Genomic DNA, 58,107 nt, shown 5'->3' with positions numbered 1-58,107 from the left:
CTGCTGCACCACAACGTTTGTAGCATTCTCAGAAGTCCCCTACACATCCATTACCTATAATACATCTACGCTGATACACCATACAGTAAATACAAAGTATGTGGACACCCCTTCAAATTAGTGGATTAGTGGCTATTTCTGCCACATCCGTTGCTGACAGGTGTATAAAATCGAGCACAGAGCCATGCAATCTCCATAGACAAACATTGGCAGTAGAAGGGCCTTACTGAAGAGCTCAGTGACTTTTAACATGGCACCGTCATAGGATGCCACCTTTCCAACAAGTCAGTTTGTAAAATTTCTGCCCTGGTAATGCTGCCCTGGTCAACTGTAAGTGCTGTTATTGTGAAGCCCCGTAAGCGTGTAAAAAAAAAAAATCTGTCCTCGGTTGCAACACTCACTACAGAGTTCCAAACTGCCTCTGGAAGGAACGTCAGCACAATAACTGTTCATTGGGAGCTTACTGAAATGGGTGTCCATGGCCGAGCAGCCGCACACAAGCCTAAGATCACCATGCGCAATGCGAGGTGTCGGCTGGAGTGGTGTAAAAGCTCACCGCCATTGGATTCTGGAGCAGTGTAAATGCTTTCTCCGGAATGATGAATTACGCTTCAACATATTTTTTGAATTGAACCTTTATTTAACTAGGCACGTCTGTTCAGAAGAAATTCTTATTTACAGGGATGGCCTACACTGGCCAGACTTGGATGACGCTGGGCCAATTGTGATCCGCCCTATGGGGCTCCCAATCTGTGGTGGTGGGCCAGCCAGTGGAAAATGCGGAGCGTAGGGGTTGATTATGTTCTCCAGTTGTGCTGTGATTGGCTCAGTATTCTGTCCCTCATGGGGACACTACGTCGCTGCAAAATCTACAGGGAGAGCTCGAAAAGAAGGCTCAAGGTCATTGGCCACAGATAAAATGAAGTCAAATCACATTGTATCTACCATAGCTTTAATTGGACTGATCATGTCAACATCATACTTTCAAAATCTTAGCAAGCAAGCTAGCAGTCATCATCATGAATCAAGTCGACAATCTACTGGCAAATCCTTTTCAATCCTTGTGGTATGAAGAGAAAGTATGAATAGAAATGATATATAAAATGTATCGGGGCTCATCGGCCATTGGACATTAACATTACACCAGGTGAGCAACTTTGGTTTTAGAAGTGGGTGGGACATCACTCATTTATTCATTTTATTTTTTAATCCAGTTGGATAAACACTCCAAAAATCTCACCTAACAGCTCGGAGGCATCAGCATGTTCCTAAAGCACACAGTTGTTTTTGTTTTGTATCAAAAATGCAATTTCAGAATGTGGGTGGGACATGTCTCCCATCCCCAGTGAAGGTTGTGCCCCTGCATTACACAACAAGTTGGAAATCACAAATTCAATAATTAGTGGTTTGGAAGGAGTCCGTGGCTTACTGCAAGCATTGCAAAGCAATCACTCGCCTGCTATTCAGTGGACTGGGTGTGTGGTCCAAGTCTGGGTTTAAGGGCCTCTTTTCCATTCTTTAAAGGATAAACATTCAACATTGGCCATGCTGTCAATACAGCACGACTACTGCCACGTTCAAAACAACTGGAAATCTCAGACTTCAGTGAGTTCACCACAACTTGGAACTCAGGAAAAAAAATTGCTCCGACTGGGAAAATACGCTTTAAACGGAACTCTGGCATCTTTCTAAAGCTTTGATCTGAAGATCACTGATGTCATGATTCAACCTTGTATTTTTCAGAGTTCCCAGTTGTCTTGTAAGTACCATAAATCCAGGGAATGCCAGACTTTGATGACAAAGTTTGATGGCAAAATGTGTCCACGAAGGACCGTTGTGTCACCTTCCTGTTCAAGTGAGCACAGCACAAGGTGAGTCCAAAAATGGCTTGTATGCTGCTGCAGAAATGATGTAATATGCCATGGAGATATGTATACTGTAACTAAGAAAGTGATAGTATGTTGTGATACACAACATACTAACCGTATGTTGTGTAGTAAGCTGTTAGTAGCCCATGTGCCTCGCCCTAATAATTTGGTCCCTTTTCCCCTAATAACTTAGCCTACTGTTCGGACTTGGTGGTGCACATGAAGCCTCTGCCTCATGTAGCCTCTCTAGTTTTTAGAGAAATGTCATCGTTGAATATTGTAAAAGAGCTTTCATTGTGTGCTTATATGCCCCCTTTATTTATCCTACGGTTCTATAATAATGGCCCATGTTCTGAATTCTGTCACTTCAAAAGTGCTGTACAAGTAATTATATTGACTATGTCCTTCCTAGCTCAACCCTTATTGTCTTAATCGAAATTATGAATTGCCTCTTATCCACTCGTTGTCCCCTTATGCCACAGTTTGTACATCTCAATTGTCAGTAGAGACCGCATTTGTTTAAGCAAGTTAGCTATTTCAGCTATGTGTTTTTAAAGGCAGTAAATGAGGCTGAATGAACTGTTTCGCTGCCAGACAAGGCTCCGCTGATAGCCAGGTGTAGCGGTTGTAATGTGTTGCGACTTACAGCTTTATGGAGGCCCTAATAGTTTGTGGGCACTGTTTGTCACCATCATAGTGCAATAAATGTGTTTTCTGGGGGGGGATTTAGTGGCTTTGTGTAGTGGCTTTGCTGGCAGGCATAAACACTTTTTTTTAAATGGTTTGCTCCACAAAGATTTACATGATAAAATTGCCACCGGTTCCAACTCATGTGTTGATGTTACAGCCAACTTATTTTTACATCACATGTACACTTTCGATAACCATTTTATGTATGATTTAATTTGGCTTGAGGAACAGTATTAGTGATATTAACATATCTGTGTATAATCTGAAATCTATGTCATGCAGCAGCAATACGACTCGTGGCCTTCAATAATCATGATCAAAATGTAATGATATGATTCGGGTTCTATCTTGAACATTACTGCAAACTTATGTGAGCATGGAAATAGGAACTTTTCACTCACCATAATTCATGTCTGTCTCATTTGTATTCAAAATATGGAGGATGGAGTGGATGCACAGAAGGCTGCACAGCATTCATAAAGAAAGCATGAGGCATGTGTTACCCAAATGTTGTTTTGAATTTCATCAGATGTTTTTAGGACGCTTAACATGCAACCTAAAAGGATATCTCTTTACATATTTTATTGCATTGTATATCCCGGATATAATTTAACATATCCTCGCTGCATGTGATAGACCTATATCTTTCAGAGGTCACACCAGCTAGTTGATATCTATACCATATTGTTCTCGGATATGACATCCTATAGCATCAGGTTTCAGGTAAGACCCAAATGCAGACTGCGTTGAAGTGGCAATATGTATTACAGCAACAGGGGCAGGCAAACGACAGGTCAAGGCAGGCAGGAGTCGAATATCCAGAGTAGTGGGGCAAAGGTGCAGGACGGCGGGCCAGGCTCAGGGGCAGGCAGAGTGGTCAGGTATGCGGGCTCAGTGTCAGGCCTGCAAGGGTCAAAACCAGGAGGGCGAGCAAAAGAGACTGGGAAAAAGCAGGAGCAGAGACAAAATGCTGTTTGACTTGACAAACTGGCAACAGATAAATAGAGAAGTACCCAGGGGATAATGGGGAAGATGGGCGAAACCTGGAGGGGGGTGGAGACAAGCACAAGGACAGGTGAAACAGATCAGAGACCCAGCACCTTCCCTCCGGGCCATAACCCTCCCACTCAACCAGGTACTAGAATCACATGCCCCGACATCTCACCCTGTATGCCAGTTGGCCGTCGATGAGACGGGGGAGAGGGGTGGGCCTGGAAACAGGAGACAATGGGCTGTGAGACATGGTTTTAATTCTTGACACAGGAAAAAGGTAGGAAGTATACGGAGGGTATGGGGCAACGGAGGACGAACAGCAGAGCAGCTAATATTCTTGGACGGGGGGGGAAGGTCTCGGCTTCAGGGGCTGTAGCCGCGGGGCTATAGTGGCGTACCAGCACTTCTGGCTTGACCTTCTTGGAAACCGGTCGGTGCTGCGGAAGCAAAGTGGCCCGGGCCTTACTGAACCCCTCCGTAGATCCTGGTACTCCGCCCGGCTGGCGGAGAGGTCCGGGGCAATTTCCAAGCCCCCAGGAAGACGTCCTATGGCAGGCAGAGCTGATTTCAGGCAATGAGTGTGGCAGAACGGGCCCCAGCCCCCGATGGCACCAGTAGAGCAGTCAATCGAGGGATTGTGTCGCTGGAGCCAAGAGATTCCCAATACCACTGGAACCTGCAGAGACTCAATTATCAGGAAGTGGATCGTCTTGCTGTGGTTCACTGACAGTCGTAGGTTGATGGGGATGGTATGGTGGGTGACCCGGCATATAGAGCACCCGTCCAGCGCTCTAACATCCATTGGAATCGAGAGAGGTTGAGTGAGGATGCCCAGCTTGGACACCAGGGTAACGTCCATAAGACTCATATCGGCCCCCGAGTCGATGAGTATCTGGAGAGACTTGGACTGGTCCCCTCTCTGCAGGGTGGTATGGAAAGGGGGGCGAGTAAGGGGAGAAGCAAAATTGTCCTAAAGACCCACCAGAGTACTGATTCTTACAAATGAACTAGGCCTCTTGAAGGAACAGGAAAACACATATTGTCCGGCAATACCGCAATACAGACATCTCTGGGGGTTGAGTCTGCGTACGTGGTCGGCTGGAGACGACAGGTCAAGGCAGGCAGGGGTCGATAATCCAGAGTAGTGGGGCAACAATACAGGACGGCAGGCAGGCTCAGGGTGAGGTCCTGCAGAGGTCGGTAATCCAGAGTAGGGGCAAAGGTACAGGACGCCAGGCAGAGTGGTCAGGCAGGCAAGCTCAGAGCCATGACAGACAAGGGTCAAAACCAGGAGGGCGAGAAAAAGAGAGATTGGGAAAACGCAGGAGCTGAGACAAAATGCTGGTTGACTTGACAGACTGGCAACAGACAAACAGAGAACACGGGTAAAGTACAAAGGGTATAATGGGGAAGATGGGCAACACTTGGAGGGGGGTGGAGACAAGCACAAGGACCGGTGAAACAGATAAGGGCATGACAATAGAGGGGGTTCAAATAGACAGACAGTTGGAATAGAAATGAATGATTTGTATGAATTCTTCAGTAGCCTACAGAGACAATACTGTGAGTAATAATCGGGTTCACTTCTTAGTGTTTCTTCCTCACACCCCCTCTCAACGCCGTCTCTGCAGAATCGTCATTCACAGACGCTAGCTTACAGGGGAATACATCACCAGTTAGCTCTTTCACACCACCATATAATTAAATATTACAGAGCGCCACCACGTAAAAACGAGGAACGCTGACCGCGAGCTGGCGACACAAGTGCGAACGTGCTCGGAGTGGGTTCTCGGTTCAGTGGTCCCATGGGGGGCTTTCCACGTGTTCATTTAAAAATTCAGGGCATGTATTTTTAGAAGGCAGCAGCATTACACTTCACATGGCAGTGTGTTCTGCCTTGGAGCATCTAAAGAAGTCTCGTTTCTCAGCAAAGCACTCTTCTAACCAATACCGATGAAGACGTTTTTCCATGGTGCGCGGCTGATGCAACAGACTTGAAAAAGCCTCCCCACATGTTATTCCCTTAAGAATGGTGTGAGAAAGAGAGAAAGGAAGAAGAGATTGAAAATAGATGAGCAATGGTAGCAGTCTAGCAGCCTTTGTGCCAGACACAGGTCCTATGAGGTTGGAAGGGGATGTTATTGTAGAAAGACCCACTGATTGTGCCCAGAGTAGGGTACTGCTTTACATTTCACATAGGGCATTAGAAAGTCATAGGGGTTTCAAGGGAGAGCTTGTTGGTTTTATTAAGCATGTCATGTCGACCCATCTACTATGCAAGCAAGCTGTCACGTTCTGACCATCGTTTGTATGCGTTTTCCTTGTTTTAGTGTTGGTTAGGACGTGAGCTGGGTGATCATTCTATGTTGTGTGTCTGGTTTGTCTATTTCTATGTTTGGCCTGATATGGTTCTCAATCAGAGGCAGGTGTTAGTCGTTGTCTCTGATTGAGAACCATATTTAGGTAGCCTGTTTTGTGTTGGGTTTTGTGGGTGATTGTTCCTGTCTCTGTGTTTGCACCAAATAGGACTGTTTAGGTTTTATAAATTAAACATGAATAACCACCACGCTGCATTTTGGTCCGCCTCTATTTCACCAGAAGAAAACCATTACAGAATCACCCACCACAACAGGACCAAGCGGCGTGGTGATGGGCAACAGCAAAAGCAGCAGCAGGAGAGGCAACAGAGGCAGCAGCAGCAGCAGCAGCAGTGGGAGAGGGAGAGGTTGCACTACTTGGAGAAATGGACTTGGGAGGAGATTCTAGACGGTAAAGGACCCTGGGCAGAGCCAGGGGAATATTGTCGCCCCAAAGCCGAGCTGGAGGCAGCAAAAGCAGAGAGGCGGCATTATGAGGAGCTAGCACGGCAGAGCGGATGGAAGCCCGAGAGTCAGCCCCAAATATTTCTTGGGGGTGGCACAGGGAGAGTGTGGCAGAGTCAGGAGTCAGACCTGAGCCAACTCCCCCTGTTTGTCGTAAGGAGCCAAGGAGGAAACCAGAGCCAGTGTTGGAGGTGAGCGAAGCAGAGACGGTGAAGGAGTTAATGGGGAGATTGGAGGAGAGAGATATGAGGGAGTTGCTGTGTTGGTGCATGAGACACGGAATTCGCCCGACGGAGTGTGTCGAGGATTTGATGACACCTGGGTCAGCTCTCCATACTCGTCCTGAGGTGCGTGCTAGTTGTCTGGTGAAGACTGTGCCAGCCTCACGCACCAGGCCTCCTGTGCATCTCCCTAGCCTTGCACGTCCTGTGCCATCTCAGCACTACAGTGCTCTTCGCAGTGCTAACCGTGGCGAGCTTGGTGCTGGTTAGGCACCGTGTTATGAGGTGGTTCGCACGGTGTCCCCAGTACGCGTGCTTAGCCCGGTGCGCTACATCCCAGCTTCCCACAGCAGCCGGGCTAGGGTGAAGATCCAGCCAGGGCGGTTAGTGCCAGCCCTGCTCTCAAAACCTCCAGTACGCCTTCACGGTCCGGTCCATCCAGTGCCACCTCCATACACCAGCCCTCCGGTGGTAGCTCCCCGCACCAGGCTTCCTGTGCGTGTCCTCGGCCCAGTACCACCAGTGCCAGCACCACGCATCAGGCCTACAGTGCGTCCCGCCTGTCCAGCGCTGCCGGAGCCTTCCTCCTCTCCAGCGCAGGCAGAGTCTCCCGCCTGTCCGGCGCTGTCAGAGCTCCCACCCCTCATGCCAGAGGCGCCAGAGCCCCTCAGTCCAGAGGCGCCAGAGCTACTCAGTCCAGCGCTGTCAGAGCCTTCCTCTCCAGCGTTGCCGGAGCCTCCCGTCTGCCCAGCGTTGCCGGAGCCACCCGTCTGCCCACCGCCGCCTGAGCCACCCGTCTGCCCAGCGCCGCCAGTGACGCCAGTCTGCCCAGCGCCGCTAGTGCCGCCAGTCTGCCCAGCGCCACCAGTGCCGCCAGTCTGCCCAGCGCCGCCAGTCTGCCCAGCGCCGCCAGTCAGCCAGGATCCACCAGTCTGCCAGGATCCGCCAGTCTGCCAGGATCCGCCAGTCTGCCAGGATCCGCCAGAACTGCCAGTCGGCCAGGATCTGCCAGGATCCGCCAGTCAGCCAGGATCTGCCAGTCAGCCAGGATCCGCCAGTCAGCCAGGATCTGCCAGTCAGCCAGGATCTGCCTGTCAGCCAGGATCTGCTAGATCCATCAACCTGCCTGAGCTTCCTCTCAGTCCCGAGGTTCCCCTCAGTCCCGAGCTTCCCCTCAGTCCCGAGCTTCCCCTCAGTCCCGAGCTTCCCCTCAGTCCCGAGCTACCCCTCAGTCCCGAGCTACCCCTCAGTCCCGAGCTACCTCAGTCCGGAGCTGCCCCTCAGTCCAGTGGGGCCCGTTGTTAGGTTTCCTAGGCCAAGGTTAGCGGCGAGGGTCGCCACTCAAGGGACGCTAAGAAGGTGGACTAAGACAATTATGGAGTGGGGTCCACGTCCAGCGCCAGAGCCGCCACCGCGGACAGATGCCCACCCAGACCCTCCCCTATAGGTTTAGGTTGTGCGTTCGTTCGGTGTCCGCACCAAGGGGGGTTGGTTCTGTCACGTTCTGACCATCGTTCGTATGTGTTTTCCTTGTTTTAGTGTTGGTCAGGACGTGAGCTGGGTGGGCATTCTATGTTGTGTGTCTGGTTTGTCTATTTCTATGTTTGGCCTGATATGGTTCTCAATCAGAGGCAGGTGTTAGTCATTGTCTCTGATTGGGAACCATATTTAGGTAGCCTGTTTTGTGTTGGGTTTTGTGGGTGATTGTTCCTGTCTCTGTGTTTGCACCAAATAGGACTGTTTAGGTTTTCGCACGTTTATTGTTTTTGTTAGTTTATTCATGTATAGTGTCTTTATAAATTAAACATGAATAACCACCACGCTGCATTTTGGTCCGCCTCTCTTTCACCAGAAGAAAACCATTACACAAGCAACATATTTGATAGCTGCCAATGCAAACCCACAGGCTTACATAGTTATCCTTTTGAGGCACACACACTCTCTCTTACACAGACAAACACACACACACAAACTGCATAGCTGCCGAGGGCTGCAGTGCTGACCTCCTGTCCCCCTGCTCCCTCTCCTGTGTTCCTAGCCGGCAGCGCAGAGGTTGTGGCGTGACTGTGATTTATCTCCTAGGGTGCAGGTGATCCGTGGCAGATTCAAATGCCCAGGCACCCCCAGAGCCCAAGCAATTAGTGCTGCTTCCCTCTCTCTGCTTCTCCCTCTCTCATCCTCTCTGTATCTATTTATCTTTCTCTCACTAGCTCTGACTCCCACTTGCTTTCTTTCTCTCTTTCCATCTGTCACAATCATCGCGCTTGAGAGAAAGTGTTTTTCCTCTCTGTTTTGAGTGCATCTAGGAGAGAGGTATCTGAGGGGGGAAAAGCTGACCCCGAGGAATGGAACTTGTAGGATGATTATACACTTGATCATCTCACAAAAGTTACCCACAGTTAACTTGAGAGGATGATTTGACAATTAATTAATCATCGCAAAATCCTAATTGCAAACAGTACAGTAATCACAGTTGCCATATTTTGGATGTGGTGGGAGTCAATATTAGGAACTGCGTTGTAGTTTCCAACACAGATTTGGCAATACAACTTATCTTGTTGACTTCAACTACACATATCCTCTAAATCTCTGTGACTATCTGCATTATTATAATAAGGATGTTCATTTGTGAAACTTTCAATACCAAAGTTCCATAACAAAACAGGCACCAGTAGCACGAATAGAACGCAAAGGGGAAGTTTATTATGGATTTTCGTACACGGGGAAAGAAGAGGGAATTCACCAATCACCTCACAGTCCACAAGTCATTCTCTTAGTCTGTTCTGTTTTCCAGGGGTAATCCTCACACTCGGGTCCTTGGTTAGTCCGACAGTCCAGGTCACAACGTGTAATCTCACAGATAGTATGCTTTTTATTTGTTTTATTTTTGCAGGCTGCTTCCACCTTTATCCTCAAGCACTCCCTGGCTAATGAAATACAGTCTTGCCTCGTTGGGGCAGGAAGTGCATATAAGGCTTGTGGGTGGATCCAGCAACCTGCAAGATATCTCTCCTCAATTACCACTCCACCCCCACTCTCCCTGCCGGCTGCCACAGTAGTTTGAGTCTTTGAGATGAATAAATGATGATCTAACAATTACTTCAGCAACAATTAAACATTTCTAAGACATCAGTCACTGCAGGGTTAACAATTCCAAGGAAGTCATTTAGATGCCAGAGGTGTCTACTCAGTAATTTGGAGAGACCCCTTTAGACTCCTGAGGGAATCCTTGTACACTCTCAACATGATAGCATTGACCGAGGAGGCCACTAAGTCAACCATGTAGACTTAATAACCAAGTGGAATTGACCTTGTCAATTAGTCGACAGAGAGAGGGAAAGTTTCAGTGTCGCCAGAAAACTTAATGACTCAGGGAAATATTTGAAGTGGGAGGGAGCTCAGCATTAATCAGGCCCACAGCGGTGCACTCGCCTGCTCTCCAAAAATCGTTGACGAGCCTCCCCACTGATGTTCAATAGGTCACAATGCCCTCCAAAGTAATTTTTCACTGGCAGAGCTCCCCATGACGCTGGCTATTTATTTTTTAAATACAATTTCATTGGCAACTTATAGAGGGGACATGTCTTGCTGTTGAGGCATATTCCTGTTTGGGTCATGTTTATTAGAGCACATAACAGAAACGTTTTGAAATGTTTTGCAACGGAAACCAACATTTGCATTTCATATTGGACAAGTCCAGGTTGTCCCTTCCGGTTTCAGTCCCTTTCCCTCCATTTGGTGCTGAATGACCATGTCCCTTATTTCATTTTGGAGTTTCCGATGGGGGGGGGATGTGAACACAATGGAAAAGTGGGCTAAAGTTCAATTTGACCCTGTGCCCTGTGTTGCCTCCCTGCTGAGGCCTTGGATGATTATGGATTCTACCCGGTGACTTAGTGTCAGCACACGTCTCCCCAACAGTAAACCTTTCATGATAAGCCGGCAGGACTTGGGGAGAATTCCTTATCCGATTAGGATTGGCAGGAGAAGATTTGTCGGCGGATGGCTGCGAGAGGCACATCTTGAGTCAGCCATGAAATTTGGAAAAACTCACCTGACAACACGATGACCGTGTGTGTATACATGTTCATGATCAAATTATATATATTTAAGATTGGAGACCTTTTGACATGCGTCTATCTCAACCAATCATCAGCATGTTCCAATTGAGTTTGTCTTGGTATGAAATACATGTGCTTCAATAAGGAGGATTAAACTACCACTAATGTTTGCTTGATTTGATTCTTTCATTTATGGTCTGAAGACAAAATGTGATAGTCATTAGCCGACTCACAAGGCCCCAGCTGATTAATGGAAGTTATGGCTTCTCTAGTAAGAGTCAATGGGCAGAACTGGCAGATATGTAGAGGAAGGCTGTTTCTTGCGAGTGACATTTCCAGAAGAGGTGCATTCCAGAAGAAACAGGCCCTGTTCGAAGGTATTAAGATTGGATCCTTTCTTCCTCCCTTCTTGGAGGAATTTGCTGATCTGCCATGGCTGGATTGGTGAAAGCTATGTGATATGTGGTTAGTGACACTTATCAATTTGTGTCAAGTCAGTGAATACCAGCACTGCCCCCAGTTTCTGTTGTAATGTCAATCTTCTCAGAACTCTGCAAGGTTCTCCAAAGGATTTTACTAGGAGTTTATTTTTTCTATGATGCAAGATATTTTATGTCCCAAACCCAAATCCCATTTTAGTGGTGTTTTTTTTACATGTGTTATACAGCTATTGTTGTGTAACCTATGATGGTACAATGTCGTTGCTGGGAGAATCTGTAAAGACCTGAAGCCTTTCTAAAAACAGACAACTGTGTTTATTGAAAAACTGTCTAAATGTTGTATTTTGTGAGGATCATTCTACTGTTTTGGAAAAGAGTATTGGGATCCCTTTCTGGGCAAAGACCCAGCTTAGCAGAGATTCTCGTGCAATTGTTGATGTTAGGGATAAGTGTCAACTGTGAGGACTCTTTCATTCTCTATCAGGCTTTATTGAGGTATCTACTGCAGGAGACTGATGGCGTTGTGAGCTCAGGTTGAGCTGTAGTCTGTTCTGGACTAAACTTGGCAAGCAAGGCTGGGAACTGTCTAGCTAATGTAGAAGCTCTCCGTGGTTCTGACTGACTGGCTTAGACCTATATGGTGCTGAATGAACTGCATGGGAGTCAGGAGTTGTCCATGGTCCTGAAAGACTTGTGGCACTAAAGGAAAGCCGGGTTTTGACCACATTCTCTCCAATGTTCAATAGTTTGGCAGCCACAACGTGCCACACATCTCCCAAATAGAAACAAAGGTCAGATATTCCTCAGAGAAACACTTTTGAACAGTACACTCTAGAGGAATTGTTTACTGAGTACATCAATATAACTCATAGCAATCAAGCAAGATCCTAGGCCAATTTGACCTCAATACCATACCTTGATACAGTAAGAGGGCTCTCTTTGTAAGAGGAGTCCTTGAAAGGTGAGGCAGACTTCTCTTGAGACTGGAACAGGCATAGGTACAATGGAAGTCTGCCAAAACCAACTTGAAATATGTAATTGTTTGTTGAAGTGTCCGAAAGGGCAATTTGTCCTCTTGCTCTTCAAAATGCCTAACTCTGCATTCTATTCCGATATTGTTGAACTGTTACTTTAGAAAACATAAATAGCTTATTTTGTATCTTTTTTTGGCATGCCTTGACATTTTTCCCTTGTTAATCTTTCATGTCTTTTTGGCAGGTTTTCTTTTTGAGCTTGTGTGTGGAATGCAGCAACTATCTTCAGTTTCTTTTGCAGGAAATCCCAGGGTTCAAATAGGAAAAGCTGGTTACTTAGTATCCTGATTTCACGTGGTTCACAACCTAATATGAAATAGCCAAAGAGACAACAATATCATTAAACACTTGAATAGAAACATGTTTATAGAAGTATATGCTTTGATAAAATCATATAGGCCTATAGGCTAATTATGTTATGTACATATCATATGCCATGTACTGTGAGATAGGCTAATCACAGTTGGACATCGTTTTTGTATAGTTTAATTTGGGGGGGGGATCAGTCAACTGTAGTTTGAATTAATATAGTGTGTATGTATAGTTACACTTTCTGTCACGCTGTTAAAAACTTTAATAACGAAAACGTGTCAGAGTGATATTAGCCTACTTCAATTATTCTAGGCAAAAACAATGCCATCTTTCTTTGAAACCAAATAAGGTATCATGCGTCGTTTGAAGAAAGATATGAGGCTATGATTATTGTAGCATTCAAATTGTGATTGTTCGCATTTATAATTTATCTGAGGTTTTCGTTATTATAGTAATATTACTATCATAGGAAATGGCAAAACGTAGGGCTCGTTATAGGTCACAGTATAGTCTATAACAGGTGGCGCCTTAACCCCTTCGAGATTATGCTTTGAATAGAACTAGCTGGAACCTCCGGAGTAGCATACATTTTTAATGAGGAGTTCAAGGGGATATCTCACGGAGGCGATAAAAGCTGGTCAAATATTTCTGTTAGAACTTGTATTTTTATAATTATGCTACTCTCCTGTAGAAAAAGATGGAAAAAGGCTAAACGCATTTTCTGTTATTTCGAGGGGGGGGGGGCGTGTATGAGGTGATAGGTGATTGTCCCTACCGATACAAAATATATAATCTACAAAAACTGCATGCAATTACAGAATTTTTCTCAAATAAAAGAACATCTATGAAAAACAGAGGCAGGTTTGTAGGTTTCTTTCTCTTCTTGGAAGGAGAGACAGTCATTCATACAGCTTTCATCCATATTAATGCATGCTTTTGAAATCAAAAGTGTATTCCACTGGGGAAAGAAAATACAAATGAGCTTCTGATTGACGAAATGTGTGAGCAATATTAGTAAAAAAAAAAAAGTTTTATATATATTTCATATTGCTTTACCACATTTTAACATAGACCTAAATATAAAAAAACAATCAGGAGCTGAAGCCCACAACGTTCATTCCTTTATTAATCGTTAAGGTTCACGCAACGCAGACGCCTGTCGCCTGCCACTCCTAATCTCGATTTCAATTCATATTTTGCACATTAGGATGCTTTATTGGACATATTTAAATCAGTATTTTTCTTCTAAATACTGTAGCCTGTTTCAATGTTTCTATTTTTCCTAGCCAGTTTCTGTTTGTCCTAACCACAGTAGTCAGTCGCTTTGAGATTTTACGTTTTTGCCCAGAAAGACAAACAGCAGTATGGTCTCTTGCTTTCTCTCCCTAAATCAACGAAGTGACTCGGTGTGTGTGTGCGTGTGCGTGCGTGTGTGTGTGTGTGTGTGTGTGTGTGTGTGTGTGTGTGTGTGTGTGTGTGTGTGTGTGTGTGTGTGTGTGTGTGTGTGTGTGTGTGTGTGTGTGTGTGTGTGTGTGTGTGTGTGTGTGTGTGTGTGTGTGTGTGTTCGAGTGAATACTAAATGATTGACTGCTTTATCTCGTTTGCTTCAAAGCCATGAATGAACCCAACATCCAAAGATCGTGTTGCCAAAGACACCTGTCAACATCATTGAGTTAGGTCAAAATCAGCTGTGATGATTTACACACAACCAATGTACACATTTTGACAGCATAATGTAGGCTACACATTTTGGAACAAACCTACAAATAGTAACATGTTCAAATCTGAACCACACACTTATTTTCAAACATGAACTGTTTTATTCAATATTCCGTCGTACTTTTAGCAATCAGATTTGTTATATAATAATCAATCTATTTTTAAAAATGTTTGGGATAAAGTATTAGTATATATATTTTCAAAATTCCTTATATATACATAGTCTCTTATTTACTTACATGATTTGAAATAGTGAAGTGTTATATGCAACATTCCCAAAAACAATCAAACATAATACACATATTTTGAAGGCAGTAAAAAGTGGTCTATGCAACATCAAATAAAGCTAGCTTAATTTCTTTTCATCCAGCTATTGATTTCGCGTTCCGAGTATTCTCGTGCTACTGTAGCCTACTTTGGAAAAGTATGGTTTCATGTATACTATACCCCATGGGTAGCTTCTATTTGTTCGTAAATTGATGGGTAAAGTGCCAACATAATGGCAACAGTCATATCACTCTCCGGCCACTGTTTTCGTTCTCTACATTGACCAACTTTGTCATCATATTGCCATACGCTACTTTTCACGTAATAACCAAACTACCATTAAATGCTTGTACTCTTTTTTTCAGAGTACTCTTTTTTTTCATTCTTATTACTATGCTATTTTACATGTATTTTTTCTAGGGTGATAGTTAGGCTATTAGCATCGTGTGAAGGTAGAAACATCATATCCTCAAACAACCCTTTCCATTTATACTTGGCTCGACATGATACATTTCGCAAAGTAAAGTAAATAACATATCTAGACGGTGAATATTGGAGACCGATCTGGAGATTTCGTTGGGCTAAGCGCGCCTCGCATTAGCCTACAGAGTATGAGCAGTTTGCAATCACCTGAAATAACAGATGTCAAGGCCTAGGCTACTAATATAAATAATTCATCGTCGACTTTAATAGTAACCGGGCGAGGATCCATCTAAATGTCATCATAATTTAAACGCAATACCTGCTAAATATTTAATGTAATTGACCCCAGGTCAGAGAAATATGGTGCACCAGTCCCGGAAGACGACCCGCCAATGTCTCTAGCAAAATCAGGTCGCCTTCCCCGGATGAAGTATAATCCATTTGGGTGTAAATGAATTCAAACGTCTCTTTTGTTTTGTATTTTTGTGTCAATAGCTAGCATTTTTCCCCCTTTATCTTCTTCTTTGTTTGTTTTTTCTAAAATGCAAGCCAAGTCACTAAGGCAGAAAGTGCCGTTAGAAGTATGATGAGACCTAAAGCGACTGTGGATTTGGAGGCCCCGTTCCCCCCGCCACAGAGTTCAAACAAGCTCCCTCGGAACTCTAAGTTTCTGGACTCCTTTTTGAGCTTCTCCCATAGGTCTGTGGCTCCCTCTTGGCAATCCACCAGCGCAGTGGTCGCACATGAGTGGAAGTCATCCCAATATCTGCAAATCAAATGCAAAATAAACAAGACAGGCGTTAGAGTATTATATTACTGTTATAATCCTGTTCTCTCTCTTCATCAATTGTCCATGCTGAATTCAAATAGAGTACATAATTTTCTTTTAACACTGTTTTAATAACAATAGAACGCCAAAAATAATTCCAGTAATAAATGCATAGGCCTAAAGTCTTGTTTTAACAGCTCCCGAGTAGGACAAACAAAATCTACATTGGTTGCAATTCACAAGCTCTGAAAAAGATTCCCTGAAGTCACGTGATTTTATCCAACCCCTCCAATTGCTCTACTTCTCTCTCTCTCTCTCTCTCTCTCTCTCTCTCTCTCTCTCTCTCTCTCTCTCTCTCTCTCTCTCTCTCTCTCTCTCTCTCTCTCTCTCTCTCTCTCTAACACACACACACACACACACACACAACCTATTCCCGTCTTCAGGTCCGTCCTTAGCCCTTGGGGGCTTTAACCTGACATTTGCTTGTGACATTTGCTTGTGTCCCCCACGTCATGGGCAAAACATTTTAAAGGCCCACCTCTTGAAGGTAGAGCAAAACATTTACGTTTTAAAGACAATTGTCGCCAATTTTTACCATTTTACCTTTGTGTGGAGAGACATTTTTGCAGTTTTAAAGCTAATTTCCTGCAGTTCTACACAATTTGCCAAAACTTATGCCATGTTAAAGGGATATTTCGAAATTTTGAAAAGGAAGCCCTTTGTGTACTTCCCCAGACTCAGATGATCTCGTGGATACCATGTTTGTCTCTGCATTCAATATGAAGTAAGTTAGAGATAGTAGTTAGCATTGACATGCAAAACTAACTGCTAACTACTAGCATGCTAGCAGTTACCATTGACTACCCATTGTGCTAATGCTAGTTAGCAATAGCAATTTCCTTCAAAGAGCATGTAGAGACATAAAAATGATATCCATGAGTTCATCTGACTCTGGGAAAGTAGACAAAGGGCTTCAGGTGCCTGGCCACATGGCCGGTAGATGTTCGGCTATGATTATTCCAAGTTTAGATAGCTGGCTAGACTAACTTACAAAACAAAAAATTGTTAGCTGAAATGGCTAATTGAGTGACTGTCAGTGACTGACATAACAAGAGAAAAAACACTGATGCACAATTTCTTTTTTGCGGAATAGCACTTTGTCAATTCTACTATTCTGAGTGTATTCTACTATTTGTTTTTTGTTTTTTTGAGGGGGAGCGCTGACGGCCCGGGGGCCCTAAACGACCACTTATGGCGAACTAGCTAGCCAAAGACAGATCATCAGCACCCATGCTTGTCGATCCCCCATTCTCACATGCCTAACGTCCAATCACATGTACAGTTTTTGGGCTATAATATTCCATTTCCACATAGGTTGTTCATTTCAAATAAGCCACTCCCCCATTTTTTTTCCATATTGAGCTGGCACGTGGCTCCCCCTGAACCCGACTCTGTATCTAATCCAATGGAGCTGTCGTTCAACTGGGACCTCATGCCATTTTGCACCAACCGGTTTGGAATACAGGGTGGGGGTTGTGCCTGCTTGATCAAATGTAGCATGTTTTTTTTTTCTTTCCTTTTTTAAATTCAACTTACGTGCAGATGGTCTGTAGGTTTTCTTTCTCATCCAGCTCCTGTGGATAGTTAGCCATATTCTCCCCCAGTCTCAGCAAGCAATTGGAGAACCCTTTGAATACTGTATCACATTTCCCCGTTGCTCTCACCACATGTAGCAGATAAACTGGAATTGGGGGGGAAATAATTTATTGACTTTTGTATAGGGCTGTCAGAGTTATTAATCAGTTAAAGCAAGTTCACTTTTTGTCATTTTAGTGCACTCTTTTTTTAATCATTATTAATTGCATTGTCTGAAAACATCAACATTTCATAATCTATAAGGCTAAAAACAATGCAAGGTCAAAACAAGTTTAACATGGAGGTTAAAGTAAGTATGCTTTATCAATTGACCAGATTTAGCTTACTGTTACATTGGACAAAATCAAAACCTCAATATTCTTGTAATGCTTTTTGAATGACAAAAATCTTAAATTAGGCCTACAGCTAAATTTGAGCAAAGGACATAGAGGAAAGCCAACCAATAAAAGCACAGCACTCTTCATTATCGACGCAGTGTGACACCAAATAGTCAGGAGGACTTAAAGGGTTAGGTGTTAGCCAGACTATGTTTCATATACTAATAGTTCAAAATTAGCCATATAACTTATGATGAAGAAATATGGGAATGTTTTCCCATAGTATAATGTTCGTCTTAATATGTCCAACAATTTCCTTGCACTTGATCATACACTAATATTTGGAGAATACATCCGGAGATCCCAGCATTGAACGCCACGAAAACAGCAACAAAGGAGGATGAGGTAACGCACCGCCGAGCTACAGTGAGAGGGGGGGGGGGTTCTCACTGCATGGCTTTTATATGTATGTCAAATCACATTTTTTATTGGTCACATACACATGGTTATCAGATGTTATTGCGAGTGTAACGAAATGCTCATATGTGTGCTTGCACGTGTGCGTGTGTTTGTGTGGGTGTGGGGGGTACCCTATGCTGTAATACATTTTAGTCATATCTGTGTCTGTGTTTATTCAACCAGATTATGGGGCGTTTTACGTCTTTTATAATTCGTTAAATAGAGAAAATGACAATGTTGTTGCCAAACGTGCACGTCTTCAATCCAACCCTTTAACCCCCTCGAACTACATTTTTTTGTTTGCCAATGGTGGACGCACGGAGCATCTCTGGTTCGTTACGCGGGAGAATCGCTCGATTGTTACAATGGTGTCCAAGGTCGATTGGTTGTAGAATAATGCACAACCTCTGTTATAGGCATTTAGTTTCAGGTCATATGTTGACAATATCTGCATCACGTTTTCGTTAAATAGTGTTGTAAAACATGTGAGGCTACTCTTATTGCCATCATGCCCTTTAGTAAATCGGGCTGTAGCCTACAAGGAATCCAATGTCACCAAATACATTATGCGGATTTGTAATAAACTCTGTCGAGGTCAGATTAATGCGTATATTCGAAAGGCAATAATTCATGTCGCTGCATCTCGAGGAGCAACCTGCTTGAATTACACATTTTGCAGGGATTATTTATAAAGTGGCAGCGAGCGAGATTATATGATCATTTGCATTGTAAAATTACACATAACCCCCATATAGCCTAGCAGTTCACCGTGTGCCGCTTACACTTGGCACAAACTCTGTCTCTATATTCGATTTCGAAATGCAATCATCATTATGGTCAGAAATTATATGATGCCAGATCGCAAGTTTACAGCAATGTACTACATGCCACCTTCTAATTATAGAATGTTAACATTCGATCCGATACAGTCTATAATGCAGAACTGCATATATCAAGACAACCTAGTTTCAATCGTTTTAGTAGCCTGAGAATAATATTATCTTGTAACTGGGGTAATTATTTTGACAAGTGCAATAAAAGGTTTGAAATAGATATGCCCTCTGATCTAAATTTTAGGGACCCTTTATTTTAATGTGTGAAATGAGGACAGCGTTTTAGAGAATCCATCACACGTGTTTCTCGCACTCAGCATAGACTCAGCATAGACTCAGCTCTTAGCTCTGTAGCTAGCTACAGTAGCCTTCGCGCTACTATTAATCAATCCTTCACACCCACACTCTAGATTTAGCTAAAGAAAAAACACCGCACATCAACGTAGATTAACACTCTAAATGCGACCGATGCGGACGACCCTGCAGTCACAGACAAAACACCAGGTAATATCCAAGTGATAAAAACGACTATCCATTGTTTACCAGTTGCCGTTTTCTAGGTTAATGCTAAGCTACACGATGAAACAAATGGATATGGCTAGCCTACATTCTTAGATATATTCTAAATTATAGCCTCAACATTAAATAGACCAAATAGTCCATATGCATATAATAAACACTTAATATCTATGCGGTTGGCTACATTTGTTGATTTTTACAATGTTTAAATGATGTTATCTTCGTATACTAAATTTAGTTTAATAGTCATATTCGTTAATGAAAAATGATCTCACACTTTTCGAAATCCTACGATACATTAGACAGTTCGACAATAGCGCACACAATGCATTTCGTTTGAAAAAAGAGACGACGCACCTGCTCGACACTCATATATTAAACGAGCGTCAATTGCCTTTTAGATGTATTTTTGTCAAATGTTTCATTCACAAAGCATGTCAAGTCAAATCATTGCTGTTTTTCCAACAATGGCTCGGCTGCTATGGCATGCATTATTTATAATTAATTCCCTTGCCACCACAGGACTCTAAGGATCAGCGTCTTCCACTGACAGCGTTATGCAATGCAAACGAAACACTGGCCTACTTGTGCGAACCACAGGCGGCTGGTGGCACCTTAATTCAGGAGGTCGGGCTCTTAGTAATGGCTGGAATGTTATCAATGGAATGGTATCAAGCACATCAAACGCATACCATTCCATTCACTCCATTCCAGCCATTATTATTTGCCGTCCTCCCCTCAACAGGCTCCTGTGATGCGAACGTCCCCATACACTTTTCCAATCGAATTTACATATGCATTCGCATAGATTAATACAAAATAAATAATAATTGGTTTCACATTTTTTCATTATAACTATTAAAACGTGGAATGTGACAGCATTTGTTTTGTTGTGGCTACGTTTGCATGCATCCCATTGCAACCCGAAAATAAACTGATTTCATGCATTCCTTGCAATACAAAATCTATATTTTTTTCCTGAAATTGTCGAATAGTTTACATTCCAAATAGTTTGACTATAATTCTTACAATTCGCTATTCATCATCTCAAATATAAAAACAAGACAATAACGAGTCGACCGTGACAGAGTCACTCACCTAACTGAACAGCAAGAAACAGTGAGATATATTTGCCGGACCAAGTTAATCCCATTCTACGTGTGGTAAAACCATTGGCATATGCAGATCTTAAAAACTCTGATTGAAAAACGATGTTGAGGTCTGAGCATCACACATAGCCATCAACTTCCAGCAGCACTCGGGGAGCTTTTTCTCCCGTTGCCTGTTACACAGCGTGGCGAAGAGGAGTGAAATGGTTTACCCCTTGTAAAGCGAGGGCGTCTCTCTCTCTCTCTCTCTCTCTCTCTCTCTCTCTCTCTCTCTCTCTGCTTCACGCCCACATGGCATGCTTGGTGTAAAAGTTACCGTTGGACTCCCGCTTTCTACGTCTTTCCCCCTTGCCCACACCGTACAGTCATTAAAAGAGATGTGGTGATATCCGCATCTGTGTCACGGGCACACGTTATCGCCAAGGACCACATTGCTGGTGTCTAGAGAGCGTGGAGCGTCAAGAGAGAAAAACAAACAACGAACGTTTGTGGTGTATTATTTATTACAATACTGTATGCTCATAATAATTTTAACAAAGACGAAAAGACTCCGCTTCTGACAAAAAACAGTGTTGTTTAGCTATTATAAAATTGTCCACAGGCCTATATACTATAAGGGCCAAATCGCGTTTAGCTTTCAGGTGTAATTCCCCTAGGAATCTAGCCAAAGTGGGGAGATCCAACATTTAGAATGACTGCCGGGTTAAGAAGGTTAAGGTATGAGACTACCTAATTAGCACTCGTTATTAACACCAACACCGGGGTTATTTTTCACCAATGAGTGTTAATTTAACACGTACAGTAAAATATCACACATGAACCAACACTAGAAATGTTACTGAAAAATCAACACTAGGTAACACTAGCGAGTTTGCTGTGTATACATACAAAGTTGCCAATGCAAAAGAATTAAACGATACTCCAAATGAAACCCGAGATGACTGCAAGTGGTAAATACATTATAGGCTATGTAGAGCTACATATTTCAATCACTTTGAAATACATTTTTATATTCATTCAATTGAATTATATTTAGCTAATGCTAGGGTCTGTATTTTGTGCCTCAATATATTTCAACGGGAATTATTTGTAACATGTGTGCGAAATCTTAAGTGCATTATTATAGGGTAGCCTAACTTTTTAAAAATGTAACCTTTACTGAACTAGGCAAGTCAGTTACGAACAAATTCCTATTTAAAATGACTGGCAACCTGGGAACAGTGGGTTAACTGCCTTGTTCAGGGGCAGAACGACATATTTTTTTACCCTGTCAGCTCGGGGATTCGAACCAACAGCCTTTCGGTTACCGGCCCAACGCTCTGACCTACGCATTTAGAATACGCCGCCTCAGTATTTGCAGCCACGGGTGGTATTGTCAGTGTTGTGGAATAATTATAATGCTATGGTAAGATTTGAATGGAGAAAGCTGATCCGAGAGCAACACTGTTTTTTCTCTCTCAATCTTCTCATTATTGACACATGGTCTAACGACGCATTTAGCGAACGTTTTCTCGATGTGCTTGTTTGTCAAACACTTAAAACTGGGAAACGAGGACCAGACACATTCTCATATTTGACTAATTGGTTTAATCATACGCTATTCTGAAAATGTCTAATGGAGCTATTGCATGCCTGCCTTTGAAGGCACACAAACAATATAGCCTATTCGGTGCCAAGACTAATATTTATTTATTTATTCACATTAGTGACAAGGAAAAGGGAACCTCCCCCCATTCCTCCACATTAAAACTGATGTGAATGACTTACCCACTCACCCAGTAAATTCAGATTCAGTGCCCGTCGCAAGGTGTTTTACGTGAAGCTGTGTGTGAATGTGTGTATGCGTGGGCGCATTGTTTGTAGGTGCGTACGTCTGTAGATAGGTAGCTTGTCATTTCAGATTCACTTGAATGTGTCATGGACAGCTGTATGTGTTTCTGTGTGTGTATGCATGCGTGTGTGTGTGTGTGTGTGAGGAAGTCATACAAATTGTTTGCATAATGAAAAAATAGGGAGGATCATATAATTCTCTCTCCCTCGCTGACGTCAGCAGAATTTATAGCGAGCCAATGAGTTTCACTTTTGTAGTGCCAGACCCGGGGGCACTCGCCAGAATACTAAAACGTTTCCGTCAGGCAAATTGCGAATGGAGAATCCTCACACAATGAGAACGGCGGACTGCAAGCTCCCTCTGCCTCGGCGGGTTACTAGCCCCCCAAAAGTTAATTTAGAACAGAGACCGCGCTGCAATAAGCCTTTAGTGAAGGACTAGAAACGGTAATATTGGCTGGAGCCCAGAAGATTATCCCCCCTCTCTCCCTCACTCTTCCTCTTTCTGATAGGTTGACTATGTTAAAGAACCTTTACTTTTTTTAATGAGATATGGTTCTTGAACTTTTCCTAAAAAAGATTGTCCCTCCCCGTTGTTAAATTAACCAGCATAGTTGTTAAACAAACAGCCGTGGATAAATGTATAGCCTAACTTCCAATGGATCCTTCGTTATGCAAAATATCATAAGCAAATGGACGCATAGGAATATCGGAGTAGTCTGATGAGCTATAAGGCTCTTTAGAGTCTTTTGTCGCAATTGTCTGATAAGATCCATGTTCTAATATGATCATCTTAAGATCATCAACTACAGTAGTAGCCTAGTAGACGTCATCATCGGGTGTATACCTTTTTTCCATCGATAAACTGATATTTAGTCGCCCTCTGGTGGTGGAAGCTTGTTTCTACAGTTAGAATGGTCGTAATCTCACACACACAAATTAAACAAATAGTGGAGATTTCAGAACCATGGACACCTGAGCTGAGTTTCGAAGTTCCAACATTCAGCAGCATATGGCAGTGGATAGTGATAATAAGGCGCATCCCCTCCCCACTGCGCAGAACAGCTGGAAGGCATATTAACGGTAATTTTCAACCACTACCTGTCCCAGTCTGTAATCCCCACGTTTTAAAATGACCACATACATCCCTTTTCTTAAGAACTTTAAGGCTTCATGCCACAATGATTACCACCCTGTAGCTCTCACTTCTGTAATCATGAAATGCTTTGAGAGGCTGGTTATGGCACACATTAACTCCACCATCCCAGCCACCCTAGACGCACTCCAGTTTGCATACCGCCCCGACAGATCCATAGATGACACAATCTCAATAGCGCTCCACACTGCCCTCACCCACCTAGATAAGTGGAATACCTATGTGAGAATCATGTTCATTGACTACAACTCAGCATTCAACGCCATTATCCCTTTCAAGCTCATCACCAAGTTCAGGACTCTGGGTCTGAACACCTCCCTCTCCAACTGGATTCTGGACTTTCTGACAGGCTGACCCCAGGTGGTTAGGGTAGGCAACATCACCTCCACCACGCTTACCCTTAACACAGGGGCCCCACAGGGGTGTGTGCTTAGTCCCCTCCTGAATTCCCTGTACACCCTTTGTCTGTGTAGCCACGCACGACTCCATTATCATGTTTACCAACAATGACGAGACTACAGGAATGAGGTAAGGGCCCTGGTGGAGTGGTGCCAGTAAAATAACCTCTCCCTTAACTTCAACAAAATGAAGGAGCTGATCGTGGATTTTAGGAAACAGCAGAGAGAGAGAGCCCTCCTATCCACATTGATGGAACCGCAGTAGAGAAGGTGGAAAGCTTCAAGTTCCTCAGCGTACACATCACTGACGATCTCAAATGGTCCACCCATACAGACAGTGTGGTGAAGAAGGTACAACAGTGCCTCTTCAACCTCAGGAGGCCGAAGAAATTTGCCTTGGCCCCTAAGACCCTCAGAAAATTTTACAGGTGCACAATTGAGAGAATTCTGTCGGGCTGTATCACCGCCTGGTATGGCAACTGCACCGTCCACAAGTGCAGGGCTCTCCAGAGGGCGGTACGGTCTGGTCTGCCCAATGCCCTCCAGGACACCTACAGCACCCAATGTCATAGGAAGGCCAAAAAGATCATCCAGGACATCAACCACCCAAGCCACATCCTGTTCACCCTGCTGTCATGTAGAATGCAAGGTCAGTACAGGTGCATCACAGCTGGGGCCGAGAGACTGGAAAAACAGCTTCTATCTCAAAACATCAAACTGTTAAATAGCCATCACTGGCCGGCTACCACCAGGCTACTCATCCCTACACCTTAGAGGCTACTACCCTATATACATAGACATGAAATCAGTGGCCACTTTAATAATGGAACACTAGTCACTTTAATATTGTTTACACACTGCTTAACTCGTCTCATACTGGATTCTAATTCTACTGTATTTTAGTTGCTCGTCCTAATATTTATATATTTCCTTATTTCATTCTTTTACTTTTAGATTTGTGTATTGCTGTGAACTGTTTGATACTACTGTACTGTTGGAGCTAGGAACACAAGCATTTCTCTACACCCGCAATAACATCTGCTAAATATGTGTATGTGACCAATAACATATGCTAAATATGTGTATGTGACCAATATATAGATCCATATTTTTTATTTGATTTGGCTCACACCGAAGCACACAATTTAGCAAATTTATAAAACCAAAATTGGAAATATCACTTTTACATAAGTATTCAGACCCTTTACTCAGCACTTTGTTCAAGCACCATTGGCAGTGATTACAGCATCGAGGCTTCTTGGGTATGACACTACAAGCTTGGCACACCTGTATTTGGGGAGTTTCTCCCATTGTTCTCTGCAGATCCCAGAAGCTTTGTCAGGATGGATAGGCAGCGTTGCTGCACAGCTATTTTCAGGTCTCTCCAGAGATGTTCGATTGGCTTCAAGTCCGGGCACTGGCTAGGCCATTCAAGGACATTCAGAGACTTGTCCTGAAGCCACTCCTGCGTTGTCTTGGCTGTGTTCTTAGGGTCGTTGTCCTGTTGGAAGATGAACCTTTGCCCCAGTCAGACTGAATGGGTTTTAATGTTGCAAAGCAAGCTTGGGTCAATCTAGACAAGTAGTATGTTAAGTTGGGTTATTTCATAGATTTCAAGTACAGTATTGTATCCAAGTGTAGCACATGCTCAATTAAGTACATACAACCATTGAGGACATTTAAAACTAATGATTGGAGGGAGTACAATGGAATTATCATTATTATTGGGTTTTGTTTGTAGTCGACGTTTGGGTTTCTGAATCGGGGTAGTATAATGAATGCTGACCAAGTGTTTTTTTTCTGGGAAAAGGAGTGCTTCATTTTCTATCTTCGGAAATGTTTTATGGGGCTGTAATCTTGAAGGGAGCGAGTGAGATAGAGGCATATTTCTACTAAATTGAAAAGGTCTGGAAATGTTTTTGTTTGTTTTTAACCTAGGGGTTTGAGGAGATTTCCATTTTTTCCTAGAGAAATTATATCTTAAAGGGGGAAACACACATATGGAATTTTATAAGTTTTATTTTCTGAGTTTTAATTAAACACGGGAATTCTTTTGATAAATGAATGTTCTGGGAACCTGGGATACAACATGTAGAAAATGTTTGATGGTTTTTCTTTAATTTGTCGAATATAGTAAGAAACATTACTGTGAAACGGTGGTATGACTTTTGACTTCTATCATGGCTTTCCTTTGTGGTCTGATCAGCCTCATGGGAGGGCCATTTGGATGACGAATTTAAGGTAATTTGTAAAACTGATTTTAAGGTGGCTTAAGTAAGGTTTAGAAATATAGTTAATATTTGGAAACAACCCATATTTGATACTGACTGTTTTAAGAAAGAGAGACAGACAGATAGAAGGAAAGGCAGACGGAGAAGCCCTCCCCGCACTACTGAGACCTTGATGGTTGGGGGATAGCATGAGGATAGAAGATAGAAGTGACACAGAATGGGTAGATAACAGTTACTGAGTGGAGACAAAAGGGGAATGAAAGCTTAGTTGGTTTCAGGAACTAAGGTGTTAGACACTGAACCATTGCCCAGAAATTATTCTGCACAACAGGCCGAAATAGTAACATTGACCAGTGCCTGGGAAATAAGAAAGGAGAGAAAGGTTACTATTTACACAGACAAGCACATAGGCATTTAAAACCATACAAAGCAGCACAGATAAATCTTAAAGAAGATACGACATTTGACAGAGAATTGTTACAGGATTGCCAAGAACGAAGTTCATAGAAGTGAGCGCTGGCCTCTAGCTAGGACTATGAGCCATTATGGAAGATATCTGTGCAGGTCCCCATGTAGTTCATGGAAACAGGTCATAGCTCACACCGAGAGAGAGAGGGCTATATAAATCCACAAACCCAGTATGGAAGAAAATGGAGTATAGTGAAGGTGAGGGTTTTTGACTGTAATCCGGAGCAAGGGAAGTATTGCATAAAGGTACGAATGACCATTAAAAACGTAAAGAAAGAGGATCTCAGGTTAAGGTATGTTGGTTTTGACCAGGTTTCGGTCGAGACTACGATACCATTCTGGGTAGTAGAGGTTAGATCTGGTGATAGGTCTACAGCCAGCCAGAATACCAGCAGTACCCCGGACAAAACGGACATTACCCGCCGAGTCGTCCAGAGAGAAGAGAGAAGGGGGGTGTGCGTGTGATATTTGGAGCCGAATGTTGTACTTTCATCCCCGATAACATAGCTCCAGACGGATCAGTGAGCAAGGCCCTGGCTGGTTTAACCTTTCTAGCGCAGGGGTTCCGCTAGCAACATTCCGCTGAAACATTCTGCTGAAAAGGCAGCGTGCGAAATTCAAAAATATATATTTTTAAACTTTCACAAGTTCAATACAGCAAATGAAAGATAAACATCTTGTTAATCTACCCATTGTGTCCGATCTAAAAAATGCTTTACCGCTAAAGCACAACATATGATTAGTTAGATCATAGCCAAGTCGAAAAAACACAGCCATTTTTCCAGCCAAAGATAGGAGTCACAAAAAGCAGAAATATAGATCAAATTAATCACTAACCTTTGATGATCTTCATCAGATGACACTCATAGGACATCATGTTACACAAAACATGTATGTTTTGTTCGATAATGTGCATATTTATATCCAAAAATCTCAGTTTACATTGGCACGTTACGTGCAGTAATGTTTTGATTCGAAAACATCCGTTGATTTTGCAGAAATACTCATAATAAACATTGATAAAAGATACAAATGTTATTCACAGAATTAAAGATAGACTTCTCCTTAACCTCTTGAAGCTAGGGGGCACTATTTTTATGTTTGGAAAAATAACGTTCCCAAAGTAAACGGCCTATTTCTCATGACCAGATGCTAGAATATGCATATAATTGACAGATTAGGACAGAAAATAGTTTCCACAACTGTAAAAATATTTTCTGTGTTCCTATGCAGGCCTGTCCTCCATTTAAAGGGATATCAACCAGATTCCTCTTTATGTTGGTTCCCTAAGGTGTCAACAGTCTTTAGACATATTTTCAGGCTTTTATTTTGAAAAATGAGGGTGAAGGATCACATTGCGTAAGTGGAGAGGTGGGGGCTCTCAGGATGAGTTGGTGCGCAATTGAGTAAACCGGCCATTGTTCCTCCCGCTGTTATGGAAAAAGCTACACACTCGGTTGATATATTATCAAATATATATTTTAAAAAACTACCTGAGGAATGATTATAAAACCGTTTGACATGTTTCTGTGGACATTATGAAGAATGTTTGGAATTTCCATCTGCGTTGTCGTGACCGCTCTTTCCTGTGGATTTCTGAACATAACGCGACAAACAAACGTCGGTATTTTGAGTATAAAATCATCTTTATGGAACAAAAGGAACATTTGCTCTGTAACTGGGTGTCTCGTGAGTGAAAACATCCGAAGATCAAAGGTAAACAGTTCATTTGATTGCTTTTCTGATTTTCGTGACCAAGCTTCCTGATGCTAAATGTACATAATGCTTTGCTAGGCAATCGATAAACTTACACAAACGCTGTAATGGTTTTCTTTAGGTGAAGTAGAGGCGAACCAAAATGCAGCGTGGTTGTTATTCATTGTACTTTAATAAAGAAACTGTACACGAATAAACGAACAAAACAACAAATGTGCAAAAACCTAAAACAGTCCTATCTGGTGCAAAACACAGAGACAGGAACAATCACCCACAAACACACAGTGAAACCCAGGCTACCTAAATATGGTTCCCAATCAGAGACAATGACTAACACCTGCCTCTGATTGAGAACCATATCAGGCCACACATAGAAATAGACAAACAAGACATCCAACATAGAATGCCCAATCAGATCACACCCTGACCAACCAAAACATAGAAACATACAAAGCAAACTATGGTCAGGGTGTGACAAACGCTTGGATTGCTTTCGCTGTAAAGCATAATTTCTAAATCTGAGACGACAGGGTGATTAACAAAAGGCTAAGCTGTGTTTCAAAATATTGCACTTGTGATTTCATGAATATGAATATTTTCTAGTAATATTATTTGACTGTTGCGCTATGCTATTCAGCAGTTGCAGATGAAAATTATCCCGCTACAGGAATGGTAGCGTCAAGAAGTTAACCTCTGTAGGGTATGTGGGACGCTAGCGTCCCATCTGGCCAACATCCAGTGAGGTTGCAGAGCGCCAAATTCAATTACAGAAATGCTCATTATAAAAATTCAGAAAACAAAACATATTTGACATAGGTTTAAAGATTAACATCTTGTTAATCCAACCATAGTGTCATATTTATAAAATGCTTTTCGGCGAAAGCATACCTAGCCCAGAACATAGCCCAGTTGACAAATTATTACAAACAGTAACCAGCCAAGCAGAAGCGTTACAAAACTGATCTTCATATGGTGGCAATCAGAAGACATTAATTTACTCAATAAATGTTCCTTTTGTTCGATGAAGTCTCTTTATATCCAAAAACCTCCGTTTTGTTAGTGCGTTTTCTTCAGTAATCCACAGGCTCAAACTCAGTCAAAACAATCAGACAAAAAATCCAAATTGTATCCGTAAAGTTCATAGAAACATGTCAAACGATGTTTATATTAAATTCTCAGGTTGTTTTTTTAGCCTAAATTATCTATAATATTTCAACTGGACAATAACGTTGTCAATATAAAAGGTAAACAAGAAATGCACATGCGCCTGAAAAAACTCTGTGCCGCGTTAGGGTCCACTCGTTCAGACTGGTCTTACTCCCTCATTTATAAGAAAACAAGCCTGAAACTAGTTCTAAAGACTTTTAACATCGAGTGGAAGGCATAGGAACTGCAAATGGAGTCCCAAGTCAATGGATACTGTAATGGCATTGAATAGAAAACTACAAAACCAAAAAAAAACTACTTCCTGAAGGATTTGTCTCAGGTTTTCATCTGCTAAATCAGTTCTGTTATACTCACAGACACTATTTCAACAGTTTTGGAAACTTTAGAGTGTTTTCTATCCAAATCTAGTTATATGCATATCATAGCTTCTGAGGCCGAGTGGCAGGCCGTTTAATTTGGACGTGCTTTTCATCCAAAATTCCGAATGCTGCCCCATACCCTAGAGAGGTTAATGCAACCGCTGTGTCAGATTTTTAAAAAACTTTACAGAAAAATCATAATCTTACAGAAAAAGCATAATCTGAGAACGTAGCTCAGAGCCCAAATCAGCCAGAGGAATATTCACCATTTTGGAATCAAGTTAGAAATAACACCATAAATATACATTTACCTTTGATGATCTTCATCAGAAGGCACTCCCAGGAATCCCAGTTCGACAATAAATGACTGATTTGTTCCATAAAGTTCCATCATTTATGTCCAAATAGCCACTTGTTGTTAGCGTGTTCAGCACAGTAATCCATCTTCATGAGACGCAAGCATTTCGTCCAGACAAAAACTCGAAAAGTTCTGTTACAGTCCTTTAGAAACATGTCAAACGATGTATGGAATCAATCGTTAGAATGTTTTTAACATAAAACATCAATAATGTTCCAACAGGAGAATTCCTTTGTCTTCAGAAAATCATTGGAACGAGAGGTAACTCTGTCGGGAGCGCACGTCATGAGACCGAGGCTCTCTGCCAGACCACTGACTCAAAGAGGTCTCATGAGCCCCTCCTTTATAGTAGAATCCTCAAACCAGTTTCTAAAGACGGTTGACATCTAGTGGAAACCCTAGGAAGTGCAACCTCATCCATATCTCAATGTGTATTCGGTAGGCAAAGCTTTTAAAAACTAAAAACCTCAGATGTCCCACTTCCTGGTTGGATTTTTCTCAGGTTTTTGCCTGCCATATGAGTTCTGTTATACTCACAGACATCATTCAAACAGTTTTAGAAACTTCAGAGTGTTTTCTATCCAATAATAATAATAATATGCATATATTAGCATCTGGGATAGAGTAGGAGGCAGTTCACTCTGGGCACGCTATTCATTCAAAAGTGAAAATGCTGCCCCCTCTCCCAAAAAGGTTAACCACATTAGCTCATGAGTTAGCAGAGAACTCTGGGTTGGATAATTCTCTAACAAATTGTTTGGGAAATGGAAAAATGTCATAATCCCTGTGTTGTGGGCAACTTTCAGCCGTATGAGTGTTTTGGTTCTGTGTGGATGTTCTTTGGTCCCATGTGTGAGAGGTTTCATCACCAGGGCTCTGGAAAGATCAATGACGAATGAGATGATAAGATACGGACCGATTCCGAGCTCCGGCCAGTGGGATGACGAATACAGGCCTCCAGGCCTAGGAGTTGGCTCCGTTTCTTTTAACTACGAGGAGCCTATGTTGGATAAGACCATTTTTTATGTTTAGACTGTTTTTTTAATGAGGATTGTAATAAAAATCCTAACAGGAAGAGTTATAATTTGATATAGGCCTAGAACAGTCATGGATGAATATCAAATGTACGTACATACAGTGGGGAGAACAATAATTTGATACACTGCCGATTTTGCAGGTTTTCCCACTTACAAAGCATGTAGAGGACTGTAATTTTTATCATAGGTACACTTCAACTGTGAGAGATGGAATCTAAAACAAAAATCCAGAAAATCACATTGTATGATTTTTAAGTAATTTGCATTTTATTGCATGACATAAGTATTTGATACATCAGAAAAGCAGAACTTAATATTTGGTACAGAAACCTTTGTTTGCAATTATAGAGATCATACGTTTCCTGTAGTTCTTGACCAGGGTTGCACACACTGCAGCAAGGATTTTGGCCCACTCCTCCATACAGACCTTCTCCAAAAAACTACTTCCTGAATGTTTCTCAGATTTTCAAATCTACCAGTTATATGCATGTCATATCTTCTGGGCCGAGTAGCAGGTCGTTTAATTTGGGCATGCAGAGATACTTTTAATGATCGGCTATGAAAAGCCAACTGACATTTACTCCTAAGGTGCTGACTTGCTGCACCCTCGACAACTACTGTGATTATTATTATTTGACCATGCTGGTAATTTATGAACATTTGAACATCTTGGCCATGTTCTGTTATAATCTCCACCCGGCACAGCCAGAAGAGGACTGGCCACCCCTCCTCTCTAGGTTTCTTCCTAGGTTTTGGCCTTTCTAGGGAGTTTTCCCTCGCCACCGTGCTTCTACACCTGCATTGCTTGCTGTTTGGGGTTTTAGGCTGGGTTTCTGTACAGCACTTTGAGATATCAGCTGATGTACGAAGGGCTAAATACATTTGATTTGATTTGACCCAGAATTCCGAATGCTGCCCCCTACCCCAGAGAAGTTAATTGAGGTTCAGTTTCGGAACATTGAGAACAAAATTCTCATAACACTTTCCAAGTCATGTCCAATAAAATGAATTTTCCACATGTGGACTCCGTTCAAGTTGTAGAAGCATCTCCAGGATGACCAATGGAAACAGGATGCATCTGAGCTCAATTTCGATTCTCATAGCAAAAGGTCTGAATACTTATGTAAATAAGGTATTTCTGTATTTTTCTTTTTATACATTTCCCAAAATGTATAAAAACCTGTTTTCACTTTGTCATTATGGGGTATTGTGTGTAGATTGATGAGGAGAAAATTCCTTTAATCCTTTTTAGAATAAGGCTGTAACGTAACAAAATGTCTAAAAGGTGAAGGGGTCTGAATACTTTCAGAATGCACTGTATTTATACTTTGTGTATAATGTGTCAATTGTGTTCTGGTTTGCAGTGCACATTTGAAATAGAGATCTAGGTCTCAATATGTCTTCCCTGGTAAAATAAAGGTATCACCTGGAACCATCGATATAAAACCTGTTCCTGGAACATCAGAGACTGATGAACACTGTCAAATAGGATGTCATCCCAACCTGCTATAATGTTACTGATTTAAGACTGAAGTGAAAGTTAGCTATTATTGCACTTATTTTAATGAAATTAGAAATTTCTTGCACTTCCTCAAATTCATTTACAGTGGTTAATATGGAACCTGTGTCGAGTTGATGGTCTGAATGTTTCCTAGCACTTTGTGCAATCCTGTTTTTTTTTGGTCATAAAAAGGTTGGAAGGTTTGTAAGGTGTTTTAGTTTTTTCATGAAATGGGACCAGTGAACATAACAATGATATTGGCAGTTAAGGGTGGCCTGTTAACTTTATCCCACTCCACCCGGAAATGTTTAAAAATACTAAATGATACAAAAAAATGTAATGATGTGACAGTATTGATTTTGAAAATGATTTTATTGTTAATCAAAAGCAGTGCACAGCTGAAATGTTAAAAACAGTAAATGGCAGTGAATTAAAATGTTTAGTTTGATGCAAAGCCAAAAATGAGGGTTTTCAAATATTACTGGCTATACAAAAACCAATCAAACAAAATAACTGAGGAATGGTGCCCACATCCTGCTTTACATTGTGATTTTTCTTCCTTTTTTTATATCATACAATTAAATTATTTATATAAGGATGACAGGTGGGTGATGTGCAACATTTTGGCAACGAAAATCCCAGTCTAAAAAAAACATATTTCACTTTGTTTCCCAAATACGCATAGCTTCTTTAAATGCAGCACCTTTTGTGCTTGATTCAAATCTACTGCAGATAACACTGGACCGTTGATTAGATTGAAGGTCATGATTGTGTGAGAAATGCACAGTCAGCAAAGGTTTGTAAGGTCGACAATAACAGAAACCCGAATCTGAGTCGGCTGATTCGAAACCAAATGAAATCCCTGATATATAAATGTAATCTAATTAGAACACATAAAAAAACTCTCCATCATATTCATATGGATCATAACTTTTGAACGTTTTTAGTCCGAGAGTCTTTGGAAACACTTGTGAAGGGTTACATTTTATGAAAAAACTACGTCAACAACTGCCAGTTTACACAGGATGTTTAGAGTCGACATGCAAGTGATGATACTCTGACATATCAAAGAAGTCACAGCGGTCTAAGGCACTGCATCTCAGTGCAAGAGGTGTCACTACAGTCTCTGGTTCATATCCAGACTGTATCATCTAACCGTGATTGGGAGTCCCATAGGACGGCGCACAATTGGTCCAGCATCGTCCGAGTTTGGCCAGGGTAGAACGTCATTGTAAATAAGAATTTGTTCTTAACTAACTTGCCTAGTTAAATAAAGTCAGCTTGCAGTTCTACTGATTATGAATGTGGAATATATGGCTACTGAATGGGTGATGAAGTCCTTATGTAGGTGCCCTTCAACTTTAAGTGTCACCAATGCCTGAAAATACATTGATTTGATTGATATTTGGCATTGCAGAGAAAATAAAAAGATCAACTGATGCGTTTATTGCGGTTTGGCCCTCCCTCTTCTGCCCAATTCCAAATCAACTCCAAGCCCTTTCTGTAACAAATCTTATCGGTGTAAGCAATCCCTTACAGAAAAACCACATACATTTCACATGTGATAACATCTGTGACAACATGTGAAAGCAACACCTGATAACATGAAACTACACATGTGAAAACATGATCTCGTGAAATAAATGTGACAACATGGGGATGCAAAATGCCTACGTACGATACCATGAAACTACACATTTGAGAGTTAGATGTTTCCTATGTGAACGTTTTCACACGTGAAAAACAAATTCCACGTGAGGTGAAAACATGTTATTCTCCTCATATGTGAAAAGGTGGTGTTAACATGTGAACTCTAATTTGAATACATGTGAACATGTGGTTTCATATGTGAAGAACTGACCTCAAGTCTCTTTTTTTATGTGAAAATTTCAGGTACTTCACATGTGAAAATGTGATTTTGCATGTCTTTTTGTGTAAGGGAATCAAATGATATGTGGGTTTTAAAGTAAATGGTACACTATTCAGCTAAAATAGTGTACAAAATATTTCATCAGTGACAACATGATTATCACTTAGTAGTGATCACTTAGTAGTGACTTTTCAATATGACCCCACCTGGGATTAGAATTGACAACTTTGATCTTTCTGCTGCCCATCAAAGTCTATAGCATTCCTATACACATTCATTATCTATAATACATGTCTGCACTTAGCAAAAGAGTGCCATCTGCACTTCTATTTTAGTTAATCTTATTATTCTCTCACCATAGATTTCATAGTTATTTTAGAATAAGTATAGTTTTCTGAATAGCTGTCTACTGTTTGTGGGGGATATTATTCTGTGTTAATGTTACTCCTGAATCACTATGATAACTATAATCGTTTTTTATAATAGTGTATTTTTAACAAAGCTGATTTCTACTTTACTCAAACCCAAAGTGTACGAATACAGGTTCAATCTGTAATTGACACCGATGTGATGGTGTAGCAGGACGGTCGGGATGCCCTGAACCAAGAGTTTGTGAGTTCAAAACCCAGCTGAGGACATGTTCAATAATATTTACTGTATAAATAAACATACACAATGTAATTATGTATGTCAAAAATGTACATTGAAAACACTATGTTAAAAGAACGGTTTGTGTGTATCCTAACGGTCTCAATTTTGTTTGCAGGGCATCATCTCTGGAATCTCATTTGAAAAATATTCACGTGAAAGGTTATGTGATCACATGTAAAATCCACATGTAAAATCCACATGTAAAATCCACATGTAAACGTCAGTGTTCCAAAAAAACATGGTTGCACATGATTTCCCAGGAGGAAATTAAACCTGTGAATCATGTGTCTTTTCCATAAGGGGTATGTTATTTGCTTGCCCTCACCTTCTCATAAGCTAGATAGAATTGCTTATCCAGCAATCAAATCCTTTCAGATCTATACAAGAGCCTCTATTCGTCCATGGTTCTCCGGTCGATGGCAGGCGATTAGCAGGTGGGAAGGGCTTCCTGGGCAATGATCAGGCCTGGATGCCGATGGCCCAATTGCCTTGCACATTCCCAAGGACTGAGCAGTCCAGGACAGCAGAGACCATTGTATTCCCAGACCTCGTAGGGACAGAGGACTCTATCCAGGTGATGGAGGTGCCGGTAGCGATCTCACTACAAACACACACACGCACACACACACACACAAACACACAGATTGACATACTAAACAGACTACATCTGTTTTTGTGATTGTGAGACTAATGTAAGTGTGAACATCCTCATGATGTGAGGACTTGGAGTTGTAAATCCTCTTACCTGTACAACTTTTCCCGGTATGAGATGAAATTAGGCCCTTGCATGGCCATCCTCACGTCATGCAGGCTGAATGGGAACGGGTTGGTGAACTCCACCTTGACAAATATCTCCTGGTTCACCTTCGCTGGTCCACTCATCTGTTCAAATAGAGATGGTCCATTCACAACAATCTATGGTGATATAAGACATTATAATAATCTAGGGATTATCAACTCCCCTGCTTTGGGAGCATGGATGTTTTTCAGAATGGCTGATTTAACAAAGGCGAGGAGAGATGCAGCACTCCAGCAGCACAAATAGGTTTTTAATTGGGTACACTACTACATTAGCTCTTGGGGAAAAACTAAATAAATTTCATACATACTTTTACGGAACACTTTAAAGGATAGTTCACTCAAATTACAAAATGACAGTTTTCCTTACCATGTCAGCAGTCTATGGACAAAGTAAGAGAGCAATCCTTGATTTAATTTTGTGTACCTGGCCACTGTCACCAAATTACTGCTGATACGGTAAAGAAGATGATGACATTTTTTATTTGGGTGAACTATCCCTTTAAAGGACTAAGGAAATACATCCTAATAAAGAGGACTAATGAAACTTCCAGACCCACCGCAAATGCCAACTCGGGGCCTTTCAGGTTCACTATCTGTATGGCCATCAAGTCCTGGTTGTTCTCCATGCTCTTGGCCGTCACCACAAAGCGGAGGCTGGATTGGCAACCCAGCTTGGGCATGTAGTTCTGGGCCAGCACGACCACCTGTATCCTCGACGCTGTTGGTTTTAGGGAGACAAGAGTTTTGACAACGAAACAAATTCAATCAACAACAGGAGCATCTTTGGCAGAACATAACTTTTATAATTATTACCTGATAATCCATATTTGGATTATTTGGGATTCACCATTGTTTACCATTTGTTACCAGGTTGTTACCTGTAAAGTCTTTTGAGGTAAGTACAAGAGAGCATCCCATCTTTACCTCACTTTCTCTTACAATACAATACATACACACACCTGCTGAAACAGGACGTTGCCATAAAGCTGTAAAAGGACTGCAAAGCATTTTCTATAAACTGTTGAGGATTTTATTTCAGAGGAGGGGTCTGAAAGCTTTGCAGGACTATCATACAAAGTTGTGATACATGGAGACAAGCCCAAAAAGACCTACAGTACAGTAGGTATATGAAGGGTCACCCTGGTTTCTACTCACTCTCCATGGGTTTCAGAGTGACGTCAAAGGTCTCCTGCTTGAACTGAGCCCTTTGGATGTTGGTGTAGTAGATCGTGGAGCCAACCAGGAGGCCATGGATGGTGCGTGTGTCTTCACTCAGGTTCCTGAAGACCACAGCCATCTGGAAGTTCTGGCCAATCTTCACACGCTCCTGCGGGATCTCCAGCGTCATCTCCACGCCCTGCTCATCGTCATATTGCAAATGCGTCTTGTAGGTTCTCTCTGCATTCTTCATGGTCTCCTTATCTTTACTACTGCCTGTGTGTGTGTGGGAAGTTGGAGGGGAATAGAGTTAACATGGGACTGGTGGCCTAGGCTGGTCTAGTGATCTAAACCGCTCTCTTCGGAATACATATATCGCTGCAGCAAGGGTTTGAATCCGGCCCACTGCTATTTTAGCATCTCTCTTCTATATTTTCTTTCTCGCTATCAAATAGAATAGACAGACAAATATGAGAGGACTGGGACTACCACACTCCTTAAAAGAACAACCATGGGACTGATATGAAACTCTTGGCAATTGTATTTCACATATATATATATATATATACTGTATATACTGTACAGCCCAGGACCTCCACATCTGGCTTCTTCTGAGACCAGCCACCCTGACAGCAGATGAAACTGAGGAGTATTTCTGTCTGTAATAAAGCCCTTTTGTGAGGAAAAACTCATTCTGATTGGCTGGGCCTGGCTCCCCATGTCTGCACTCCTGCCCAGTCATTTGAAATCCATAGATTAGGGCCAAATACATTTATTTAAATCGACTGATTTCATTACATGAACTGTAACTCAGTAAAATCGTTGAAATTGATGCATGTTGCGTTTATGTTTTTTTGCAAAGTAATTTGAAAAGCAGTAATAGCAAAGTCATTTCTATTCTTCATTCTTGTTGCATTAGTTTCATGAGACATTTTGCAAACTGCCCCAATAACAACCTTTAAAATGTGCAGTTGCACCCTTGCCAGCCTACTCCATTGTCCAGGTGCCACATACCTTCTGGGTATTTGTACGTCCCTGTAATGTCCATTGGCTCATAATTGTTTCCACCAATGGACTTTGTCAGGATTTTCATGCCGACATAAGTTGTGTCTACGCTTAGTAACTCAGTTTTCCCAGTTTGTGTATTTAGCTTGTATTTGTGAACGTCGCTATTCACCTGAGGTTAAAAGAAAGAGATAAATGTGAATATGATGATTGATTTGAATTAAATAAGATGTATTGCAAATTATAAAGCATAGCTGCGTTACGGTTCATCATGGCATAGAGTGATGATGAAGTCATTATGGCTGAACATTCAACAGAGTGTTTACTGGTCAAGCATAAAGAAGACGTATTGTTTTACCTCAGCAAACACAAACGGGGCATCAAATTGATAGCCAAGCATTCCTTCCTTGATGGCTTTGACAGAGCAAGGTCCACAGCGGAAATATCCTGCAAAAACAATATCAACAACCCATGAACCTGTCTATTTGACTTTACAAGGGACAGTTCACGTTTCTAAATGTTTTCTTATTTACGACTTCCCTAGGGTGCTGTTATTTCATCCAAACGGTTTTGATATTTTGTTAGCTGGTTATTTAGCATCTTCTAGAATATATTGGCTAGCATTTTTGGAGAATACAGCAACGCAATTGGAAATGGATTGTATTAATTATCAGGGTATTGGTACATTTTCAAGATGCAGTCAATGCTTTTCAGAGCCATTTAATACATTTAAATTATTGCCTGTACAATTGCAGCCTAATATATTGGCACCCTTGCACTTTTTATCAATCATTTCCAATTTATTCTAAAATGAGTTTAGATTTAAAAAACTATTTGGTGAAATGACATGGACAAAATTATTATCACCCAAGAGCTAATACCTGGATGCAGAGGTTTTGGCCAGATAACTGCCAACAAATGCTTCCTGTGGACATCAATGAGCTTGCTGCATCTTTTATTGGATCCCTAAAACTGCTGCAAACTGCTCCAATTCTGCAATATTTTGGGGATGCATTCCACCGACTGCTGTTTTCAGTTCTCGCCATAGATTTTTGATGGGATTCAGATCTGGACTCAACACTGGCCACTCCAAAATAGTCCAGCTTTTCTTCTTGAACCATTCCTGGGTGCTTTCTGGTGTGTGTTTTAGGTTGTTGTCCTGCTGGTTGACCCAAAACCTTTGACAGAGACTCCTTTCTAGCAGAGGCGATGCTGTAATTCCATATTATCATATTTATCTGCAATCTGTAGGGCTGATCAGGTTAGTTATAATTTTGCATAGTAATGCATCTTAATCCTTTTTTTTCCATCAGTCACAATCCCTGCAGCCCACAGACAAGTTTTTCCTTTTCATGACTCATCTGTCACTGAGTCTGAAGCAGAGGGATCTGGCCCACAGATTCAACATCCACCAGCGGACTGTGAGCTGCATCGTGACAACATGGGGCAACTTTCTTAACACATTTCTTTGTTTCAGCCCCATATGGAGGCTCTGTCAGTGAGGAGATCCTGAAGCAGTCCGACATCGTTTCTCTGCTGAAACCAGCGATGGCCATAATGGTGGAAAAAGGTTTCCTTGTGGATGACTGTGTGCCCTGTAAGGTCTATACAGACCATTGCCCTGTAAGGTCTATACAGACCATTGTTCCTCTGAAAGAGAGCACAGACGCCAGCAGCAGAATTCAGGGAGACGCAATACATCTCGGCCGATGGTCCCTGTGTAGCAGCTGACTTGCAGAGAGAAGGAGCACAAGTTGTTTGACACCGTCATCCCTCTCACCATCCCTGGAAGCATCAACCAGCTCTACACCTTTGCCTGCCTCGTCGTCAACTACCAGAATGGGTCCCTGGTCAAAGCATGGACTAGCGATGCTGTCAATTTCAATACTATTAGACTGGTAACTGATTTCCCGTTTTTTTTTGTTTCTGCTGCAGTTTTTCTCCAAGTCTACAGCCTGTGTTAACAGCTACATTCAGACACTTTCTTGAATATAAATGCCATTATGTAGGCCTGCGCTCTACTATTTTGTCCAGTGTTCTCAATAACAAAGCGACACGTTTCCCCAAAACATTTGACGTCACTATCATTTCAACTATATTGCTGGATTCAGGGGGATAAAACTGTTACCCACTGGTTTTGTGCAAATCTTTCAAAATCTAAAGCCTTATACTTCATAACTTTAGGAAATAATAACATCTGCTGAAATAATCACAGATGTGGTGAAGACGTACAAAATGTGTTTAATCTTTTAAGTTTAAAAATCATTAGAGACAAACAACAAGAACTGGGACAATTACATAATGCTCATTCGGGAGCTAACATGGCTGCCGTAGAATATTGTAGTGTTATGTGAAGGCATCGCAATGCAGAAACCTCAATGTCCCAACTCTCTAAACACATGGCTCTGGATATGTGAAACAAGTGTGTTGGGTATCTTGTTTTGCAACACAACACAATCTAAAGTAAATGCTTTAAAAGCACGAGAACAGCCATAAACATAGAAAGGGCCCAAGAACATTCATTTCAAATGAAAAAATGCAAATGTGGAAAAATATACAGCGAGGTCAATAATTATTGGCACCCTTGATAAAGATGAGCAAAAAAGACTGTATAGAATAAATTATTCTAATACAAATACTGAGCTATTCTATATTGTATAAAAATATATATGTTCTATTATACTAATACAATTGCTTAGAGAAAGAGAAAAAACTAGCTCTATTTTCATGTTATCTGACCATACAGTAGCATCTCCCTAGAGTTTAATAAATGGCATTGGCACATGGATTGGAAACAGCGCTATGGTCAGATGACATGAAAATGAAGCTCTTTGGCCACGCGCACCAGTGGTGGGCTTGGTGTTGAAAAACAGAAGCGTATGCATAAAAGTACCTCATACCTATGGTAAAATAAGGTGGTGGATTTTTGATGTTTTGGGACTATTTTGCTTCCATTGGTCCTGGGGCCTTTGTTAAGATCAATGGCATCATGGACTTTACCAAGTACCAGGATATTTTATCCAAAAACCTGGTTGCTTCTGCCTTGACGCTGACACTTGGCTGCAAGTGGATCTTCCAGCATGACAATAACCCCAAGCACTGATCAAAATCCACAAACAAATGGTTAATTGAGTACAAAATCAACCTGTTGTTTGAATTGAAGAGGGCAGTCCATAAGTGCAGATTAAAGATATCAAGGATCTGGAGAGATTCTTTATCGAGGAACTGTGGTCTGATATCACTCCTAATGTGTTTGTTCTCCAATCTCGTAAAACATTGAAGGAAAAGGCTCAGTGTCGTTATCCTCGCAATGGGAGGGTGCTGGACTATTGAAAACAGGGATGCCAATCATTTTGACCCTCTTTTTTAGATGGTTTTGTATTACTTGTTAAATAAACAAAATATATTTTGCTGAGCAATTGTATTAGTATAAAATAATGTAATGTTTTTCCATACAATATAGCTCAGTATTTGCATTTATTTAGCCTTCAAATGATCATGGAACACACTATCTTAAATGGCTGCGTTTTCATTAATTTTATTATGCAATTTTGAATCCCATTCTAAGCATAAAAAATGTGTATACAGAAATGAAAATTAGGTCTCTCTCTCCCATTATCCTAATTTCTCTCTTACCATCACTGGTTTCCTGGGGGGTTGAATCCACCACCTGCCAGCCACCTAAGTTCTGGTATGCAGGGAGGTCAAATCTGGACAAGTAAGCCTCATTCCAGCAGTGGTAGTTCCTGTGGAGACAATGCACACCTCTCAATAACACAATAACATCTGGCATCGTGCACCCATCAGGAACACTATCTGGCATCCTGCACCCATCAGGAACACTATCTGGCATCCTGCACCCACCAGGAACACTATCTGGCATCCTGCACCCATCAGGAACACTATCTGGCATCCTGCACCCATCATGAACACTATCTGGAATCCGTCACCCATCAGGAGCACTATCTGGCATCCTGCACCCACCAGGAACACTATCTGGCATCCTGCACCACTCAGGTACGCTATCTGGCATCCTGCACCACTCAGGTACACAATCTGTCATCCTTCACCACTGAGATACACTATCTGGGATTCTGCACAATCATTTTCTTCTTGGAGCACATTGATTTAAAGATAACAGGGACATCTAGTCCATTTCACCCCCCATCATGCTATGACTAAACTGTTTTTACAGTACATACAGTGAAAGATAGGATTATAGAAAACTACGTTCTGGGATTTCATTTTCATTCAATACAAATGGATAAGCAGAAATATAACTACCAGATTGAGTCTCTGGTAAGGCGCTCGTTCAGTTCAAGCTGATTTCCCACTGAGTTGAAGACGAGATCTGTGATTATGTTCCCTGTGTTGTCGTGGGCGGAGTTGAAGTTGGTGATCACCCTGGCAGGGATGCCCAGACACCGCAGAACTGGGGCAGGGGAGGGGACACCGTTAAAGAGACTAGGCAATACTTCAAAAATAAGCATATATTAATTTACATGCAATTGTTAACATTAATAAATGTTTAACTAATACATTAAATGTATTCAATCAATTGATTAGAGTAGATTTACCGATATAACTTTCAGAAGTGTGTTTTACTTGCACAGCAGCGGGCCTTGTCTGAGGAAACTGCTACCTATTTTTATCTGCTAATAGGATTTAATTACACATTTTCTACATCTCATGCATACCTAGAAAGTGGCCTATGCTCCAGACTAGTCAGAAAACCGGGATTTGTGTATTGAGCTATGGCTTAGCATAATGAGCATGGCCTTATTTCTATTACAGCATACTGGATGACTGTCATTCAATGTAACAGCGGTAGGTTTAGGCTACTACACGATACAAAAATGTTCCCTGTACCCATCATGAGGTTCCTACAACCTAGTCTATGAATGAAAGTTTGCAACGTAGGTGCGCAGGTCGGGAGAATTTTGAGTAATCAAGGTGACAGACAGTGACACATTCAATACCGCCTTGCACACTCAACATCTAGCTGATCTAGGGTGTAATATGTTTAGCCCTGTTTTGTTCCGTTTCCTTCAGTTTAAGAAATGTTTTTCAACAGAATCGCCGGAATTAAAACACCTTTTATCACACAGCCACATAAAAACAGCACGATCACTTTATTTGTTGTTTACAGTTGAAGTCCGAAGTTTACATACAGTTAGGTTGGAGTCATTAAAACTCGTTTTCAACCACTCCACAAATTTCCTGTTAACGAACTATAGTTTTGGCAAGTCGTTTAGGACATCTACTTTGTGCACGACACAAGTCATTTTTCCAACAATTGTTTACAGACATATTATTTCACTTATAATTCACTGTATCACAATTCCAATGGGTCAGAAGTGTACATACACTTAAGTTGACTGTGCCTTTAAACAGCTTGGAAAATTCCAGAAAATGATGTCATGGCTTTAGAAACTTCTGATAGGCTAATTGACATAATTTGAGTAAATTGGAGGTGTACCTGGGGATGTATTTCAAGGCCTACCTTCAAACTCAGTGCCTCTTTGTTTGACATCATGGGAAAATCAGAAGAAATCAGCCAAGACCTCAGAAAAACAAATTGTATACCTCAACAAGTCTGGTTCATCTTTGGGAGCAATTTCCAAACGCCTGAAGTTACCACGTTCATCTGTACAAACAATAGTTCGCAGGTATAAACACCATGGGACGGCGCAGCCATCATACCGCTCAGGAAAGAGACATGTTCTGTCTCCTAGAGATGAACGTACTTCGGGGCGAAAAGTGCAAATCAATCCCAGAACAACAGTGAAGGACCTTGTGAAGATGCTGGAGGAAACAGGTCCAAAATTATCTATATCCTCAGTAAAATGAGTCCTATATCGACATAACCTGAAAGGCCACTTAGCAAGGAAGAAGCCACTGCTCCAAAACCACCATAAAGGCCAGACTACGGTTTGCAACTGCACATGGGGACAAAGATTGTACTTTTTGGTGAAATGTCCTCTGGTCTGATGAAACAAAAATACAACTGTTTGGCCATAATCATTATGTTTGGAGGAAAAAGGAGGAGGCTTGCAAGCCAAAGAACACCATCCCAACCTTGAAACACAGGGGTGGCAGCATCATGTTGTGGGGTGCTTTGCTGCAGAAGGGACTGGTGCACTTCACAAAATAGATGGCATCACGAGGCAGGAAAATGATGTGGATATATTGAAGCAACATATCAAGACAGGAAGTTAAAGCTTGGTCACAAATGGGTCTTCCAAATGGACAATGACCCCAAGCATACTTCCAAAGTTGTGGCAAAATGGCTTAAGGACAACAAAGTCAAGGTATTGGAGTGGCCATCACAAAGCCCTGACCTCAATCCTAGAAAATCTGTGGGTAGAACTGAAAAAGCGTGTGTGAGCAAGGAGGTCTTCAAACCTGACTCAGTTAACACCAGCTCTGTCAAGAGGAATAGGCCATAATTCACCCAACTTAATGTGGGAAGCTTGTGGAAGGCTACCCAAAACGTTTGACCCAAGTTAAACAATTTAAAGGCAATGCTACCAAATACTAATCAAGTGTATGTAAACTTCTGACCGACCTGAAATGTGATGGAAAGACATAAAAGCTGACATTAAATCATTCTCTCTACTATTATTCTGACATTTCACATTCTTAAAATCAAGTGGTAATCCTAACTGACCTAAAACAAGGAATTTTTACTAGGATTAAATATCAGGAATTGTGAAAATCTGAGTTTAAATGTATTTGGCTAAGGTGTATGTAAACTTCCGACTTCAACTGTATATAATTTCTTCTCGTAACTATCTACAAGCTCTCCTCCTCTCACTTTTCCCCTTCCCTTGTGGACTCCAGTGCACAACACTACAGCTGTGGGTGACCAGGTGAAAAAACCTTTCCAAGCCAAACCATATCACGACCGCTAACCTCTATAGACAGCCTGCATACTGTAGTTGTCATATCATTGTCAACTAGAAAAAAATTGAACTAACACATTCGTTGCTGCTACAATCATGCTGTACAGTGTACGGTCAGAAAGCAGTTTAGCAGTTACACCAGCGGACCCCGATGGCAATAAATTAATTCAACCAGAACAGTTGCATTGATGAAGTGTGTACAACCCTCTCAAAAAACTAAGCAGAGCTCATGCCTTTGGTGCAACTTTTTTCAAATCATCATTAGAGGTGCATCATGCAGACTTACAATGCATTAAAAATCAAAACATATTCCCGAACATTTGTATTATCAGATACTCAACCAGGTCTGTAGCGCTCAGCAAAGAACAGCAGCATGTGCGCACTCCCTCAAATCTTGGAGAAAATAACTTTTCTGTTTTATTCATCTATGTGCCTTTATAGGCCACGCAATTCAATACTCATCTTTAAAATAAAAGCAATTTAGGTAAAAATAATGAAATAGAAGGACAGATTAATAGCAATAAAAACTTTCCCGTAGAGGCACAGAATATGTTTGAGGATAAACAAAAATAAATTAAGGAACTTATTCAAGAAGTAATATATTATAAAAAAATTATCAAACTGGTTGAATGTGAGGGAAAAATGCACCAAATCATTTCTTATCTTCAACATAGAAATGCTACCAAAAATAATTTACTGAAACTTGTTACAACTAACAGTCACCCATGATTTACCAAAGAATATTTTGAAAGAGGGAAAGTACTTTTAAGCATAAGTTTTGGTTACAGTCTCCTCCATCTCCAATATCCAACATTTTTTTCTATTAATAATGTAAAATGAACAGCTGTACAGAAAGACTCATGTGAAGGCCAAATTACAGAGGAGGAACATCTTGGTGCAAGTCCAGGAAAACCCTATGCCTGGATGGCATACCAAACCTTTTTTTTATGTACTGTACTCAGAGGACCGTTTATTAGGATGTTTTAATCACTCCTATAAAACTGGTAGATTATCAGATACTCAACCAGGTCTGATTTCATTATTACTGAGGCATAAACCAAGTGGTAAATATATAAATATCCAGTCCATTGTCACGCCCTGGTCGAAGTATGTATGTTTGTCTTCATTTATTTGGTCAGGCCAGGGTGTGACATGGGTTTATTTTGTGGTGTGTTTTTGTATTGGGGTTTTAGTAGGTATTGGGATTGTGGCTGAGTAGGGTTGTCTAGAAAAGTCTATGGTTGCCTTGAGGTGGTTCTTAATCAGAGGCAGGTGATTATCGTTGTCTCTGATTGGGAACCATATTTAGGCAGCCATGTTCTTTGAGTGTTTCGTGGGTGATTGTTCCTGTCATTGTGTTTGCACCAGATTGGGCTGTTTCGGTTTTCACATTTCATTATTTTGTAGTTTCTTCACGTATAGTTTTTTTCCTTCATTAAAATATCATGAATCATCACCACGCTGCATTTTGGTCCGACTCTCCTTCTCCACAAGAAAGCTGTTACATCCATTTAAAAAAAATTGGAGGCCCCTTACAACTAATGAAAAATACTAACAAAAATGCGTAGCGCACAGAATATTTTTTTAAATTGTTGGATATTTTTCCATATAGATCGCAAAATACTTGAAAAGAGATTTTTGATGTACAGATTCAATGGCACATGGTTTATGAACGGATACACAAAACGATGCTGGATTCTAAACTTATTGTTTTTCAATTTAAATTACTATACAAAATTCTTGCAACCAATTTAATGTTATACTGTATAAATGAGGGATACAACCATCCCAGATCTGCAGATTTTGCTGCAAAGAGACAGAATATTTAGGTAATTTGTTTTGGTACTGTTCATGTTTACCTTGTTTTGGTCGCAAGTTCAGGAATGGCTGAATAATTATTGCTAACTCTGTAAATATAACTGCTGGGTGATTTAAAAAGCCATAGTCAATCCATCAATAATATAATAATACTCAAAATGTTTCTCTTTAATTTACAATCATCTGTAGAAACTATGAGTATAGAAAGGTTCAGAACTTTTGTGAAACATCACATTACAGTTGAAAAATATTTGGCAAATAGAAATTAAAACTGGACGGTCTTCAGAAATAGATGGGAGGGTTTGAGGTTTTCTGAAGGATGGGATTAAAAACCAACAAAAGAGAACTATTTTAAAATATACTGTGTCTGTAAAATGTATATAGTATGTATAAGCTGGAAGTAGAAGCCTAGGTGTTGTTGTCCATTAGTTTACTACAATTAGGGGAGGATGGTAGGGTTACGGGAAAGATTGGAAATGATGCAGACAATTTATTAATGGAAACCACAATCCATCTGCAATATTAAAACTGATCTACCCTCTAATTTTAAGGCAACCTTTTCTCAGTTGAAAACTGCAGTTTATAACTGGATGGGCCTGTTTTCTATTGCCCATCAATCCCTTAGTGAAAATCACAGGTCATTTGGAAGACACATGACCTATGTTGTGGGGTGGACATAATAATGTTGACTGATTTTGAAAATGAAAAGGGAATTTAATCAGGCACTCACAGGTGTTGAACGTCCCGGCGTAGACCCAGCACTGGGCGAAGCTGACGGGCCCTTTGTTGACGTACTGGAGCAGGATCTGGTCACTGCCAATCCAGAAGGTTGGTGCAGTGCCGAGGGAGTAGTCATCGCTCCAGTTGCCCACCAAGACCCCGCGGTCATCCTGGGAGTTCATCTGGGTCCACAAGGAATGGAAAAATATATAGAAAACCCCCCAAAGAGATTAGTGCACCAGGTATATAAGTTAGTTTGAAATGAAATGTTCAGAGTAAGTTGATAAAAGCATGCAAAAGAAAATTGAGTGTTTAATTAAGGCCAGGTACCGGGGTAATTGTTTCCTTTATTCATATCACAATAAACTTTTACCAGTTAAATGTAGACACAAATATACACTTTTTTTTTTTTACACTTTTTCCTGAAATATTATATCAAAATAATCTAGTGAGGCAATATCTCATTCAATATGCACTGTATATGTGTAAGGACCGACCCTGGAGATTAGAAGCAGGTACGGGGAGTTGAACATTTAATATGGAACAGACAACAAACAGGCATACCCCGTCAGAACCGGGTATGCAACGTCAAACGAACATCAATCCTGAAGCGGGGAACAGACAGATATAGGGGAGATAATGACACAGGTGTTGAGTCTAGGTGAGTCCAATAATCACTGATGTGCGTGACAGGGGGGGGAGGCAGGTGTGCGTAATGATGGTTGCAGGAGTGTGTAATGCTGGGGAGCCTGACGCCTTTGAGCGCCAGGGAGGGGGAGTTGGAGCAGGCGTGATTATATGTATAGTATCTACTGCGAATCACATTCTGTGGATGTAGACTAAAGTTCAGGTTAAATGCTTGGTACGTCTTGTGGTTGTGAAAAGCACTTGGCTGTTAGTGCTTAAACTAGGGCTCATTTTGGAATTTGTGTAGTGTGCTTATGTTATATGCAAATATCACTCACCATTGCAGAGCCTATCCTGCAGACTTTGACAGCATTGCCTCTGTTTACTAGAGGCATGTGTGAGTCATCCAAGATTTTGATACAGGCATCAAGAATCCCTTCCCCAAACTACAAGAGAGAAATATAGCCTCCAGCCTCAAAAAAGGAACAATAATGACACAACTGTAAATGTGTGTGTAGTGTATACAGGACATTAAGGTATTTGATCTGTGTGTGTGTGTGTGTGCGTGGGGCATGTGTGTGTAGTCTTTTGATGTACCTGACCATAATACCATTGTCTTCCATCACCTGATTCCTCCTGGTATATGTAGCCATTTTCATTCATCACATACTCCTGCCTTTCTTCCTCATTGGGCATGTACACCTCATCATCTAAAGAAATCAGAAATAAATTGCAGCCTCATTACCAGAATATGGTCATCTGTTACTTTAGATGTGACTTGTAAGGATGAGAATTGGATGTTCATCATTTGATTTCTAATGCCTGACCTGTGTCTATAAATTAATTTGTGTCACGTGAACTAATTGAGACCGTGGTCACATGTCCTTGGAAGGAAGCCACATCCTGTTGAGCTCCGTGCGCTGTCTGACGTCCAAGTCTTTGCGTGCACACAGCTGATGTTCCACTATCTGAACCCTCCTAACAGCGCATTACATTGGTGGCAGCTGTGTCTTCTGAAGTTATCGCTGGACTAAAGTGACATGACCTCGCTAGGCTGCATGCATGCTAGCCAGGCCTACTCTAGCCCTATGGAGCAAGCATACGACGAGAAGCATGGGCAGCTTTCTCTGCACTATCATCTCCCTCACTGCTAGCTTATTGGATGGGTGAACAGTGAGTACTAGACTGCCCACATGTCTGAAATGTCATTACCAACTAAGTACATTTTACCCAGACTTTGACACATACTGGACCTTCCTTTTGCTTTGTGGATGTGATGGGAATGGGGCTTCTCCCGCCATTCTGGACGGGTTTGAGCCGTGGATTATACAACTTGGATGCGACAACAATTCTGCATGGAGGCACCCCCGAGTGGGAGAACTCTGCTCTCCGACCGGCTGGTTACCCATATGGGATGGATGGAGCTGTGTGGGAGAACTATGTTACCGGCTACTGTTTGTGTGAGGGACTTTTGTATGAATGTGAAACCGAAGGAGGCCTTGGTGATGCGTTTCCCATATGACTGTGGGCCTGCTACCTGCATGTGGACCGCGCCTGATCCTCTTTGATGGTTTGGTGAAAAAGGTTGTTTAATAAAAGAGAAAATATGGACTGAATGTTATTTTACACTGTTGTTGTATCGGCTTTTGACATTTTGTATTTTGTCAGTAGAATTTTGCATTTAACTGTGGAGCTTTAACAAAAATAAAATAAAAAAAGTGACTCCATGTTTTTCTTTTGTGAATCAAAATATACTTTTCATGCAGGCTACAGTATCTCATCACTGTCAGATTTTTTTGGTGTCATGAATCAACAAATTAAACATTTAAATATTTCCCAAATGTTCTGTTCCTAAACTAGTATAGTGTATTTTTTCAATTTACGAAACAACAACATTTCTTAGTGGGAGGGGGATGAATGTTAGGATGAGAATTGATTTTCATCATTTAATACTCATGTCCAAGTCTTAGCTTTCATATAGCTGATGTTCCACTCTCCGAATCCTCCAACCGGCGTGTTACAGCATGTTAAAAATGACACCTGCCAGCATGAATTACACTTGATAACATGTGTTTCTCATGTGATTGCATGTGATCACAAGCTAATGTGATAACTTTTGTTCACATGTAAAAGCAACATGTGATAACATTGAACTACACATGTGAAAACATGATACCATGTGAAATAAATGTGACAACATGGTGATGCAAATTTCAACATGCGAAAAATGCAACTTTATATTTTCAAGTGAAAGTTGTTTACATGTGAAAAATGCAACTCCACATATGAGAGTTAGAATATTCAATTCAGGTGATGTGAAATGTTCTTTCTTTTTTTTAAACGTGAGAAATCACATTTTTAAGCGTTTTCATTTTCAGTTTCACATATGGTGTCTCTTTTTTTATTTACATGTGATAATTTCAGCTCTACATATGTGACATTTTTTTATTTAATGTGATAATCTATATATATAATGTGATTTCACACGTAAAAAAAACATAAAGGGGAATGAAATTATAGGGGGGTTTCAAAGTAAGTGGTACGATGTTCAGATAAAATAAATACTTTTTACACTAATCAAGGATAATGAGATTCCATTTGACATGATCACTTAGAACTGACTTTTCAATATGACCCCACCTGGGATTTCAACTCACAACCAATGGATTTGAGGTACGCTGATCAATCTGTGGCGCTGCAAAGTCTGTACTGTAACGTTCCTCTCTACACTTTCATTACCTATAATACATCTCTGCACATGAGTTCCATCTGAATATTCTCTGATCATTGATGATGTGAGTGGTTTTCTGTATAGTTGTCACATGTTGGTGGGGCATATTATTATTGTAAACATGTTTTTTCTTGAGTGTATTTTTAACAAAACTGGGATTAAATTGACTTAAATTCCAATTTTTGGTATACAGGTTAAATCAGCCATTGAATAAGACGTGGTGGAGTAGCAGGAATATTGGAATACCTTCAACTAAGAGGTTACGAGTTCATATCCCAGGTGAGGACATGTTGAATAATAATTACCATGTAAACATACACAATGTAATCATGTGAAAGTGTCAACTATATAAGTATAGTAACTATAAGTATGTTAAAAGCACAAAATTTGAATCCACGTGTGAAAGGTTATGTGAGATATCATCACTTTAAGTTTTTAAAAAAACAAAATTTCACATGATTTAACATTGAATGTCACATGTGAATTCATGTGATTTTCCATGTGTGAAATCATTTGTTTTTTTCCCGTAAGGGGTGTATAATACATATGTTTTATCTTAAGCGGTCCGAAGAGGACAAACAAAAATCCACAAAGATTCCACTCACTGGACGCCCAGGCGTTGAACAGGAGGTAGAAGTCTGTTCCAGAGTCATTTTGTGTCCTTGAGACTCCATTGGACCCGATGACCGCCACACTCGTGTAGTACTTCCCGATGATGGCGTCCGCAGAAGGGGTGATGCCCACCACGCACTCATCCCCTTGTTGCTGTATCATGCGGCCGGTCCAATTCCCAGATTGTGAGCCGTCAAAGGAGATGATGATCTTTGTGCCATTCAACATGTAGGTATTGATACCTGAGGGAGAAGGTGACATGACAGGGGAAACGTCAACACATGTAGACACTCATGTTTCCACAGGAACTATCTTAGTATTTAATATGATGTTATGTGGTAACAATCAATACTTTCTGGTACATTCTTCAAATAATTAACCTCAGTTGGTAACAAATGGTACCAAGTAGCTACTGTTTTAATGAGTATTGAAGAAACAAAGCAAGTAAATCATAAGTTATTACTGTGTAATTATTGTGTTACCATGACATTTATTTTATAAATACCTGATAATTTTCTGTACTGTAAAATAAAGTGGCACCCAAAAAAATAGTTAACAACACATCAACCAACACAAGTCAAGGTCTGCTCAATATCACAACAACATTACAGAAGATACTGTTGTCGGTAGTCTGTGCAGCGCGACTGCAATAAAGGTGACCTGGAATGCAACAAACCATCAGTAGTGGAAAAAGTACTCAATTGTCATACTCGGGTAAAAGTACAATCTTTACATCAAATTCCTTACATTAAACAAACCAGACGGCAGGATTTTCTTGTTTTTGTATTTATTTATGGACGACCAGGGGCACACCTCCAGCTCTCACACATCATTTACAAATGCAGTATTTGTTTTTAGCGAGTCCATCAGATCAGAGGCAGTAGGGATGACAACAAGTTACATTGATAGGTGAGTGAAATTGACCATATTTCTGTCCCGCCTGAGCATTCGAAATGTAATGAGTAATTTTGACTGTCAGGGAAAATATATGGAGTAAAAAGTACTTATTTTCTTTAGGAATGTAGTGGAGTAAAAGTAAAAAGTTGTCAAAAGTATAAATAGCAATGAACAGCTACTCAAAAAAAAGTACTTAAGTAGTACTTCAAAGTATTTTTTACATAGTTACTTTACACGACTGCAAACCATTAACTGCAGATGGATTGCTAGGGTACGCTGCTCCAGCTGCACATATTTAAATTCACATACTCTATCTTCATTCATAACACTCTCATAATTTCAACAAGGATGATGCATGTCCATTTGCACCATTATTTTAGAAGTGCCTCACAATTACCACGCAACCACTCTGCTTAGTTTTTTTATGTCCTATTCTCAAAACCTTTTGAACACAGTAAACTAGGAATTTCACAGCAGATGTAAGAGGACAACACCACATTCAGGGAGATAAAAAATATATTGAGCATGAAAGCCTTTTCAAGGCATAAGTGAAAGGTAAGTCGCTTGAAGGTAAAAAACAAATGGTGTCATACTTCTTAAGCAGCCATTTTCCTGTCATTCCTATTTTGTTTGTACTTAGTTGACATATTGCAGTTTTGTAGCTGACACGAAAGGGCTCGATACAATCCGTGTCGCGGAAGTTCCGTGGTAAAATACGATTGAAATTTAAAGGCAATGTTCCTGCGTTTGTGGAGACTGCATTCACAGTAAACGCTGCCATCTCAATCGGAAATTACCATTCAATTTCAATCGCGTTATTCCCGCGAAACTTCCGCAATATGGATTAAATCCAGCACATAGAGTGGCAACTCTTTTTATCAATTCCCCTGTGAGAATGATGTAAGCATTCAGTATAATGTGTGAAAGAGACCCTGGCGTCACGCCCTGACCTTAGAGAGCCTTTTTTATTCTCTATTTGGTTAGGTCAGGGTGTGATTTGCGTGGGCAAATCTATGTGTTCTACTTATTTGTTGGCCGGGTATGGTTCCGAATCAGAGGCAGCTGTCTATCGTTGTCTCTGATTGGGGATCATACTTAGGCAGCCTGTTTTCCACCAGAGTTTGTAGGATCTTTTCTTTGTATAGTTGCTGTTTAGCGCTACAGAGCGGTACGTTCGTTTCGTGGTTTTTTTGTTTGGTGTTCATCTAAAATAAAGAAAGATGTACGCTTACCACGCTGCGCCTTGGTCTCATTCCAACAATGGACGTAACACCTGGACACATCCCTATTCTACACGCTTCTTCCGAAGTGTGCACTTGCACACTCTCTTTCATGGATTCAACAATAGTGGAAACTCCCTAAATCCATGATGGGAAGTGTGCAAGAGCACACTTGGGGAGATGTTTGGAGAATCGGGAGGCACCCCAAGGTTACTATCAACAGACGTTACAGATGTTTAGATGGGAATATGTCAATAATCTGTTTTTCTTTCAACTTGGCACTTTTATATATTAGTGTTTCTGATTGGCTACAGAGGCAAAACACAGATGACAGAGAGAAGACTAGGAGAGGAACAATTGTAGTATTGAGATGCAACTTCACCTCTAACACACCAACCCCTCCCATTAAGACTATTATCAAATGGTGAACACTATAATTCATACATCACCGTCAGTGAAGTCAAGCAATGCATGTCATTTCATTTGTATCCAGCAGAAAGGAATGTACACTACATTGGTGGAAATGTGTAAAAACGTCTTACCAATGTAAAACTCAATCTGGAAATTGTCACTGGGATTTACGGGCTGGTTGAACTGGAGAGTCATCTGAAACTCTTGGGCTCTGCGGACGATGAGAATGTTGTTTTTGTACAAGTGACAGTGGTGGTCGCTCTTGTTCTCATTTTGCATCATGTCCACTCTCACACATTCCAGGGTGGCTGCAAAATAAGGAGATCACAAGCTAAATAATGATGTTTAGATAACCAGGTAACAATCGTAAAATCTTTTAGATTCAACTTTTTGGGTAAAAAGGGTACTTTTCAGGATGTCAGGTCTGAGTGTGCAGTCAAAATGGGAACAAGGATTTCTGCTGACCACTTCGACCGTGCAGAGTTGGCACACATATACAGCAAATTCTCCATTGATAAAACAAGAAATTAACACTGAGTGTTCAATCAAAACGGAAACAGTTGAGTCTGTGGACTCATGTAGACACCAGAACAGTGGTAAATTAATACACTGCTTAGTGTAAAGCCTTCGTCAAACATTTCCCGGAGTGCCTTGCTTTTCAAGTAAATTGTCGATTTAACACCCATGACTGTATTTGTTAGTGACAGAGACATGATTGTTGCATTCATCCAATTTATGTCCTATACATAGAAGAAAGGGTACCAAGAGGTTTTTTTGCGGAGGGATAGGGTTCTACCAAGACCTTTTAACATCCTAAGAACAGTTTTTGGAAGGAAGGGTTCTTTGATTGTTCTTTGGAAGGCCAGAAGGATTCTACATTGAACCATATATGATATTAAACAGCAGGCTCATTTGCAGGAATATTTTCAAAATGGTTTGTTTGACTATGATGTGTACACGTTGATTGGTTGGTACATTTTATGCTACACAAAACTAAATTACATACAGTTTTCTGAACTAATCCAATCTGTTAGCAGAGACTTGTAGATAACCTGTAGCCAGTGGGTTTGGCGACGAGTTGAAGCTGGGCCAACCAACGATGAGCGTTCTCAATGGTGGGTAGTGTATGGGGCTTTGGGACAAAACGGATGGCACTGTGATAGACTGCATCCAGTTTGTTCAGTAGAGTGTTGGAGGCTATCACACGGGAGGGTCAAGGGATGGTCAGTTTTACGAGGGTATGTTTGGCAGCATGAGTGAAGGATGCTTTGTTGCGATATAGGAAGACGATTCTAGATTTAATTTTGGATTGGAAATGCTTAATGTGAGTCTGGAAGGAGAGTTTACAGTCTAACCAGACACCCAGGTATTTGTAGTTGTCCACGTATTCTAAGTCAGAGCCGTCCAGAGTAGTGTAACATCACTAGTTACAGGCCATATCAGACATGCAAGTCACATTATGCTAATTTATAAGGCTATGTGTAATTCCTATTAGAATTCAGACAGTGTGTGGATATCCAACTCTTCAAATGTGTTTCATCTGCAACCAGTATTCAGAATTACTTGAAGAATTAACAAGACACATTTATAAAACAACCCAAACCATCTGCCTAAACCATCAGTAATGGGTGCAATAAATCCAAGTTACATATTGGATTACTTTAGAAAATGTTTGTAATTTATATTTCAGTAGCATAAGATTAATGATACTGAAACAAACAATTCAAAAAGTCTACCTGCAATAGAGCATGCTGGGAAATATGATAATGATGTGCATGGTTATGAGCTTCAAGCCTCTGTGTTAGGATAAAACTAGGCCCTCAAAATAAAGCCTTTTGAAATACATAATTGTATTGTATTGCTTTATATATATCTCTCTCTATATATATACATATATATACATTAATCGTAAAATATTTGCTTAGGATCTCACTTGGTGGATGAATGCAACAACCATCTATCTGTCACTAACCATTTATCTGCCTCCCAATTGGTGCTGCATCTCAGTGCTAGGGGCATCACTACAGACCCTGGTTTGATTCCAGGCTGTATCACAACTGGCCATGATTGGGAATCCCATAGGGCGGCGCACAATTGGCCCAGCGTCGTCCAGGTTCGGGTTGGGTGGGGTAGGTTGTCATTGTGAATAAGAATTTGTTCTTAACTGACTTGCCTAGTTAAAAAAAGGTTCAATAAAAAATAAAAAAATGCAGTCATGGGTGGTAACTCTACAGTTTACTTGGAAGGCAAGGCACTCTGGGAAATATTTGAATAAGACTTTACAATAAGCTGTTTCTTCATTTAACACTTTTCGGTGTGTATATGGGTCCATAGACTCTGGTATCAGTGTTGTTTTAACACAGTGTTAATTTATATATTTTTTTAACACTGAAGAATTTGCTCTGTAATGTGTAATGATCTCATTTATCATAATCGGCCAAGGACTGGGGTAAGAAATGGTGATGCACATTTTTGTGTGTATGATGAATTACTTACTGATGACAGAGAATTGACTAGGTCTCTCTCTTTTTTTCTCTCTCGCACATTCGCACGCATGCACACACAAACACATACTCTCAACACTTCAATTATATTTCTATATCTTGTACCATCACTGGAGGGGCCATGGGGAATTGCCACAGCCTCCCCAAAGTCCTCAAACTTGGGAAGACGGTGGTCATCTTGCTCAGCATTGGAGCTACAGATGGGGCTTTCCAGGCGCCCGGGGAAGTTGGACCCGGTACAGTGTGCAGAGGAAGACATGTTGAAAGCAGGGATCAACAGTTTTCGCTGTTCTGTAGATCAAAAAAAAATATTTGTAAAAAAGTGGTCAAGGAGATATGTATTGTATTTACAAGCAGAAAATGCTTGTATCTATGATAATTGCATAACATATTGCAACCAGGGCCACACCCAGGACCTCGGAATTGTTTTCAAAATTAACAAATCGAAACTTAGTGGGGTTATCAACTACAAATCAAATCAAATTGTATTCGTCCCATGCTTCGTAAACAACAGGTGTAGACTAACAGTGAAGTGCTTACTCAAAGGAACTTTACTGTTGAGAGTTAGGATATCAGAATTCACAAGGTGCAATTTCAAAACTTGGTAGTGCATCAGTTAACCCATGTCAGTTAAAATGTTTTAGATTGGTATATTAATCTACTGCTAGGTATAGTTGTAGTAATCCTGGCCAAATGACCGATTTGACTGTGCCCGGAGTACCTGACCTTTAGGGGGCCCCCATTGATTTTGTTCGTCACTCTCATATTTAGATATCATATTAATATGGCATAAGTCATGGATAAAACAATATATATATATACACAAGAATTCGTCAAAATGCATTGAAATATTTCAGGATGGACAATCGTCTGGAACCACTGGTACAGGCACATCAATATTCATGAGCTAACATGATACATCACTGATTTGATTGTTATCAACAGCTCGGTTTCCATCCAATTGGTGACAGATTTTCATAGGATATTCTAAAATCCGCATTCAAAACCATATGCACAATTTCCCACATTACGTATTTCCATCAAATTGACTTGTTGCAGATAAAAGACTTAGCATGCTGATGTAGTGTACATAAAAATGACTTAAGGGGTTGAATTCCCATGTATCACATTTTCAACTCTACTGTTGGTTTTGTCATGAAAAATGACCACTCTGGTCTTGGCACGTGTGTTCTAGTCAACAGCTTGTAGATACAGTGCGGGTAAAGCCTACATGATGAGATTATTATGGACACAACAGCAAGATCATAATTTATTTCATCTGTAGCCTAATAAACTGCAAGCTTTCTTTCATAAATTGTAGTGGGAGGACAGTTACCCCCCTTTAATTCATATGAAGACCACCAAATTATTTTTGGTGTCAGATGTCACCATATTATTTACTCAACACCTTCCATGACGGCAACTGCTCTTGCTCAACAACAGC

General features: G+C 41.0%; 2 protein-coding genes across 2 annotated transcripts; both read right to left on the bottom strand.

The window, feature by feature from the left end:
* Positions 1-13,549: 13,549 nt before the first annotated feature.
* On the bottom strand, positions 13,550-20,733 carry LOC118361541 (neuritin-like). Its single transcript, XM_035741555.2, has 3 exons — positions 20,502-20,733; positions 17,216-17,360; positions 13,550-15,616 (listed from the first exon to the last, which is right to left on the bottom strand). Exons 1-3 carry the CDS (start codon positions 20,554-20,556, stop codon positions 15,388-15,390), a joined length of 429 nt encoding a protein of 142 aa, XP_035597448.1. The 5' UTR covers positions 20,557-20,733; the 3' UTR covers positions 13,550-15,387.
* A 14,980-nt stretch (positions 20,734-35,713) lies between these two features.
* Positions 35,714-56,922, bottom strand: LOC118361146 (coagulation factor XIII A chain-like). The gene is made up of 14 exons (XM_052484232.1): positions 56,769-56,922; positions 54,291-54,467; positions 51,625-51,873; positions 48,886-48,998; positions 48,627-48,734; positions 47,672-47,843; positions 42,503-42,650; positions 41,855-41,964; positions 38,577-38,665; positions 38,228-38,390; positions 37,211-37,489; positions 36,613-36,773; positions 36,000-36,136; positions 35,714-35,855 (listed from the first exon to the last, which is right to left on the bottom strand). The coding sequence occupies exons 1-14, from the start codon at positions 56,920-56,922 to the stop codon at positions 35,714-35,716; spliced, it is 2,202 nt and encodes a 733-aa protein (XP_052340192.1).
* Between the last annotated feature and the right edge of the window lie 1,185 nt (positions 56,923-58,107).

Source organism: Oncorhynchus keta, chromosome 28, assembly GCF_023373465.1.
Source record: "Oncorhynchus keta strain PuntledgeMale-10-30-2019 chromosome 28, Oket_V2, whole genome shotgun sequence".
NCBI lineage: Eukaryota > Metazoa > Chordata > Actinopteri > Salmoniformes > Salmonidae > Oncorhynchus > Oncorhynchus keta.
Note: the sequence above shows the minus strand (reverse complement) of the source record. Positions and strands in the feature narration are given on the sequence as shown.

Excerpts from the sequence above, each read along its gene's own strand:
- LOC118361146 (XM_052484232.1), bottom strand. The coding sequence starts at position 56,922 with ATGTCTTCCTCTGCACACTGTACCGGGTCCAACTTCCCCGGGCGCCTG. Across the intron at positions 47,844-48,626 it reads GCAGGATAGGCTCTGCAATG|ATGAACTCCCAGGATGACCG; the intron begins GTGAGTGATATT and ends TTGTGGACCCAG. Across the intron at positions 42,651-47,671 it reads CGCCGGGACGTTCAACACCT|TTCTGCGGTGTCTGGGCATC; the intron begins GTGAGTGCCTGA and ends CCCCTGCCCCAG.
- LOC118361541 (XM_035741555.2), bottom strand. The coding sequence starts at position 20,556 with ATGGGATTAACTTGGTCCGGCAAATATATCTCACTGTTTCTTGCTGTT. Across the intron at positions 17,361-20,501 it reads GTTTCTTGCTGTTCAGTTAG|TTTATCTGCTACATGTGGTG; the intron begins GTGAGTGACTCT and ends CCCCAATTCCAG. Across the intron at positions 15,617-17,215 it reads AACCTACAGACCATCTGCAC|ATATTGGGATGACTTCCACT; the intron begins GTAAGTTGAATT and ends TTTGATTTGCAG.